At 43.2% G+C, this 72,089-nt stretch overlaps 3 protein-coding genes, 1 long non-coding RNA gene and 1 pseudogene across 4 annotated transcripts in view; 2 read left to right on the forward strand and 3 right to left on the reverse strand.

Annotated features, from left to right (window-relative positions):
- The window catches only part of LOC136351340 (uncharacterized), a 1,786-nt gene extending 1,194 nt beyond the window's left edge, over nt 1-592 (reverse strand). The window contains exon 1 of the long non-coding RNA XR_010734355.1: nt 465-592. This is a non-coding gene — a long non-coding RNA (uncharacterized lncRNA). The remainder of the gene's footprint in view (nt 1-464) is intronic.
- A 12,277-nt stretch (nt 593-12,869) lies between these two features.
- LOC4345104 (GCN5-related N-acetyltransferase 7, chloroplastic) lies at nt 12,870-16,094 on the forward strand. Its single transcript, XM_015793254.2, has 5 exons — nt 12,870-13,304; nt 13,956-14,111; nt 14,919-15,014; nt 15,373-15,493; nt 15,801-16,094. The coding sequence occupies exons 1-5, from the start codon at nt 12,972-12,974 to the stop codon at nt 15,968-15,970; spliced, it is 876 nt and encodes a 291-aa protein (XP_015648740.1). The 5' UTR covers nt 12,870-12,971; the 3' UTR covers nt 15,971-16,094.
- A 19,293-nt stretch (nt 16,095-35,387) lies between these two features.
- LOC4345105 (transcription factor IBH1-like 1) lies at nt 35,388-37,415 on the forward strand. Its single transcript, XM_015793923.3, has 2 exons — nt 35,388-36,101; nt 36,997-37,415. The coding sequence occupies exon 1, from the start codon at nt 35,496-35,498 to the stop codon at nt 36,072-36,074; it is 579 nt and encodes a 192-aa protein (XP_015649409.1). The 5' UTR covers nt 35,388-35,495; the 3' UTR covers nt 36,075-36,101; nt 36,997-37,415.
- Nucleotides 37,416-39,609: 2,194 nt separating this feature from the next.
- Nucleotides 39,610-42,378, reverse strand: LOC4345106 (tetraspanin-7). The gene is made up of 2 exons (XM_015792879.3): nt 41,825-42,378; nt 39,610-40,261 (listed from the first exon to the last, which is right to left on the reverse strand). Exons 1-2 carry the CDS (start codon nt 42,338-42,340, stop codon nt 39,956-39,958), a joined length of 822 nt encoding a protein of 273 aa, XP_015648365.1. The 5' UTR covers nt 42,341-42,378; the 3' UTR covers nt 39,610-39,955.
- Nucleotides 42,379-51,225: 8,847 nt separating this feature from the next.
- Nucleotides 51,226-54,011, reverse strand: LOC4345107 (disease resistance protein RPM1-like; annotated as a pseudogene).
- Between the last annotated feature and the right edge of the window lie 18,078 nt (nt 54,012-72,089).

Consider the following 72,089-nt stretch of genomic DNA (forward strand, 5'->3'; position numbering starts at 1 on the left):
TTAGCCAGAGGCATCCCATAATACCCGTGTGGTCGCACTGTAACGTGTTCGGATGGATTTCCCAAAGTAATCGGTCCTTAACGATAATACGTAGCCAAACCACAAAGGCATGACTCCGCATCATCACCACTTTCACAACACATTTTATTTCACAACTCCTCGGTACAACGTACCGGATTTTTAAACATGTATTTGGAATAACCCAAGTTTCCCACACGGCAACAACGTAAGCATGGCTAAGCGAAACTACCTCGGTAATCGTGTAACGATACCGGCGCAAACATTTGTGGAGCTATCAAAGGTATGGAAACATCAACCTATGTAATATAAGTGCGACTACTAGGTTGGTCCGTCGGACGTATAAACAATCCGAGGCCTAACATGTTAATCGTGTGAACTAAGCAATGCACTTTTCAAACAACATATCTTTGCAAATATAGGGCAATGTGATCAAAGAGGCTTGCCTTGCACAGGGTTGGGGTCTTCTCCTTCGAAAGCGGCGTCCGGGGCTTCTTCGAACTCGGGCTCTTAACGCGAAAACAAAGCTCAAAAAAACAAAAGGCAATAAAACAAGCTCAAACCAGAGAAACAATAGTGCCACTGTGTAGATCTCAATTTTAGAAAAATTTAGGAACTTGAACGGGGTCAATCGGAGTTACGGTTGATTTTCTATGAATTTTCAAAGGTAAAGGGATTTTTCTGGAATTTCATTTATTGGGCGGCAAGGGAATATTCCGTTGGAATATTCCGCTAGAGTAACAGCAAAGAGGGGGGCCCACCTGTCAGCGGCCAATGGAGGAAAGAAGGCGCGGGCCCGGCTTGTCAGTGGCTTGAGAGAGGAAAGGGAGGTGGGGCCGGCTTGGCAGCAGCTCAGGAGGTCTTCTTCCTCCTCCTGTCGCTTGCTTGCACGGCTCGGCCCTGGGATGGCGACGCACCGCGGCGATGGGGCGCGGCGAGGCGACCAGCGGCCGAGGGAGGTGGCGGCGGACTCCGGTGGGGCTCCGGCGGCGACGGCGGCGCCGGGAGGCGAGGCTCGGCTTCGTCTTCCTGCTCTCGCTTTGCTCGGCTTGAGGCGGCAAGGTGCCGCGGCAGCGGGGCGCGGCTCCGCGGCCGGCGGCCAGGAGAGGCGGTGGCGACCTCGGGCGGTGCTCCAGCGAGGCACCGCCGGTGACGGCGGCGCTAGAAGGCGCGGCACAACGGCTATAGGTGGCGGTACAGAGAGCAAAACGAGGGAGAGAAAGAGGAGAGAGAGATGGGAATGGTGTGGGGAATTTGGGAGAGCTCGGGCTCCTTTTATAGGCGAGCAACGCAGTGGCGAGCTGGCGGTCTAGACGCGGGGAATCGGAAGGTAGGCGGCTAGCTGCTCGGCCGGATTCCTGGGAGGAGGGGTCGGCGATGCGACGACATGGCGTCATGCACCGGTGGCGACTCGACAGCGAAACGACACGAAGGGACGTGCAGAGAGCGGGAACGGCGGCGGAACATGGGTGACGCGCGGCCGACAGCGGCTACGATCGGGATTTGGGGCGGTAGGGCTAGAGAGGGTTGACGCGAGCGACGGTGGCGACTTGACGCGAGAGAGAGGGAGAGACGCGGCTCGGCGGCTTCCCGGGAGGAGACGGCGACAAGACGACGAGGCGACGGCGAAGGGACGCGCGTCCGCGAGAGCTCGGGATGGGACGGCGCTGCGTCAGCGGTGGTGGCGACGCGACATGGCGATGGAACGGGGATGACGAGGGGTGGCGTCGACGCGACGGGCGACGGGACGGCGAGGTGATGCCCGCGACATCGGATGGACGGCGACGGGACAGGGGATGACGCATGCGGCGGCGTGGCTCCGTGTCTCCTGGAGAGAAACCGGAGCGCGGTCGGGCTTGGCACGACGCGGCTTTGGCGCGGCGCGGGCGTCGGTTTGGTGCGGGGGAGGTGCGGCGCGGATGTTGGCACGACGCGCAGCGCACGGGAGAGTGGCTCGGTGCAAAGCGGCTCGGTCACGATGGTGGAACGGTGTGGCGAGTCGGTGAGACATTTCGTCGAACACCTTCCGTGCGTGAGCTGGCTGGCCTGAGGAAGGAGATAAACAGTAGTGGGCCGAGTTGGGCCGGCCTGCTCGGGGAGCTGAAGAGAGGAGGGATGGAGGGGAGTTGGGCCTGGGAGAGAGAAGAGAGAAGGAGGCCCAATTCAAACAGTGAGCTTTCACAATTTTCCGGAGATTTGTAGAGTTTGAATTTTGGGGAGAATTTTGGGAGGGATTTGAATTTGAGTTTAACCTAGGGTTTCATGGGATCTTAAAGGCAATTCTAAGAGAGGATTTGAGATCTATTTGGCACAAAAACAATTAAGAACCAAATTAACTCCAAATTTTTAAATGACAAGATTTTAAATAAATGAAAATAAAAATACGGGTGCTACACCTTCCCAATTCGGCGACCACTTGCCGAATTTACTATCACGAGTACCAATCGGCAAAATCAACTTCCATACAAGTTCGCCCTCTGAAAAATCCTTAGGCACCACTTTCTTATTATAATGCCGAGCAACACGTTCCTTATCCTTAGTAACCTTCGCAAGGGCTCGCAATCGTGACTGAACCAAATCCTCCCTCTCATCGGCCATAAGATTGTAATACACATCGGCTGTCAAATCATTTTGCAACTCCGTTCGTCGAGAGCCGATTCTAACTTCCCATGGCAAAACAGCTTCATGTCCATAGACAAGTTTGTAAGGAGGAACTTGGATCGACCCATGACAAGCCATACTATAAGACCATAATGCTTTGGCCAATCGAGTATGCCACTGCCGAAGATAATCAGAAATCTTTCGCTTGATCAACTTAATCAAACTCTTATTAGACGCCTCGGCTTGCCCATTAGCTTGTGCATAATAAGGTGAAGAATTCAACAACTTGACACCCACGCTATCAGCAAACTGAACAAACTCATCGGACACGAATATTGAACCCTGATCCGTAGTAATAGTTTGAGGAAGACCAAATCGATAGATGATATGCTCTTGAACAAACTGAATGGCATCCCCCGAATCAACTTTCTTCAAAGGAATTGCCTCTACCCATTTGGTGAAATAATCGGTCGCCACCAATATAAATTTATGCCCCTTGCTTGATGGTGGGTTTATCATGCCGATCATATCAATTCCCCAACCTCTGAATGGCCATGGTTTAATTATAGGATTCATAGCCGACGCTGATGCTCGTTGAATTGCTCCAAACTTCTGAAAATCTTGACAACCCTTATAATATCTGAAACAATCCTCCAACATCGTCGGCCAAAAGTATCCTGTACGCCGAAGCAACCACTTCATCTTGTGAGCCGATTGATGAGTACCACAAATCCCCTCTTGAACTTCACCGATTGCAACCTTAGCTTGATCGGCACTCAAACACTTAAGTAATACCCCATCAATCGTCCGATAATAGAGCTCATCATCTAGCAACGTATACTTCAATGCCTTATATCGTAATTTTCTGGAAGCCGATTGAGATGGATTGCTCAAGTACTGATGCACATCGTACCTCCAATCATCGGCTGTCATTGCTGCAATCTCAACCTTAACATCTTTGATCATCGACTTATACCCCGATGCCCCTTGAGCCAAATGGTTAGCTTCAAGATTTTGTTCTCGAGATACATGCTTCAAAGTAACCAGTCGAAACTCTTTCATTAGTTCCAAGCACTTCTCATTATAAACCATCAATGTATCATTCTTGCATTCATATTCGCCTGCTAACTGGCTGATTACTAGCAAAGAATCCCCCATGATTTCAACAGTATCGGCTTCAACTTCCTTGAGTAATTGCAACCCTTTAAGCACTGCCTCATATTCAGCTTGATTATTAGTCGCATACGGTTTAATAGTATAGGCAAACTCAAAACATGCCCCCTAGGGGAAATTATAACCAAGCCGATGCCACAACCATGAGTGCAGACCGATCCATCAAAGAATAAAGTCCATGGCACTATTTCAACCGAGCCGATTGAGTCATCACGATGTTCCACAATGAAATCGGCTATAGCTTGTCCCTTAATCGCCTTTGGTGATTCATACCGAAGATCAAACTCAGTTAAAGAAAATATCCATTTTCCAACTCATCCCATTAATATCGGAGCCGACAGCATATATCTGACTACATCGGCTTTGCATATAACAGTGCACTCATTAGATAATAGATAATGCCTCAACCTCGTACATGAAAAATAAAGGCACAAGCACATGAAAAATACCGAGTCTCAGCATCCAAGAGCCGTCGACTAAGATAAAACACAACTCGCTCCTTCCCTTCCAATTCTTGAATCAGAACTGAGCCGATTGACTTCTCACCAGCCGATAAATACAATCTGAATGGTATTCCGTTCTATGGAGGAATCAAAACAGGAGGAGAACTGAGATATTCCTTGATATTATCCAAAGTTTTTTGTTGCTCTGCCCCCCAAGTAAATTGTTGATCAGCCCTTAACCTCAATAAAGGTGTAAAAGGTTCCAATCTTCCGGATAAATTAGAGATAAGCCTTCTAACAAAATTTATCTTGCCGATCATCTCTTGTAACTCGGTTTTATCTTCCGGAGGTTTAATTTTCCGGTTTGCATTAATGCTCCTCTGAGTTACCTCAATCCCTCTTTCATGAACAAGAAATCCCAAAAACTGGCCAGCCGATACGCCGAAAGCACATTTTGTCAGATTCATCTTCAAGCCATACTTCCTGGTTCTCTCGAAGACTTTTCTTAAATCGGCTATATGATCAGCAACTTCTTTGGATTTAACAACCACATCGTCAATATAAACTTCGACCAACGAGCCGATCAAATCATGATATATATAGTTCATGGCCCTTTGATATGTTGCTCCAGCACTCTTTAGGCCGAAAGTCATAACAACCCATTCAAATAAGCCGATTGCACCAGGACATCTAAAGGCCGTTTTATGTATATCTTCCTCAGCCATAAAGATCTGATTGTAACCTGCGTTCCCATCCATAAAACTCAAAATCTTGTTCCCTGACGCGGCATCGACCAGCTGATCGGCTACTGGCATTGGATATTCGTCCTTCGGTGTCGCTTTATTCAAATCTCGAAAATCAATACACACCCTGACCTTGCCATTCTTTTTAATAACTGGAACTATGCTAGAAACCCACTCTGCATATCGGCAAGGACGAATAAAACCAGCATCATACAATCGTTTAATCTCAGCCTTAACAGGTTCGAGCATATCGGCTTTACATCTCCTCGGAGGTTGTTGACGCGGTCTAACCCCTGGTTTGATAGGTAGCCGATGTTCGACGATCGATCGGCTGAGTCCGGGCATTTCATAATAGTCCCAAGCGAAGCAATCTCTAAACTCTTTTAGGAGCTCTATCAACTTGGTTATAAACTCTAAAGACAAACCTTTGCTAATGAATGTCGGCCTTGGCCGATCACCTGGACCTATATCAATTTCTTCCAAATCATCAGCCAACATAAAACCTTGACCATGCTTATCATAGAGATCATCTACTGTATCCTTAGCGCAGATATCCGAACCCTCCACAACGCCCTCAAAGTAATAGCTTGGGTTCTCCATCTTCAATTGGCTGTATATCAGAATCGGACGCTTTTAGAAAATCTCCATCCCAGACTTTTCCAGATAAACAATCAAGGCCATCCATCTCCCAAAGAGCTAAATCGGCATTGGCAACATTAACTGACCTGTCAGCTGGCACAACCTCTATCTTGTCACCTTGCCACTGAATCAAGCACTGATGCATAGTTGAAGGGGTGCAACAATTGGCATGAATCCAATCTCTTCCAAGAAGCAAACTGTACGAACCCTTCCCATCGATGACAAAAAACGTAGTAGGAATAGTCTTGCTGCCAACTGTTAGCTCCACATTTAAAACACCTTTGGTCTCTGATGGATTACCGCCAAAATCTTTGAGCACCATATTTGTCTTGATGAGATCCTCAGCATTCCTACCCAGCTTCCTGAATGTAGCGTAAGGCATCAAATTCACCGCAGCCCCACCATCGACCATCATTTTAGACATCGGCTTCCCATTGACGTAGCCATTTACATACAATGGTTTAAGATGCCGATTTTCCGTTCCCTCAGGCTTCTCAAATACCGCCTGCTCCGATGATAGGACCAACTTGGCCGATTCTTCCTCTACTTCATCAACATCGGCCTGGTTGATTCCGAATTCGGCTGGCAGCGTAAAGACCATGTTGGTTGGTGCTGTAACAACGCTCTTTCCTTTTGCCAACCTCTTCGCTTCATCGGCTGTAGCATTATCGGCTGCGGGAGCTTGATTCTTAACGCGCCACACCTGCCTCGGTTTTGGTTTCTTCAGCCGATGATTGATTTCCTCTTCGACCTCCTGAAAACGTTCCCTGCTCCTCAATCTCTGGACCCTCCTCTTCTGGTTCTTTGTGAAAATACCAGAGGGACACCATTGATTCTTCCTAGTCAGCTCGTCTTCTTGACCATGGTCTTGACCCATCGGACCCAATCTTTGATGAACAGGGAGTCTTGTCTGTCTTGGCCGATCACCCCTATTATGTGGTCGGCTTGAGTTCTCAATGACGTCACTACACCCAGGACAGTTTTCAATAGATGGCAACCTCATTCCTTCATTCCAGCAGAATCTAAAGAACTCGCAATCCCAATGAGGATCAAAACCATTGTCATTCTCTTCATAACGTCTCCCCTGCTGCTTATCATATCTCCTTTGATACTTATTAATAATCTTAGCCGAATGCACTTGGAAACCCTTCGTACGAGCTCCATCGGCTGCTTGACTTGCTGTATGCACCATATTGACGGGAAAAGGATTCCCATCAACCTTCATTGGCTTCTTGGAATCGTCAAACTTAATCTTTCCCCCTTCGATGGCCACCTGGATCTGCTGTCTAAAGACCTTGCAATCGTTAGTAGAATGAGATCCAGAATTATGCCACTTACAATATCTCTTCTTGCCTAGCTCCTCAGCCGATGGGATTGTATGACCGGCAGGGAGTTGAATCTGCTTTTCTCGGAGCAGCAAATCGAAGATCTTATCGGCTTTAGTGATATCAAAATCATATTTCTGTTCCTTTCCAGGACTTTTCACCCATTGACACGGTATAACCTTTTTGCTCCTCACCCATTCGGCTGCAGCTATTTCAGAATCGTCATCTTCGTCGTCTGATCTGTACATATACGGACAAACATGATTAACCTTCTTAGAGCTTCTCCTGACATCAGCCAACCTATGCTCATGCAAGGTTACCTTTTGTATCAGATGTGATAAGCTATCGAAGTCTTCAGACGAGAACTTCTCCCTGATCGGAGGAATCATACCCTGGAAGGCCAAATCGGCTAACTGGGCATCGGTCAAACTTAAGCTGAAGCACTTGTTCCTCATCTCTCTGAACCTCTGAATGTACTCATGTGCGGGTTCATCATACCGCTGTTTGATCGCTGTCAAGTCAGACAACTTCATCTCGTGGACCCCACTGTAGAAATAGCTGTGAAATTGCTTCTCTAAATCGGCCCAACTATTGACCGACCCATACGACAAAGATGAAAACCAAGTAAAAGCTGACCCGGACAAAGATAATCGGAACATCCTAACTCTCAAAGCGTCCACAGCCGATGCTTCACCACACTGAGCAAGGTATCGGCTGATGTGCTCATAAGTCGATACGCCCTCTTGTCCTGAAAACTTGGAGAAATCCGGAATTTTAAACCGATTGGGTAGAGGAACCCTTTCAAACCACTCGGGATAAGGCTGCCGATACAAACTCCCGGTCTCTTTTGGTCTAAGACTAAATTGCTCCCTCATTACATCGGCAATCACATCAGCCCACGGTCGTTGCTGAGCTGCTCCTTGCGGTTGCTGCTGCATGGACTCAAACTGACCAAACTGGGGAGCGAACTGTTGCTGGGCCGATCCCCCTGGCTGATATTGGGCTTGCGGGGATGGAGGCTGATACTGATAGCCTAAGTTGCCCCCTTGGTAGTTATGCAAATTCGGCTGAATATTACGTACCAAATGTTCAGGAACCATCTGAGATATCACAGTGCCATCTGGTTGCGCATGATGAACCAAATGTTCTGGGACAACTTGATTCACAAACTGCTGCGCAGGTTGCCCCCCAGGTGCTGCAAACCCAACCGATGCATTAGCCGACCCCGAGTGCTGAATCGGCTGAGCGACCTGCTGCCGTACCGGAGTCTGTTGGATCGGCTGAAGCCGTTGCCTCGGCGGTGTTTGCTGGATCGGTTGGAGATGCTGCTGTGTTGATGGTGCTTGCTGAGCTGGCTGCTCAACCTGTTGCTGGATCGGCTGCACTACCGGCTGAATTGGTAGTGACTGCTGCGCTGGCTGCACGACCTGCTGTTGGACCGGCTGCACCACCGGCTGAATTGGTGGTGTCTGCTGTGCTGGCTGTACGACCTGCTGTTGGACCGGCTGCACCACCGGCTGAATTGGTGGTGCCTGCTGGATCGGCTGCTGCTGCACTGGATCAACAATTGGTGGTGGTGGGAGAAACATTGCAGCAACCTGATCTTGAGTCGGCTAATTCGAGGTCTGTCCAGCAGGCTGTGGGTACTCCCTCATTAGCAATCGAGGATCCATCGGCTGAGCTGACGTCGCCGTGGCCGATGCAGCAAGTAAAGGCGTTGATGCTGGCGCTGTTGGTTGAGTCGCAGGTGCGATAGATGGAGCTGCCTGCACGACTGGCTGAGCATCGGTGACCAAAGTTCGATAATTTGGAAAACGCCTCCTTGCAAGTAGACCGGGCCTGTGGCCTGATGCTCAGCTATTGAGCCATCGGCTATCGTCTTAATCATGTTTGACAATGTATTGACTAAGATCCCGGACTGATTGATCAAAGCATGATGCACCGCATAATCAACCCGATCTTGAAAGTTGTTGAAAAAATCTTGTGCTAGCTCGATATTCTGACTAAGATTTCCTCCTTGCGGCCCTTGAGCAATATCACCTGGAGCTCCGTGCACTTCTTGAGGGTTATCGTCTTGATTTCCTACAGAACCACTGGTAGCACCTTTGTTGCTTGGCTGAGCCGAGCCATCTGGAGCTTGTTTTACCTCTCCATTATTAGAAGAACCGGTTCCAGGGGTATCAGCAACTAGTTTCATCTTGTACTTCTGAACCAGAGTTCCCTTGCGGGTTTGCATGAACGAGCTTAGATACTGATCCCGTGCCTGCTGCATCATTGCTTCAAACTCCTGCTTCTGGTCAGGTGTGAACTTCTCAAGATCGATCGGCAGGACATTGTCATCAATGATGTCAGTCAACCCCGGCTTTGGTGCTTTGCCTTTAACGGAGCCTAGGCTTGATGGTAGTGGTGCTTGTTTCTCGGCCATGAGGAGGAGCTGACGTCTGACTTCTAATCAGGTCCCACTGGGCGTGCCAAAAGCGTGTTGACAGAAAACACGAGGCCTGGGAGACGTTAAAACAGTAAAAACATATTAAACAACAGTTTAACACATTTGAATATAGCACTATCTCAGTATAAAGGACGGATTCATCATATCAGCGAAGCAAATAGAGCAAGTATAATTGAATCAGATACGATCGGCTGAAACTCCGATGCTATTCTACTCAACAACTAGATGGCAGGCTAGAGATTAATATTCTAAGCACGACTTAATAGATCAAATTCAATTGATGCAGCATTAAGTATGAAAAGAAGAACAATATCTAGACAATCAAGCCGCTAGAAGATTCATAGAATGGTAGATATCTTATATAATCTAAATCAATGTCGAGATCTAACCTAATCGGCTGTCTTTTGCGTACAAATATCGGCCGAAGATATATTAGACAATGATATTGCTATAGATTATGTAAGATATATGATAACTTGATGAATTATATAAACGAGATTAGAGTGTCATGAAGATGGAAGCACTAATCCCTAAGAACATAATTCGTCATAACGAGTTTTACCTCTTGTTGAAGATCGAAACCGATGCAGCTCAACCCGAAAGCAAGAACTCGTCGAAATAAAACTAAAGCAAAAGGTGGCGATGCGCCGGAATTGTATTGAATGTGTATATCTGAATTACATAGGGCTCGGGGTCTATTTATACCCGAGGATTACAAGATATGCCCATACCGGACACGACTATTATCTCTAACAAACTCTAAAATATTACAAGTCTTTGCGGCAGACTCTTGCCCACACTTATCTATAAGGAATTTACATAAATAATCCTAATTAATAGATACAATTGCCTTCCCAAGACTCTATCCATGCGTGGCAATCATCTTGAAGCACATCAACCTGAGCCGGACGTCGCGCACAAGTTCTTTTGTCAGAATCGGCTATATCGGCTTATTTAGCTTAACCCGACATTAGCCGATCCTAGCCATAGCCGATCCTAACCGTAGCCGATCCAGACTCCAGCCGATTCTTGCTCTGTTCCAGAACTCGATCTCCGCCTCCAACTCTTCTTGACCAAATCCCCTTTCCTGATACGAATACTTACCAAATTCGGTTGTTAACAGTCGCGGTGCTATGTACAGCGCCACATGTGGCACTGGGCGATGGCCTTGCCTTAGTTGCCGCCAACCCACAGCCATCGTCGTGGCAGCCATAACTGAGCTGCGCCCTTATCCTTCCTTCTCCTCCCTGATCTCCTAGCAATCACTAAGCAACTCCCATTGCTCCTACGACCTCCTTCTACTGGATCTGGTGGTGGCCCCTGAGCAAGAACCACATCAATTGGGCGAAGAGGGAGAGAAGAAGAAGAGGGCTTACACCGGATACATCAGCGCGTATCGCCAGCCGATGGCCTCGAGGCGGATTTGGCGCCGCACTGGCCGGGGAGGAAAGCGTGTCTCGCCACAGGTGACGGACGTGGGGCCATCCTAGCTGATGTCACGGCCTCCCTGTTGGTGGCGGCGGCGCGGCGATGATGGCTGGGGGAGGGCGAGGATCGCGCTCCTCTGACGTAAAGTCAGAGGGACGTGGGTCACAGACGTGTGGGCCCAACCTTTGTGGGTCCCACATGTCAGTGACAAAGTCCCTCTGACTTTACGTCAGAGGAGACTCATCCGGAGGGCGAGGATGCGGCGGCGCGCGCAAAGGGAGAAGGGCGAGGCGGCGACGTGGCTGCCCGCAAGGCTGTGGGTGAGACGGGCGAGGGGGCTAGGGTTTGGTGCTGATGGACGAAATCTACGCCGTTCGTTCCCGATTCGACGATCCCACGGCTAAGAAAGGGCCGCCACAGTGGGAACATAGACGGTTAGATCGGCCCTACCATGAGATCGAACGGACGATGTTGGTGGGAACCAGTATGTAATTAACAAAAACCCAGGGTTCTTTTTGAAAAAAAATTGCTGACATGGCACTGTAGATTTTCAAGGATCCCGCGGCATTTTGAGAGGTTAATATTTGATCATTTCTTTGGATAAGTAGCATAATACTTGAGGCTGGCTATGATAAATGGTTAAGCGGTGTGGTTATGATTTATGAATCCAGCCTTAACAGGGTTCAAATTCTAATTTTTGGTGTTTCTTGTTGTCTATCAATTTTAAAAACACACGCACGTGTTCAATGGACAAGAATGTGGCCATGCTCAATGGTTATCCGATGCCTTCGAAAATATTTTGTTCCCTCCATTGTAAAATAATACTACCTCCATTCTAAAATATAAGTAATTTTAGATATGAATCTTGGGTGTAGGTAGTAGTATCCTTGTGTCGTTAGGCTGCGTTCGTTCAAGTGAGTTAGAGTGAGAAAACACCTCGTTTTTCGTGCGCACGCTTCCCAAACTATTAAACGGTGTGTATTTTGCAAAAAATTTCTATAGAAAAGTTTTTTTAAAAAATCATATTAATCTATTTTTGAAATTTAAAATAGTTAATACTCAATTAATCATACGCTAATGTCTCACCTCTTTTTGGGTATCTTCCTAATCTTTCCAATCTCCTCCTCCTCAAACTCACCCTTAGTGTATACAAGGTTGAGAAGAAAATACTTAGGTGTTGAGTGTAGTTAGAGACAAATAAGAATAAATTTGAACAATGAGTGGCTGATGGCATAAGTACTTCACGAGTATTCCTATATAAATTTTAAATACTATAATTGTTTATATTTTAAAACGGATTGAGTAACTTAGGCTGCCCAACTTCTATTTTTTTCATTTTTTGCGTGCATGTTTTTTGTACTTGTATTTCTTACATAACTTTTTTATACGAAAGTTGGTTTAAAAAATCATACTAATTCATTTTTAATTTTTAAGCTAATAGTTAATTAATGATACGTTAATACGTTGCTTCATTTTACGTGGGTTTAGTTTCCAACATTATTTGTCGAACAGAGCCTTACAAGATCATATTCGAGCTAGTCAAAGATCATTACTTTTTTCATTCCAAAATAAACGAATCTAAGAAGAAATGTGCCATATCCCATATTCATTATGCTATAAAACATCACATCGTACTCTAGGCAGGGGTGGAAATTTCGGGAATTTCGTCCCCACCTCTAGCAAGCAAATATTTCAAGCGAAACTTTTGATTTTTTTAAATATTTGTGAATTTGGTTATAATTTATTCAAATTCAGTAAAAATGTGTTAAAATTTCAAAAATAAAATAATTCGAAATATCAGTCAGTTTTTTTATTTTTTTGGTTTTCTTTTTCTTTCAAAAAGAGAAACCCTTATTCTAAGTTGGTTCTATATTGGACGGAGTGAGTATACAAAACTTTTCGTTTTTTATATTTACATAATTTTTTTTAATAAGACAAGTGGTCAATCAGTATATATTAACCCAGGGCAGCTCACCTCTCCAGCTCAATTCTCACCAACTACTCTAGACTCTAGAGTTCGTTAAGTATTTTAGCCGGCAGCAACAGCGGCAGTTGTGGCGGAGACGCATCCGCACCCGTTGAAACCAAACCAACCAACCACCACCACCCGCCGCCGCAGCCGCCGCCGCCGACCGCCTCGACCCCCATCCCCATGGCGTCGGCGTCGCGGCTGCTGCCGCCCACGCCACCTCCCCACTCCGCCGCATCCCCTCCTGCCCGCCACCGCCACCCCGCCCTCGCCGCCCCGCGCTCCCGCCGCCCGATCAACCCGCCGCGCCTCCGGTGCCGCGCCGCCGCGGGGGCCGCAGCCACCACCACCACCACCACCGGCGGAGGCGGGGGTGGCGGCGCGCTGGTGCTGGAGGGGAGCGGCGCGGGCGCGGTGGCTGTGCGGGAGTTCGTGACGCTCGACGAGCTCCGCGCTGCCGTGCGACTCCGCATCCGCACTTTCTACGAGTACGCCACCGACTCCTACGGGGCCGAGGTGATTGATTTGATTTGATCCCCTTTCCTGCGCGATCATCTGCTAGGTGGGGAATGTGATGGCCGACACGACCACGAATTTGTGCTAAAACTTTTCAACCTTCAATCCCCTGCGTAACATTGGGTGTGGATTAGTTTGTGATTGTCTGATTGACGAAATGCATGTTTGCAATCGTTCAGACTTTCTTTGAGTTTTAGTTTGCTAATTAACTAAATTCCGTAGCAAGGAATTTCTTGCCTGTTGCGAATAAGTTCTAAATTTGAGGTTCCCAGTGATGAATTTATTAGGTAATGGAGCCACTTTTCTTATCTGGTAGGCCATTCAAAACTTATCTTTTGCAAAGATGCAAATGTAGCGATGATTGTTACAAATATATTTCTAAATACAAATATAAATTTAGTTTTCTGTGTGCTGAAATTATCCTTCTGGTCAAGTCTTAAACAGTTAGCATAAAGGACTTCTTTTAGTTGCAAAATGATGCCACATTGTACGAATCATAATGTTTTCTTTAACCTTTTTAATAAATCTTCATTCTATATCGACTATACTCCCAGTGCATGCCTATCTTTTTCTGTTTTACCTGGGTCTGCCTGCGAACCATCAAAACGGTTAAATAATAATTTTAGTTTTACTTATTTAAAGTTCTATTAGGATCTCAGAAAATCTCTGGCGGACCGGGAGTATGACGCATTACAGGATCGAATTTCTGGGAAGATGATCAATTTTCAAAGAGTTTCATGTATAAATGGAACAGTCCCACTGTTGCCTTCTTTGGTGTCAGCAGAGGAGCTTTGTTCTACATGTAAGGTATAATGCTATATAGATATCATGCCATCAAATGAATGTTTCTTTTTGTGCAAATCCATTTCATGTGACTAAAATATTTAATTCTGAATGACAAAAAGTTAAATTCATTGCCCCAAGAATTTTTATGTATTCCATTTGCATATAATACTTACACATGAAGGGCTTGCCGCCTTGATCTAGGTGTTGAAATGGTTCGACCTGGCTCTGAGGCTAGGTTAAGAAGAGAAGAGACTAGGAACTTTTTTCATTCTTAATGAGAAGAGGTTTAGTGGAGCAGTGGACGACCTCATCATTATACATATAAATAGGATGAATTGACTGTTTAGAAACATATGCCCAAAATAGATAAGCAACCTAACATCAACTTTATCTTTAAGTAAGGAATATAAGTCATGGGCATATTGTTGGTCCTATTCGCATTAACAATTACTGCATGTGTACAAAGCTCGAGGTCCACAGGGCTTAAAGTTTACAACAGCAAGAAATTTGGAGAAGGGCATTTCTAGGCTCACTGTGTTTCATTTTTATCACAAGCAGAGTGCATAGAAAAAAAGTTCCAAATTACGGTATGAAGTTTGGCAGTAGTTATCTTTTTTGTTTTCCAGATGAGTCTGGTGGTAGTTGTATGTTCTATTAGATCAAAATTGCACTATTCATCATAAGTTTTACATATTCACCTCTCTTGGCCCGCATGTTATTCTTAGAGCTTTACACTATATCTGGTATTCATCTCTAACAGGATTAATCCATGAAATACTAGAGTTTGTCCACTGAATCTGATGTCTTATTTTTTTTGTGCACTTTCAGTTTGTTGAAGATGGAGAAGAGAGAGTTGTAGTTGGTAGTTTAGACCTTAATCAGTGTCTTTGGCTACCAGATGAACTGACCGGAAAGAGGCCTGGGGTAAGGTTATTGAGTTCTTTTGAATTGTATTCTATTAGAAATTTCATGTAATTAAGGATGAAGCTTGATTAAAGTCATAACTTAGATTAGTTGCTTTTATTTCATCGGTTGTCATTTTCTATAGTTTCAAACAGAGTTAACTGATTATACTTAACTTAATATCTGCAATGCTTGCTTTCTGACGACACATACATTTAACTTACTACATATTTTCTCATTTTGTTGTCAAATAAACATGAGTTGCATTTGGAAGTGTAGGTGAAGATATGATCCAAAATACTGATTTGTTTTAATTAAAAAAATCATTTTCTTACTTCATCAAAGAATTATAGTTATGTTTCATCATATATATGAATAGGTAAATGAGTCCAGCCATACAAGGGCTTATCTGAGCAATGTTTGTGTTGCTAAGGAGCTTCAAAGAAATGGATTGGGTTATGCCCTGGTTGACAAGTCTAAGAAACTGGCTCGTGAATGGGGTGAGTCGATTTCTGTTTGCTTTCTTAACTCATTTGCTTTCATGATGATCATATACTTATGATCATCAACATACATGAAATTGTGACTCGGTAAATGCATGGAAATCAGACCTGTGACTTGTGAGAATGTCCAGCACAACAATACCTTCTACAAACTGATAGTTATTATTTTTTTTATGAAGTCCTGCTAACTTCTGATGAGCTTAAACAGTCCATGACCTGATTAGCAGACCTATTATTTCCCTTCTTTTCCCTGATTAACGCCCTTTTTGTTCACCAATGCTCATGTTGCGCAAAATTGTGACAGGTATAACTGATCTGTATGTCCATGTTGCCATCAACAATGAGGCAGCACAGAAGCTGTACAACAAATGTGGATTTGTCTATGAGAGTGAGGAGCCTGCATGGAAGGCTAGATTTCTTGGCCGGCCTCGAAGGCTGCTTCTTTGGCTCGATCTGAAGAAAGACGCTTTGTGATTATACGTGTAAATGCCTTTGTTTATAGTTACGTTCTTCCTATAGGATATTAATTAATGTATTTCTCTCACTGCCTGATGCCAAAAGTTTTTAAATATAGTGATCTGTCTCGCTTTCCTCCGTATTGTTTGCTTGTTCTGCACATGCTATCCAGTTTGTTCAGATTTCAGAACACAATATGTTTTTTTCCTTTGAGCAATCAGAATACGGCTCTGAAGAAAGAACCAAGGTAAGATAATTTGCAAGCATTAATAGTTTTACTAAATCTAGTATGATGAAACCCATGATTTACTGCTATTTTCCAAGCCATGAATTATGTACTTGTCTTATACAACTTACAAGTTACAACATGTCTTGTCTTAAATGATGTATAGACATGTCTTATCCAACTTACTGAGGGTATCAATAGTTCCACTTCCACCAAATGGCATCTTGCAATTAAATGTTGCCTAATCTTATCATTCCAAGTAAAGAATGAACACAACAATTTAAAGTCCACAACATTACATCACTTCGAATACACTATTTTTTTTGTTTAAAATATCTAACAGTGATGATCTTTTGGCCATATAAATACTTCTATTGAGGATTGACACTACTTAAAAAAGCAATTTTGCATATGGTCTAATATTATTTTCCCATGCAGTTGAGCCAACCGTTTGCTGGTTCCACCTCAAAAAAATAAAAATTCCAAAAATCGAAACCCGAAACCCTAGCCCCATTGTCCCCCACTCCTTCGCCAGCGGCGGGGGATCCCACGTCCACTGACCTTTCGAGCTCGCCGCCAATGCTCCCCATTCCCTCCGGCCGCTAGTATCAAAGAAGACGAGGTAGGGATGGAGGAGAGGTGGCAAGATCCGCGCGGTCGGAGGCTGGACCCGTCGCCACCCGAGCTTGTCGCTCGCCACTGGTGGATCCACCGTGGCCGAATCTACGGCTAACGGATCCACCGTCGCGACCTCCAGCCGTCAAGCCCATAGCCACTGCTCTGAGCCCGCCGATGCTACTCAGGAAAAGAATGTCGGGTAGATGAGGGAGATAGAGGAGAGGATAAGGAGAGAGAATGAGGTAGGAGTGGATAAAAAATGAGCGGGTAGATTTTTAAGGTGGAGGAAGGTCGACTGGACTTTTCACATGTGGGTCTTTTAAGGAGCGGTATGCGAAAATGCATACATGTTTTTGTAGGTGCGACCAATTATGGTCCGCCTGCAACCTTAAGGGGTTCTCATAAAAAAATTATTTATGTAGTACTAGTATGAGCAGAGAGGAGATGAGTTATTTCCATATGAAATGGGCTCAATGGCCTGAAAATTAATGGACTTGGGCCCTTGCAGCATTTTATTCTTTTCAGGTGCAAAATGCACATAAATAGATGTTTTGTAGGAAAATTTTCAGACCAGTTAGTACTACAAATATCATACTCCCTCTATCCCATTTTAAACGTAACCATGAGTTTTCATGTCAACTTTGATTGTCTGTCTGATTTGAAATTTTTTTGGAAAAATTAAAAAACATAAGTGATGCATAAAGTACTATTCACGTTTCATCATCTAATAACAATAAAAATACTAATCATCAAAAAATTAAAGTATGACGGACTATCAGAGTTGGACACGGAATCTCATGGCTACACTTAAAATGGGGACGGAGGGAGTACTTCATAGGAGAAGTTTTCAGATTCTTTTGAATCTTTCGTTCCAAATTTGAAAATTTCAAATCACCTCAAAATTTCCCAAAACCCCTACTCTACCCGTTTAATCCTAAAAATTGATCTGTATTGAGTATATTTTTTCTAAAATAACCCAATAAATTGATGTTTTTCTCAAAAAGAATTATCTATTTTGACTAATTTTCCAAAAAAGAGTAAATTGTACTTACCCTAATTTTGTAGTCTAAGTTATATAAAACCATATGAGTTTTATCACGTGGTACTTAACTTCAGGTATGGATACAAAGTTTCACAAAACCATCTTATTAGTTTTTTTTACTTTGATCTACCTATTTTAATTACCACATTCACCTCTTAAATTTATGAATGTTTTCATCTATCATATAAATGCTAAAGTTTTTTTAAATTTTTTTTGACATATCAGTATATAAAAATAGTTAACAGTGTGGTTTTTGTAAAACTTGAACCATCATATCTAGAGTTATTATTCATATGTCAAAATCATCATGGTTGTGTCCAACATGGACCATAATAGATACTCTCTCAGTTCTAAAATAAATCAATTTAGAATTGGATGGAACAATTCGTTCATTGGTTTATTTTGGGATACATACAAGAGCTAAGGTTTTATGAAATTTACGTTAAAAGAACACGACGCGCAGTTAAAACTTAAAAGCGAAAAGGTTTAAGGTTACCGCTGCCATTTCCCTCGTCTGTCATGGCGTCTCCTTCCGCGATCGCACCAGCCCCCACCCACCCCAGGCGAGGGAGCGGAGGTCTCCGACGGCAGGGAGCGGGCCCGGCCGGGCGGCCGCTCGTGTCGCACGGCGACGGGGTGTGTTGCGTGTTGCGCCGTCGCAGCAAGGCGATCTCTTCGAGCGCCCTCAAGTTGTTCGACAGAATGGGCAAAGGCAACCATGCCTGTGGAATTTGAAGTTGCGATAGAAATCTGATGTTTTTACTCGTTCCTCTAGTGAAAATCCACCGGATGTGCACGAATCAATAGAGTAAGGGTATCTTTCACAGCTGCTGGCTGTTGTGAACTAGTATCAGACTATCAGTGAGTTTTGTATTAACTAACACCATAGTGCAATATAGGATACCTCACACCACTGTGTTCCTCATGGTCGAAGATTACATGAGGTTTCCAATTCTTTAGCTGATTAACTCCTTACGGTGGCTCATAGATCAATACCGACCCTTCGTTTTCTATCGAATCGAGGGATAGTTCAAGTTTTATTTAGATTAGCAGCAGTTCGATTTGAGAATATTTATGTGGTGTGCCATTTGAATTCTCAACTAGTGAGTGTAAAACTTTTAGCACTGGATGTAGTTTGAGAATGAACTTCCTCAAATAGAGTTAATGCACAATCAGATGCTAGTGGATGATATTTCAGACGTTCTTTACGTCTTTGTTCTTAGCAAAGCAATAGTTTTAATTTGAATAGCCTAGCTGCACTTGATGTACGTCAGAAGAGGCCCAACATATCTGCTACCCATCTATCTTCTATCTATCTATTATCTATCTATCTATCTATCTATCTATCTATCTATCTATCTATCTATCTATCTATCTATCTTCTATCTATTATATACTAAAAGTCTATTAAACTCCCTATAAACGCTCTCAAGCTGCCACGTGGCTCCCTCAAAACGCTCTCATATTGCCACGTGGCACTCTAATATAATAGAGAAATCTGACCATCGATTTTCATTTAAATCGGTGGACCCATTATTTTACATCGTTAGATCTATTTTAAAAACCAAAAACCTCCCACCGGCCCCACCACCTATGTGCAGTACGCACGTACTGCTCCATCTGTTTAGTACTTTTTTTTTCGTTTGTTCCTTTCTTTTCTTTTTCCAATCCTAATTAAAATTGAACCTATCTTTATAGAAAAGAATACCCCCACAAATAGACATCAAACGCGTTAAAATCCATTAAATATCATATAAATGTTTCTAACCGTTGTGTGCCACTCTTAAATTAGAGAAACGTCCAACCATTGGTTTTCACCAGAATCGATGGACACATTATTTTACGTCGTTATTAGATCTGTATATTAACTAAAAGTCCATAAAACTTTCTATGAACACTCCTAAGTCGCCACGTGGCATCCTAGAAACGCTCTTAAGCCGCCACATGCCACTCCAATATATAACCGTTGATTTCATTATATTTGATGGACCCATTATTTACAACCATTAAATTTATCTTATAGAAAAAGTTAACCACCCAAACCTAACCCCACCCAGCGTACGTACTTATATCTCATATACAACTACCTACTATATATGAAAATAATAATAATATACCTCATGTATTATTATTATTATTACACCACCCTCTTCCTAGATTAACTCTTCCTTCTCATATTTTTTACGCTTTATTAGTTAGAAAGAAAAATCTTCTATTATATACTAAAAGTTCATTAAACTTCCTACGAACGCTCCTAAATTACCATGTGGCATCCTACAAAACGTTTCTAAACCGCTACGTGGCGTTCTAATAAATCGGTGGATCCGCTATTTGTTTAATAAATTGCTAGACTCACTATTTTCAACTATTATATTTATCTTTATAAAAAAAAATATCCCACAACCCACCCCTTCTCTCCTCAGTACGTATGTATGTACGTAATACAATGCCATGCTTTCTCCCCTCTTCCAATCCTTCTCTTCCTATTTCTAGATGAAAATTTTAACATGAAAAAATATTATTATAAAACATCTAACCTTTGCTTTTCACTTAAATCGATCGGTGAACCAACTATTTTAACCATTGTCCCTAAAAAAATATTTTAACGATTATTTAAACCGGTGAACCCATTAATCTATATATAAAAGAAACACTTCCCTAAATTTTACCATAGAACATTGTGCTTTGCATGAAAAGCAAATATAAACAAACATTAAAACCATTAGATTTAGGTATATAGATAGTTTAAACCGGTGAACCTATCAAATCTATATATAAGAAAAACGCTTTCCTAACTTTGAATATATACTATTTTTCTTTGCAATGCAACCAAATAAAAACAAAATATTAAAAATGGAAATATATATTATGGAGTAAATTTCACAAACCCACGTAGATATATCTATCTATTATATAAAAGTCCATTAAACATCCTAAAAAGCTCCTAAACTGCCACGTGAGATTCCAAGAAACAGTGCAAAGATGACACCTAACGCTCTAATTAATTCCTAGAAAATCTATGGAAAAAGGAGAACATCTAACCATTGGTTTTATTTAATCTGATGGACCTAATATTTTTTTTACCATCAGATACCATTAGATTTATCTTTAGTAAAAAACTTAAGATCAATCTGGCGGTACGAGTCCGCCCAACACATATACATGCTTCCATCCATACGCATGATAAGAGTCTGTGTGATTTTTTCCTTGCTCGCCTCCCTTTTTTCGATGGTAATTAAGTTAAGGCTTAAGGGTATATAATATCTTCTATATTAGTAAGTTAATTTTATCATACTTTCAAAGATTGCATACACTTGCAAATATAGGTATAGATAATATATCTCATACATATTGATCTTGGTATGTTTTATAAATAAATAAAGAATCTTCAATAGCTGTAAATTTTAAATTATATATTCAATTTATGATCTGTTTGAACCATTGTGTTTTTTTAATTAAATCAATAGTTTAATATCTATACCAACCATATTTAATTCCATTGTGTTTTTTTAATTAAATCAATAGTTTAATATCTATACCAACCATATTTAATTGCTAATAAAATTATTATATTTTGGACCCACATCCATACGCAAAAAATCCTAAAAGTTCTCATTACAAATCAAAATATCCAACTTAGTTTTTTAATAAAATCAAAATAACTTATAAACCGCTAACCTTAACCTTAATTATAGCATCAATGGACCTATTGACTCACAACCAACTTAATTATATCTCTCGACATATATGTGGATGCTATTTACTTAATTCCAATGCCCTGATAAAATATATGATCTTCTTTTAAGGATAAATGTACGATCTTATGCTGTGTTCGGTGCTGAGGGTTGGGAAACCTTAATCCTTTGGAAGTTGGACATTAACTTATATCCCAAAATACCTATATCACGTTGCTTAAATCCAACTAATACACCAAGAAAAGAAGAAGAACAGAGGGTGTCTACAGATCAGTCCTTATGGATATTTTACTAATAAAAATTGATTTCAAATACTTATTTGTACTTATTAAATTATCTAATCACTAGAACAAAGGAACATACCGTCCATGGAGTGAACAAATTGGAGGGCTAAACGGTGCATCCCGATGTGCATGCATGGGTATAGAACTTTTTTTCTTTAATGAAAAGAGGGGCATGAGGTAGTTACATGTATATACATGAAGGGCACTTTTTTTTCTTCTAAGTATGATGATGTGAGCATGCTGCCGGAGACACGAATTAACATGTCTACCATCCATGGTGAGGGAAGACGAATAATTTGCTTAGTTGGACTCTACACAATATGTTAGATCTTCTACATATCCAATGGTTACAAATAATGGTCTAAACTCGAGGGTCATATATTATGTTTAATAAATTAATTACCAATTTTTCTATATAAATCAGTAGAGCCATTAATTATATATGGTTTGTGTATGTAATGTCTTTTATAACTTAAGTTTTTTCTCTTTCACTATGGAATCACAATTTCCTATGAGGAATTATCTATAGCTATGACCAATCAATGTTTGCCGTCAAATAATAAATTAATTATCATTTTTTTCTAAAAAATGGGTAGAGCCATTAATTATATATGGTTGTATATGTAATGTCTTTTATAACTTAAGTTTTCTCTCTTTCCCTGTGGAACCTCAAGAGTCATATGTCTTAGGTACCATTTTTTATACCGTAAGATACCAATCCTAATCTCCAATAGATAATTTTATAAATAACAATTAAATTCGTCATGCAATTCTAACGAAGAAAATTCATGGGAAAAAAACATAATTTTAAAACATTGCAGATATTAATTCGCTGGTATACCGCCTTTATAAGTTTCTCAAATTTATCCTACGTACGGTGCATGCCCGCGCGTATGCGCGGGCTACCTTCCTAGTTTAACTAACAATTATATGTTTTTCTTCCCATACTGTGATTGTCTTTTCTTTCTGAATGTGTCCTCATGGATTCAGGTTCTTCTTGTGCGTTGTAAACAACTCCACTGTAGCATTCATCAAGCATCGATACCTTATTCATGTGATCTGTCTCTAAGATGCCAGAATGCCTGACATGTATGTGCACAATTTAGGCTGATGGATTTTTCTTCCTGGTAAGTTTTCTGAGGTGCAGGCTTGCTTTCTCTTATGTGTTGATCCATTTTGGGTCGATTTGAGTTACTCTGAGTACCTTATTCATAATTATATTACATATTACAGTATACTTTATTCTATACTTTATTCTGTACCTTCTGAGGGCAGGTGGTTGAAAACCTATAGTAAATAACCGAGCTATGCACTAACTGTGCCTATTGTGCAGATCTTCTGGACAAGCCTTTGTAAAAGGAGGAGGGCAATTGACAAAAACCCAGTGCCCTGCACTTGCTAATCATTGAACAGTGCTATATAGACATCTACTTGAAAAACGCTCTCAAGTAGATGGTCCATGGTCCAAACAATCTCCATAATGAACTGCGTCATGTATAACAGTGCCATTTCAGGTTTGCCTTATTATTTGGAGAGCAGATATAATTTGGTCCATCTTATTGACCAAGACTCTGAAGTGATATGGGGACTCTCATCATTAGGTGAGCTCAGGGCATATGCGCAAATCACATTTTGTTGTTATACATTAATGAAGTTCAAGGTTTATGCCCAACCTCACACACTTTTCATATCAATATCAAATGATCGAATGAGCATGTGGGATCAATAAAGCCTCACTGGTCACCAATAAATTTGCATTTGTCCAAGTTTCAGTCTGACAGGGATTGTAATTTCACATGAAAATTGCTCTAGTTGAATGTTGCTGTTGGCATTATTGCCTAATATTTTATTTGTTAGAGAGCTCAGTTGATGTGCTTAAAGCGTTGTAAAGAATTTTTACTGTTCTTCTAGTTTGATTTATTTCATAGTATTTCCTCTTAGGTGATAGTTTATACTTCAGCTAGTGTATGTACATGTGAGAGAAATTTGATTGTCCACTACATGCTACCAGCTATGGGTGCATGCGACATGCTCACTGGTACTACTTCATGTTTAGAACTTCAGATTAAAATTTTATCTGGAATATGCTAGCTCTTTATAGAATATTTCTGCTAGTTGCACTTGTGCCTTTTTACTTCTGTCAAGACTGATTGCTTATTCAATTTACTGCATGCTGAGCCCATTGAAGTTATTTTCTAGGCAAAGACTTCCAGAGTTCCAGTAATTGTCTAGCCCCAGCTTACAACAATATCATTATTGACAATCTCAGTGCAGACTGCAGAGAGCAATGAGTAAGCGGCCATAGGTGTCAAGATGCAAGAGGTTACAGATGACAATGTATTAATTTCCTTCTTTTTTTCGCCGGGTCGGCAAAGAACGCCGTCCGTAGTATATTAAGAATTTGAAGAATGTACAGAGATTAATTTCCTTCTCTAAGGCCAGAAAGCATCAAGAGATCCTGTTTTATGAGGAGAGTGAGAAGGAAAAGCTCCAGATGCAGCCAATGCAGGCGTTTTAGTTTCATTGCAGATACAGGTCCGTTCCAAATGTATGACAGGTCCACACATCTCATATCTAACAGTAGATTCTTTTTCTGTTCAAAATAGGTTCTATTTCCCATTCACCCCTCCTCTTCTGTTATTGACCTCTCAATGTCCTTGTGGCTAAAATTATGCAGGTAAATCCTACTGAACATGAACCAGACCCATTAAAGACTCAAATTGTGCACATGTATCCCATAAAAGTTTCATAGCAAAGAAAAAAAATGCAGAGACACTGGATGCTTTTTTTTTTCTCTTCCTGAAAGAAAAATGCTCCCAATTCTTTAATCCAATCTGGAGCCCAGTTACTGGAGAAGAGTGGTTCAGCTTCAGTTCACCTGGACCTTTTTAAACTGAGGTAGGTCTTCCTTCCATTCCTCATTTTACTCCTCGGTTTTCTTAATGATGAAACCAAGAGAAACTGGTGTAGCCTTCAGGCCTTCACCTACCTGTTTGTCATGCTTTCTGGGACATCTGGGTGGAAAAAGCCGTGTTCTGTGGATATTCTGTAGGGTTGTACTACCACTAGAGTTAGAAACTGCAGAGCTAGAAGGAAGGATTGATCCATGGATGCCCTGATCGATGGGGTTCCTCGACTGTAAAATTTGTTGGGTGGGCCATTCTCTGCAGATCATTGGGACAGTGGGGGCCCATCTGTACCCTGTACCCACTGTCAGCTAGTAATATCCACAAAAACCCTTTTAACCCAACCCCTCCCCCAGTTGAATCAGAATTTATGGCTATCATGGATGGAAGGGTCCATTCGGTAGAAGATTTTAGGGGCTATAATCTTATAACTTACCGGCGGTTTTTATTTATCCAGATCTTCAGTCTCTTCTTTTGAAGGATTCCTTTTCCTCGTTCGAGAGTCTATCTTCGATAGTGTGTTTGTTTTGTAAATAAAATGCCATAGGTTCAAAAGAGAATTTTAGGAACAAGCCTTGGCATGCACATGAGCAGAAAGTTTTGGATAAACTTTTGCAACACTAGCTAACCAAAGAGAGTTATAAAAGCTCCAGTCGTATAGTAGCATGTATTTGTCCACTGTGTAGAGGATAGATCTTGTTTAGAGGATGTTGCTAGCTTGGTTATATAATCTGTTTTCATCAATAGTTCTCTGAAGTATTGGTAATGTTCAGTTTGTGTGTGAAGTGACGGATGTAACGGAAAACCACCAAGCTGAAAAATCACCATCAGGAGCATAGTTTTTCACGAAGGAAGATGCTGCTCATCCAACAAGAAAGTAAAGAGAGTGCAGTACAAGGTACCGTACCTGAATTTTTTTTGAGTGCACAGTGATGGCACATGCACGCATGTTCGCATGTGCCCTAGATATTGTACGCTTCTAATGATCTTGATGTTTATTATTTGTTTATGTAAGTACAGTACCTTTTTATTTATTGCCCTCTGTATTTGTTTATCTTTGCCTCGTTTTAAGTATATAAATTGAACTCAGAAACTTGAAATAATCCTCTTGGTACTTTATCCATTCATCATCTCTGTAGAATCTATTGTGCATGCTCATCTTTGGATAAAGGTTCCATGTAGGGTACTGTTTCACATGAAGTTTACAGAAAACTAAGCATTTTCTGTGTTTTTAATCTAAACTATCTATTTATACCTGATATTGTTAAAACCAGTTAGAGTACATGGCTATAACCACTTGCATTTACAAAAAAAGAACAGATATACCTCCACAGACCAACCGGCATAAATGTTTTCCTTTTCTCTCTCTCTCTTTGTGTAATAAATAAGTAACTAAATACACACTAAATACGCAGGTATTTTCATAGAACATCCCTATTCAACCATTACTCCTATGCAGTATATGTCGGCCAGGATTGCTTCCAGTACTGACATGCACCAAAATAAGGCCTGGGCACCAAAATAATCCCCAAAAAAAAAAGGAAAAGAAAAATGCAGAACAGATCCTGTTGACCATGGTTGATCATCTTGGTGACCACCAAACAGCACCAGCCATCAGCCATCAGAAAGGCTGTTTCTGAATATATATATACATATATGATAATCTCACATGCATCTATATAATCTTGCACTGTTCAACTGCACAAAGTCACTAACACCAGGTTTTGCTGCACTGTACTGTGTACATGCTGAAAAATTTGCAGATGCTTGATCAGAAACAAGCCACGAAATTTCTGACGCACACCGAACATGAGGAAAGGAAGGCTGCTACCACACAGCCAGAGACGACAAGGCTGGACCGCCGTCGTCGTCGACGTCCATCTACAGACTACAGGTGAACCTGTCACTCGCCAGCTGCTGGCTCTCACCATCGATGGATGGATGATGGGTACAGGAGAGGAGGAGGAGGACGAAGAAGAAGAAGAAGAAGAAGGAGACGACGATGACGACGACTCGCATGCGCGGCACGGACTCCGAGGGAATGATGGCACGTCGTGTTCATGCAAATGGTCCATGGCAGGCCCCCCCCCCCCCCCCCTCCATGATCGTTTTCTCAGCAGGGGCGTCAGATGGACACATGACGAGATACCACAGCCATTGTTTTCAGAGAGGCAATGGTGTACCACAGCTTCAGAGCAGAAGAATCTGGTGAAATATATCTCAGGAGCTCAGAATTAGATACAGGTTCTCCAGATTTTAAGCAGGATTAATTATCACACCGCGTGCGAGACGTGAGGGCAGTACTGCAGAGGATCTGTTTTCGTTTTAAGGATTTTTTTTTTGGAAGGGTGAAGGGAACTTTCAAGTTGAGATCTGCATGGTCAATAGATGAAATCCATGTGCTGATTGAGAGCTGCAATGTTTTGGTACTTGAAATGGTCGGTGTGCCTGAAATTCAACGCAGGGAACATGTACAAAGGTGGTGAAAACAACAAGACGAGAGAGAGAGATCATGCTGGAATCTGGATCTAGAGCTTATATCTCGCCTTGGCAGATGAAGATGTGACCGGTGCAATCAACTGTTTTTGTGAATCTCTCTTCTTTTTTTTCCCCTCTCTTTCCTACATGTTTCAGGCAAAATTCCTGCTTCCAAACCGGTGCCATTCAGACACAACACCAACAGTAATTCTGTACCAAATCCTGGATCCAAGACCGGTAAATCGGACGATTACCGTTGCGAGATGGGAACCCTATTGTCGCTGTACTTGCAACAGTGTGTTTTCCCCTGGTGAATTATACAGTACCTTCCAATGATGCTCAGAGATCAGTACGAAGCAAATGCTGGCATCTCTGATCATAAACACCACCTCGCCAAGAACGACAAACAGAACACAGGGAAAATGAAGATGCATTTGTTCCTCGGATGCCTCTGCAGTGGCCAATGGCCATCGATCTTTTCTCATCTATCTCTGCTAAAATTATTTTTTTTTCTCTCTGCTGAGAAATTCACAGAAAAGCTAGCCCTAGTCGCATCACATTCACAGTGGATGCAAGGAATGGAATAGGACATTCTTGTGTACTCTGCGAAGCCGTTATCTCTCTACAGGGAGTGTGACAAACACAGGAAAGAACAAGAAGAAGGTGACTCACCAATTCTACTGCAGATGACTGTAAGTGTGAGTGACATAAAGGGTGCGGACAAATGGAGCACTAAGGCTGATCTGGCAGGATATGTTTGCTGATGCTGCACAGCATCAGAGCCGTCTGGATTTTGAGGAATCAATCAACATTCATAGGTGTTGGGAGAAAAATGTGGTCAAATTTGTTTTTCAAAAGAAGCTTTCGTATTGCAACTTTGTGCAAGAAGCTAAAGTTCTGAACTTTGTGTAAGAAATTTACTCTCTAACCTTTTGTTTAATTTGGTTTCCAGGTCTTCATAATTTCGTTGATTGATAGACCATAGAACTACACTATGTTTCTTGCAGAAAAAAAATCCACTTTACTCCCCTGAACTAATTTGATGGAGCACCTAACCCCTTGAACTATTTTTGGGCTCATTTTACCCCCCTAAACTTTAGAAATGGTTCACTTTACCCTTAATGACATTTCTCTTTTTGTTATTCTTTATACAATTTGTATATTAAGGTAAAATTTGTTAGAGCCGCCATAGATGGCACCATTATCAAAGTTCAAAAGAATTTTGAAATTTTTTCATGGTTGTTTGCTTCATAATATCGTTGTTCGACGGAAAAAGTACATTTTACCCCCCCCCCCCGAACTATTGCGACAGTATGAATTACCCCCCCCCCCCCGGAACCACAAAACCAGACATATTACACTTCAAACTATTGATACCGGATGAATTACCCCCCCGACTCAATCCTGAGCGGTTTTTCTCCTACGTGGTATACACGTGGCGTCGACATGGAAACCCAATTAGCAAAAAAAAAAGAGGAAAATATAGTGCCCACCTGTCATTACCTCTCTTCAGTCTTCCCCTCCCCTCTTCTCTCTCCCAGCCTCTCAGGTGCGCGTCGACGGTAGTGGGCGGCGGCAGCGGCCCGTGGACGGGCGGCGAGCGCGGCGGCGGGCGCGGCGGGTGTCGAGCGTGGCGGGGCGTGGTAGGGCCGGGGCAGGCTCCAGGTCATTCGCTGCCGCCTCGCCTCCTCCGCCGCCGCGCTCGCCTCGCCGCCGCCCCTCCGCCCTGCCTCGCGCTCGCCTCGTCGCCGCCGCCGCCTTTCTGCCTGCCTCGCCGCCGCCTCGCCTCCTCCGCGGCTGACCTCGCCTCCTCCGCCGTCATCGCCGTCGTAATCCCCGAGCTTCGGCGGGCGCGGTGGGAAGGGCGAGACGGGCGGCCGGCGCCGAGGTCACTGAAGATGACGACGGCGAGGTTGGGCGCGGTGGCGGCAATGGCGGCGGCCACGGCCATGTTGACCCGCGCGTCGACCTCCCGACGGCCCGAGAGAGAGGGGTGAGAGAGAGAGATCGACGGCCCCAGGTTGAAGACGACGACGACGACGACGAACTCGGGCGCGGTGGCGGTGATGGCGGCGGCCGCCGGGGGCTCGAAGCGGAAGGGCGGCCGCCTCCACCCTCCACTTCGCCGCCCTCTGCCGCGACAGGGGGGGCATGGAGCGCCGTCACGCCCGCCGGCCACTGGCCGCCTCTTCACCACACCCGCCATGCCCCCGCCACACCCGCCACCTGCCCCGGCCCAACCACGCCCCGCTGCGCCCCCGCCGCACTCGCCACTCGCCGCCGCGCTCGCCGCCCGTCCGCGCGCCGCTGCCGCCGCCCACTGCCATCGACGCGCACCTGAGAGGCTGAGAGAGAAGGGGGAGGGGAAGACTGAAGAGAGGTAATGACAGGTGGGCCCTATATTTTCCTTTTTCTTTTTTGCTGATTGGGTTTCCACGTCGACGCTACGTGTATGCCACGTAGGAGAAAAACCGCTCGGGATTGAGTCAGGGGGGGGGGGGAGGTAATTCATCCGGTATCAATAGTTTGAGGTGTAATATGTCTGGTTTTGTAGTTCGGGAGGGGGGTATTCATACTGTCACAATAGTTCGGGGGAGGGGGGGGGGGTAAAACGTACTTTTCCCTTGTTCGACAGACCGTAGAACTATGTTTCTTTTAAGTACTTTCTTTTTGTCGTACTGACATATTTTGTCATACATACCTTGCCAGCTGATCAAAAGATGCACGCGTGGGATAATAGGGAATAAGTTGGATTTAGTGTCATGCTATTATTCATAACATACATAGGTGATGACTCATCACCTTTTGGCATAGCCATCAAAATTTTTAATCACCAAATCCTTGTTTGCCACTAAGCACCATCTGTAGCAGGATAAGAACAACAGCAAGAAGACAGAGGTGACAAGCCCATCTCCATGTTTCAAGGGGAGCAAGCATTAGGGGATGGGAACACTAAACAAAGCAATTTAATTGCCCCTTGCTAGTTGCTACCTTGGATAAAACCAAGCTTACCTTTTTCCCTTTTTTTCCTAATCAGAAGCATGTGCAGGTTTACTGATGAAATGAAAGCATGGATGCAGTTTCCACTACCCAAGAATCCAAGTGGACATATCTGATTAGTGTGACAAATCTTTTTTCTATTTCACCCAAAGTAAGGGCAAGGATAGAACATAGTAGGGCAGCCTCTAGAGCCCTTTACATCTCTATCATGTGGCATATGGGGGGTCACATGTTCTTCTCAAAAATCGCCGTAAACAGATCGGGTCAAATCTCTCCTTTTTTTTTCTTTGATATCGGGTCAAATCTCTTCAAAAAGCACCTCTTAACTCATCCTGATATAAATATAGGAACCAAAAACCATCAATTCCTCACATGATTCTCTAGCCCTATGCCAATATGAACATCTGATTAGGTACCTCATTCTCCAAATAAAAACTGTGCCTTTTGTCCTAATCAATGTTGTGATCAGCCTTTACAGAGAAAGGAAAGCAATCTTAGCCTTTTGGAACAAATGGCATGTGGAGATTAACTAGGAGCAAAGCATGCATCACACACTACATGCAATCCTAGTAAGCAGCAGTAGTAGCCCAAGAACCAAAAATCTCAAAAGTATCTGATTAGTTTGACCAAATCACCCCAAGTTGCATCCTAAATTTTGGGCAGGAAAGGTGAGGCCAGAAGGTGTGGGTCCCACCTGGTAGAGGGGGTGCTGCTCTAGCCCTCTTCAGATCTCTCTAATAATAATTCTTGAAAGGAGAGATGCATTGCTTTGGCTGGACAGGAGGAGCCCATCCATGTGTATCCATGTGTCTGCATGGCCAAAGGCACCTGAATAGCAACATGTGGTTCCAGGGGGACAGCCTCACCAAGCAAAGGACACCAGTCCTTGCCCAGCAACCTATTGACTACCAGTGACATAGTGTGTAGCTATCGCTGCATTGCCTTGTGTGCCATTCAGAAATTATGGGGCCATCCCCTCATATGTTGGCAGTTGGATTTGATGCTAATATGAAGAAATCGACAATTCATCGATGGTTCTCTCTCTACCATGTTACTAGCTAGAGCTTTGGAGCCAATTACAACACTTAAGTATTTAATGATGATGATTTGGCATGAGTATGCATGTTAACTTGCTTTGGTAAAATAATGGACCTAGAAATCAAATCATATCTTGTTGAAAGGCAAAGGAACACACTACTAACCCTTGCAATTTTTCATGCTCCTAGGCTCATCAGAAAGTAGGCAAACCACAAGGTATTTAATTACTGAATCTTTCATATTGTTTCTTCTTTTCTGTATTGATATGCCGTCCAAATTTCAGCTAAATTACAAATATGTATTGCTCAGTGTGATATATATGATGTCCAGCTTACTATTTCTTAACATTCGTATGATTACCACTAAAGCATATAAAGTTGGCAGATGACCTTTTGTGCAGTTTCTGAACATATCTTGGTGGTTTCTAATACATTCTTGTTGATGTATGATTCAAGCTGCATGGTCTTGCAGGCTCTACAGGAATTCCACAATGTTCTAGAAATGCAAAATGAATACATCACTATTTATTGAAGAAGTTGTTTTAGTCCCTCAGTTTAATATTATAAGACCATATTTTTTAAGTCAAATTTTCATAAGTTCGACCAAACTTATAGAAAAATATAGTTACTCTTACAATACTAAATTAGTTTTATTAAATCTAACTATGTTCGTTTGGTGTCAAAAAAATTGCTACGATTTTTCTTAAAGAAGTTTTAACTTAAAAAAAGTTAAAACATCTTATAATATGAAACGGATTATTTTGGAAGAAGGAGGACACATCATTTGACTGTAGTCAGAAATGTGGGATACTGTTTAACAACATGTAGCAACATATTCCTATCAATTGACAGACAGATCACACTATCCCTTGCCATAATTCTATTCTAGTATTTTACTTGCCATAATTCTATTCTAGTATTTCATTTTATTTTGTAAAATTTGTTTCTAAAAGAATAAAACAACTGTGTTTAAATTGAGCATTATATTGTGCCTTGTTTGACACTATGCCTTAACAGGGGCTAAAAATTTCGTCTGCCATAGGTATGTGCGGGCCAATAATTAAGCACATTATTTATTTTAATAACAAAATAAATGAGCCAAATATAAATGTAGTGTTGGCCGCAACACGTTGACTGTGTCAAGAAAGGATTTAGTCCGATCAACTGCAACTAGAACACAGTTGAACAGTGCACATAGTTGTCACTTGAGCTGCTACTACTGTGCATTAGAAGCTAGCTAGAGTGCACATCTTGTGTAGGTACGTTCTGGTCTGAACCTAGTTTAGCTGCACTCTCTGGCAATAGCTAGAGTTTTTCCCTGTACAGTTTTCATCAAATCAGTTACAAATTTATCCAAAATACTTGACGATCGAAAATTCTCGAGCTCGTAGCACCTAGGGCAGATTAAATATATGAAATAGATTAGCTCATATTGTGTTCCGTAAATTTAAAATGTATGTTGTGTTGGTTGTGCGTATCCTTATAGTACTATTTTACGCTCTTCGGTTATCATAATAAAAAGTAAAAATAAGCTGATAAATAAGGTTAGATAGATAAATTGATTGCATGATATGTAACTTTGAAAATGAAATTAGTAATCCCCATGTGGATGCCATGTGACTGGCTATTTTTTCAGTTTTGGCGCAAAGAGAGGAGAATGGTGTGTGGAAGAGAAAGCTAGTGGGCATGGATGCATGCATACAAGCATTGCCCCCACAGCTACAGAATATCATGCTTCCATGTTACTGCCTCACTGCCACTGCACTCAAATGCTCTCTATCTCTCTCTCTCTCTCTGGCCACCAAGTACCATGCAAAGTCAAGGAAACCCCTCTTGCTAATGGGGATACACATGACACATGCATGCAAAGCTGCCTGCCTGTGCAAGAATCATGCAGGGCATGCAGCATGCTCCTCCATCCAGTCCTCCTCCTGGCTTATTTCTCAACACTATATGCTGTGTGTGTGTGGCCTTATTGTACCATCTAATTGCCACATGTAGTCATGCTTGAAACATTGATTAGGCATGTGCATTGCTTAGACACATGGACAAAGTTTTGACTAATCAATGGTGTTACCTGATTATCTGAAGCTTTGTTTAGCCTGATGTGATGGTTTCTACTATAGACATTGAAGTGCAGAATAGATTCAGTTATATCTTATGGAAAAAGTCTCTCTCATGATACATGTTTGCTGAATGCATGGAACTGAATTGTTTATGTAAGAAAAAGAAGAGTTGTTGGATCAACCATAATGTCGTACTATTTTCATGCTTCAAATTCAAAAGTAGGGATTTCAAAGAACAAAGGCCATGGATATATGAGGGAATAAAAAACTAATGACCAGACAACTGATATTTTTAAAGAACAGACTTTCTGAACTCAGAATGTCAGACTCCACACCACACTACAATTGGAACACATGATTCTCAAGTGACCTTTTCTTATGAATGTTTAGAGTAAGTTCAGCCATTTATCACAATAGTAGGAGGTAACAGATAACAATAATATCTGTAGGTAAAATACACAATCTTGTTTTGGGTGGAAGAATAATCAACTTTCCATCAGTTGCAGGATAAACTCATTGACAATATCAAACATAAAAAGAATCCATTGGCCTTACCTTTTTTCAAGACTTGATGTTGTAATCAAGCCAGAAAATAAGCAATCAAGGACCTGATTAAGGAGTCCTCTTTGGAAAATGGAAATGTCAGCTTTTTCTCCTGTAACAATATTTGGCATTAATGAGGACTATTTAGGTGTTATTAGGGTCCAAGTGGGGGCTAGTCCACCATGTGCTAGCATGTGCATGGTCTGCCTTCCATCCCATTCTCTCTTCCCAACCTCTTATAACATGTCCCCAAAAAAGTGCATTCTTTTTTCCCAACCTTTCTTTTTTTTTTCCCAATCATCTTGCATACTTCAGAACTTTCCATTTCTTACCCCCTAAGCTTATTTAAAAATAAATAGATAATCTATATAAAACCCATCAGTTGGAAGTTATATAACTACTTTCACAGTGAAAAAGGCATTTGAAACTGGGTCCCTCTTTGTGTAATAGATATTTCTCCTCTTCCCTTTCTGCAGTACACCCATTTTTACCCACATTTGAATTAAAAATAACAATCATCATTGACGCTCAAAATCGAGTCAACATATATTACTTGTCCAAAACAAGGGAACACTACTGCATAACATTAAATATTTTCAAAAGTCTCTCATACTTTTCTCAGAAAGAAAACAAACATATATATACAACACAAATTAACCTCATGGTGGACCAAAGCACCATTAATTAACTCATACTACTTCACATCAATTAAATAAGCTGTGTATACTTGTAACCACATAGAGCAAGTTTAATAGTATAGCCCACTACTAGCTCCAAATCATCTATAGCCAATGTACTTATTCCATCCGTTTCGAAATATTTGACACCGTTGACTTTTTAGCACATGTTTGACCGTTCGTCTTATTCAAAAACTTTTGTGAGACATGTAAAATTATATGCCTACATAAAAATATATTTAACAATGAATCAAATGATAGAAAAAGAATTAATAATTACTTAAATTTTTTGAATAAGACGAACGGTCAAACATGTGATAAAAAGTCAACAGCGTCAAACATTTTGAAATGGAGGGAGTACTATACTATTAATACATGGTCCTACCTGTCATACACACATTACGTCTTGGAGTCCGTGCTGCAGCTGGCTACAGATCTGTACCCGCTGCTTTTCTCTCTTCCTTTATCTCTTTAAAATATGTTTATAGCTGGCTTAAAACCCATGAACAACTCCCCAAACTTTATTATCCTTATCCAAAACAAAGTGATATACTATATTCCATATGAATATTTAGGAAACACCAAAACATACTCTCTCCTTTTTTACTAGAGACTAAACAAGCATAAAAAATTCCAATTTTTTTTTGTCATCAACAGGGCCCCACTCCCCCAGAAAAAAAAAACCCAAATGGATGGTTGAAACAGAGACAATAGTCCCTGCACACACAGCAATGAATAGCAGCTGTGTAAGATGGCCACATGCAAAACCCAATGCCACATGCATCTTTCTTCCCTTGCTTCTTCTTCTCCTTCTCCTTCTTCTTCTTTATATATCTACTTAAACCCATCATCCATCTCCTCCTACAACTACACAAACCCATCACCTTTCTCCTCCTCTTCTTCTCCTTCTCCTTCCAAAAAACCCAAGAAAGTGAGGTGTAAGTGAGATTAATTGGTTGTGAGAAGCAGCAATGCATGCTCCAAGAAAGTTCAAGAAGGCGTTCATGGAGCGGCTGCTGCTGAGCCTGCAGGTGGCCGGGCTGACGTCCAAGTCCATGGGCCTCCGGGAGCGCCGCGATGCCGTCAGGCTGTCCTCCGACGTCGCCATGGCGTCGGCGCGCGGCCGCGCGGCGCCCTGGGCGCGCGCCCTCGTGGCGCGCCACGCCGCCGAGCGCCGCAACGAGCCGCTCCTACGCCGCATCATGGGCGGCGACGTCTACGAGCGCGCGGTCTCCTCCGCCGGCGCCGCCGTGGCGAGGAGCAGGAGGATCGTGAGGAGGTCGCAGAGGGTGGCGTGCAGCTCGAGGAGGAAGCGGCGGAGCCTGGCAATGGCCGCGGCGAGCGGCGGCGGCGGCGCATTGGCGGCGAGGAGGATGGTGAAGGGCCGGCTCCGGCTGCTCCGGCGGCTCGTCCCCGGCGGCGAGGCGCTGCGCGGCTTCTCGCTGCTAAGCGAGACGCTCGACTACGTCGTGTGCCTCAAGACGCAGGTCGAGCTCATGCACAGCCTCTGCAAAGGATCCCAGCAGAAGCTGCATCTGCAGCTGGGATGAAAAATCAAATGCTGATATATGATCCTGGTATGTATGTAAAAATGTTTTCCTTTAAGAGAATAGATTAAAACTCGGTCTCTATATTCAACACGGATGTACACGCCAAAGTTTGTAGATGTTTGTGCTGTAACTTTTTTTTTTCTTGTTTCACTTTGGTATTGGTAGTTGATAACTTCATTCTTCTGTGGAACATGCATGATCTAGTTAGGATTATTATGGTTTGAGAGTTTTTTTGTCTTGTGAAATTCAGTGTTAAAAACTGAGAGTGGTACTACTCAGTAATGATGGTACTACTTTCTCAGTGACTGAGACATTAGTACATCACTCTCTTTTGCACCAATGTTAATGATCTGGCTTATGCATATGGTACGTCTCATGAGTCATTGTTCAATTACTTCACTCCAGACTGTTAGAGATCTCCTTTTTGTTTCCCTTCCGGTACATGATTAATTTTTTTTCGTAATTCAAGATTTCATTAATTTCATTTTTGTGTTCTTTTTAATTTTTCTTGGATTTTTGTTTAACAATTAAAATTGCGTCCTGATTTGAGTTCATTGAAAATTTCGTCACATTTGAAATATGGATAGTTTTTTATGAGGATTGAATATGGTTTCTCTTTTACCATTCCTTCATTTTTGGTGCTAGCTATTTCTTTTCAGTTCAGTTCAAGCTGAGGTCCTTGCTTCTTAGTATGCAATACTGTTCCCTGAAAAAATAGAACTTTTTATCCCACAAGGCCACAACACCTTCATTTTCTCATTGCTTCCTCGGCAATTTGTCTTTCTGAACTTTCCTTAATTTTTTTCCAGAGATTGTTCTCCCTTTCTTACTTTGCATTTGGCAAAAAAAATTGTCTCTCAACAGATAATTCAGCTACATATCCTTCTGGCAGTTAACATTCTCTGTTCTTGACACTTGACAGGCACAGCAGCTGCCAGACTGCATACCTGCATGAGATGTGTGAGAGGAGTTAATGGAAACCTCTAATTAACACACTTATGCACAGAAATCAAGAGGCCACTGGATGAATGGGAGATAGGCAGAGAACAGAGCTCAAAAGGCTCAAGGAGCCAGCTTACTATAGTTAGTTAGTACCACTAGTAGTACCACTGTAACTACTGTGCAAGTACATGTCAGTGCAAAGATGGATCTTGGTTTTAGGTGTATCTCCTCCTAGTGGCTAGGATGAAGAAAGCCATAATCCATTTGATGAAAAAGAAGTTTTGATGTCGATTAACTACCTAGTGTTTGTTCTTAATTGGGGAGGGAGATCAGATCAAGCCATATGCATGTATGTTTAGTCTCCAAATCTCAATGAAATGGAAATCTTCTGATGGTTCAGTTTCAGTGGGTCTGGCATGTGCAGAAAATTACAGGCTTGTATTTTTCTGGCCAAACTGGCCGTGATGAATAAAAACATGTCCGTATGTAAGGGAACTTTGGGACAAAACAATGACTTTCTTCTTCATAAAAATTGACCATCAATGTATATCTGTTTTTAAAAATGAAAACAAAATTTTCCTATAAACGGCCTGTTTTCGTGTTACCATGCAATTTTTTCCCATTAAAAATGAGCTATTTAAGGTGCTACATCTGTACCTTTGTCCTTGTTCCCTTTGTTTTATGAGAACAACTTTACATGAAAACTGAGACATGTGAGATTCTTGCTAAGCACAGAAAGAGGAGGCATCCTCCACAAGCCCATTATCATACTACTTATTTTCAGGTTCAGGTCAAAATTATGAAGAATAAAACTGTCAACATAATCCTGTACCAAACTCTTATCAGTAAGAAAGACCAAAAAAAAAAAGAGTGAGGAAAATAATCAGTATCAGCACTATAAATTTGGTGTACCAAATAACCAAAAGATTGGCCCCTCTCTAGTCTTTACATCTGCATCAATTGTTGTAGCTTACTAGCTACTGTTGCTGCGAGAGACGACCTAGGATTCCCCTGCACTATTGCAAGCTGCAATTGTACCGAGTTTGCTGTGGCAATGATTCAATCTGACGAATATTCACTTGCAAATCCCCAACTTGAGTAGTTCGTTCCCTAGCACTCCCAACCTTCTTTGCAGTGGGGATGCATAGTCTTGTAGTAGCTACAATAATGCCAGTACATACATGGTGTGGTACAACTTGTAGATGCTTTTTACTAGTGTAAAAGTTGGAGCTTTTATGGTTTTACAAATCTACTCCCTTTGTCTTTTTATTTTTCATTCGTCTAGATTCGTAGTCAGATGCTTATTCTTTTTGGAACAGAGTGTTATTTTACTGAATCATCTGCAGGAAATATCTACAAGGTTGATATTCTGTTTCCTGTTAATCAGGGAATGGAGAAAATATTAAAACAATTGCATCCTAGAAATAAGGGCAGCAGTATCTCTCTCACCTATGGAGTCTTCAGAGAAGCATGAGCAGTGAGCAAGCAAATGTCTGCAGTTATAATTTGGCACAACTTCTTTTTCGGGAATACGCAAGGAGCACATTTTTTCCATTAAGAGAAATAAAAGTTATTTACAAGGATAAAAGGAAAACAAGCAGGGGACCGATACAGGACGCTATGGAAAACTATAGGAATATCTCGCGCTAAATTTGGCTACCGCGACCTCGTAAAGGCCAAACAGCGGGGATCCCGTGATTAGCCGACTTCCAAAGCATGGCCTCCTCCGCCATTGCTTTCGCCACTTCGGTCCAAGACCTTTGTTGTTGATTTAAGATTCGGTTGTTCCGTTTCTTTCAAATTGTCCAAGCCACCAGTGTCACGACAGTGTCGAAGCCTCGACGATGCCGCTCCCCAATCTTCATTCGGCTCTCACAGAGCCAATTGTGGAAGGATGGCTCGTTGACAGGTAAGCAGTTCGGACTCCTTATCACCTAAAGCGTCCACCACCATAATTGTCTCGATTCAGGGCATGCTGCCAAGATGTGATCAATGCTTTCCTCCTGCTGATCGCAAAGAACACAGCGATCCGGGTGTGGCAACCCTCGACTGCGCAGACGGTCAGCGGTCCAGCATCTGTTCATTGCGACCAACCACAAAAAGAAGCAGCATCGAGGCGGAGCGAGTGACTTCCAAATTGGGGTGGAAAGGAAGGTGAGACGACCAAAAAAACAAGGCCTTATAGGCAGATTTTGAGCTGTATTGGCCCGAACTCTCCCATTTCCAGATGATTGAATCAGGAGTAGTAGGATCAAGATCCACCATTTGGACAGGCGACCAAAGCTTTAAATATTCTAGAATAGGTTGGATCCCAAGTGTTCCTCGGATGTCTTTGATCCATTGGCGACCTGTCAGTGCCTCAGCCACCGTCCGACGCCGGCGCACGCGTGGTGGAAATTTGGCACAACTTCTTATCAATGTTAACCCAGCTGCTTAGACTCAAGCGGACAATCATATTTGCCTTGAGCTTCCTAGTGATTAGGGATCAAGTGAGAAATGGTTTGATCTCATTTATGCTATCTGATTAAAGCAATATGTCTGATTAATGTGTAATGTACAATCAGTACTATCAAATTACTGTGAAAATTTGAGATTCAGAACATAAATCATCTGAATTCAGAAATACTTTGCATTATACACGCTGACAAAGCAGAGGCTTCAACTCTGGACCGGCTCATTCTGTGACTGTTCCAAACCCAAAAGTAACTATTAAAAGGTCCAGCCATATTTTCCTGAGAGATTCTCAAATCTCAATCAAGAACTCAACCAACACATATTTACTAAACTAGCGATCATTCATAACATGGAAGCGCATATTTACTGAAGCATAAATCTTTTTCCTGAAATACTACAGTTGTTCATGTAGCCAACCAGCAAGCAACACAACACAAACACACACGCCACAAAACCTTCATCTGAGCAAAAACCAAAAACCCTCATCATTTCCCAACCAGCGAGTACTTGTGCCGCCGGTTGTTCCGGAGCGCGCAGCAGCCGAGGGAGTAGACGACGAGGAGGAGGGCGACGAAGGCGGCGTTGACGAAGGCGATCTTCTTCCAGCTGCTCCTCAGGTTGCCAAGAACACCGGCCTTGCAGGACTGGCAGCCGTAGCAGAGCTCAGACTGGTCATTCGACCAAGAGTTGCAGTCAGGGTCTGAGTAGTTGCTGGGTGTAGGAGGCTTGATCCAGTATGTCTCGTTCTGGTATGTGAAGTTGCATGCTGTTGGTGGCTTGCAGCATCCAGACTGCAGACACAAGATGAACAGATTTATACTTTTGAAGTGATCTTAAAACTCTTTTGATATCTTCAAGAAGATTGCTTCTTTAAAAATTTTACAACAGCTGATGTGATGTCTTTCAAGATCAAAGTAGGTAATTACTTCATTAGACTGAATAAAAGTGACAAAGTGTGTGTATTCTTAAATCAGTTGCAAATTGCATTCTGCGCCGTCGTTATCTGAAGAAACATGCAAGGATAGAAGGTCTTGCAACTTGCAAAGTGAACTTGTAAGACCAAATCAATGGGTGTGCATGAGCAGTCGATTCATTCTTACCTTCACTATCCCAGTTAACTTCAACTTGAATAGTTTTAGATGAGTTGCTGATGTTGATCAACTGCTATGACGTCGATCGGTAGCGTGCCCTGGACTATTAATTCTTGCCCTTTAATGAATACGCAAGAGATCGTTGCGTTTCTTTGTTTTAATTAATTAATTAATTCTAGTTGTGTGCACATGACTTTGATGAAGTCCTGATAGTTACTAAACGTCAGATTACATGACGCAATAGAAAAATGTGTATACTTAGAATTCATTGTTGTAATTATCGTGCATAGAAGTATTGATATGATCTTTACTTTTCATTTTGTCGTACATATGTGAAGATCTATTAAGAAGCAAATCTAAAGGTGCGTAACTGCATATAATTTGCTAAGTTCAAGTATTATCAGACTCTCTGAACTTGTGATGAAGGGACAGCAAAACCTATGTCCTATCGACTTTAAAGAAACGCAGGACTAAATTTACTCTTAGGAAATGGAGCAAATGCCATGAGCAAAATTCAAACCTAATTAGGTAGTGTGAGGTCAGAAACTGAAAAGGTACTGACGAGATAGAGTACAAAACTCTGAACTTCTTTGCATCAGGGATAAAAGAAGTACAACACTAGTTTAGATGTGTGAGATCATCAGGACCGTGCAAAAATACATTGCAGCGGTGGTATCAGCTCTGATATTTGTGATGATCCACCTAGTTGTTTTCTACCTGATATAATCGTGTAAAAGACACATATATTAAAATCAATGAATTGAGTATTATCCAATGAATGAATCTCTTGAAGGGGTCAACAAAGCAAAGTTGTCATAAATATCTGAGAGCAATGCAAGTGAAGAGGTCATATTATTGACTTTTTGCAAAGAAGTACTCCAGTTTACCAAATGGAAGCTACATAGAGGATGACAGGATTAGATATCATAAGGCAAAGAAGTGTGCATTAGCTTTGCCTCAAAAACTAATTTAGTTTAATTTGTTATCTAAATTCATTTTTTTTATAATTTGTCTTCTGTAACAACTAACAACATCTATGTCATTATCTAAAAAAAAACTATTATGCATGCAGCTCAGAATTAATTAATTACAGAAATATTTGTGCAAATATATACAGAATTAATTGTGTGCACAAATTAGCATCAAGTACTTTCAGCTACCAATAATAATCAAATTAGTTATCTAAGTAAAGTTTGATAATATATTGCCAATGAAATTTAGTAAATTTGGGGAAATATGTAACAGCTCGAATGGTATTGGTACCTGCAGCGGCGAGAGGTTGGAGTTGACGAATTCGTCGAGCGTCTGGTTGCTCTTCAAGCTCCGGCACACGCCGGTGTCGACGAGGCAGCTCCTGATCCTCGCCCAGTGGCCGCCGTCCTCCACGCTCCGGCGGAGCCACGTCGAGTAGTCGCCGAGGTGGTACTCCCTGAACCCTCTCCCGGACACGGCCCGCCCGGCGCCGGCGTTGGTGACGACGAGCGCGAACACGCCGAAGCAGGCGGCGGCGAGGATGAGGAGGCCCGTCAGGAGGAGGTAGGCCCACAGCAGCGGCGTCGCGCGGCAGCACGCGCCGGCGAGCCCCGCCAGGGACACGGCCACGATGGCGCCGCCGAGGGCGAGCGCCGGCGCGCGGAGGAACCGCTCGCACTCGGTGACGCCGCCGCCGCCGCGGTGCGGGGCGCCGTAGTAGATCCCCGCGGCGAGGACGGCGGCGCCCAGGAGGAGCGTGACGACGTTGATGGCCGCGAAGACGGCGTTGCTGCACCGCGGCGCCATTGGTGGGTGCGTGCAGAACAGAAGGTGGAGTGGGGTAGTTATAGCGGGAAATGGTTGAACTGGGCAGCAAAGCAACCCACCACGTTGCGGTTTCACACGTGTGGCGTGTGGGCGTGGACATGGTCACATGGGCATGGGCTGGGGAGATTATCCTTTTGGGCTGTCAATATTTCGTAGCTGAGCCCAAACCAATTCTCTCGGCCCAACTATAGATCATCCTTCACGTCCTTAAAAACAGAGTCCTCCTTCCAACCTCTCTCCCCCACAACGTCCACTACTTCACAGGTACTACCTCCATTTCATATTATAAGTCATTTGACTTATTTTTTCTAAGTTGTCCATCTATGAAAATATATTTTTTATCCGTATATGACGTTTTCGTAGGACATGGTCACATTGTTGCTCGCCTACGAACGGATGACTTAAGTGATACGCCTGAAAAATAAGCATCTGAGCTAGTACTCCCATATAAATCTAGCACTCTCCTCCACCACCACCCATTCCTTATCCTCTTCCCACCCTCTCTCCCTCTCCGTCTTTCACAGGCGCGAGGCAGAGTTGCGGCAACAGTTCGGTGACGGGGATGAGGAGCGACAACGGCGGCGGCGCTAGCCACAACCGGCGATGGCAGAGGAGGCTCCCTCCCCTCCCCTTCCTCTCCCTCTCAGATCCGGTGGAGGGGGAGGGGCGTCGGCGGCGGCGCGGCTAGAGGGGCTTGGGCACCGGTAGCGGCCGAGTCGGCGCCTCCCCTCCCACTCCCGTGCTCCCTCCCTCCAGATCCGGCGGGGGAGAGAGCTCGGGCGACGGTAGTGGTGGAGGCTGCGCATCCTCCCCTCCCCCTCCCCCTCTCCAGATTCGACGGAAGGAGCTTGGGCGCCAGCAGCGCCCCCTCTCCTCCCCCTCAGTCCCTCCAGATCTGGCTGAGGAGGGAGCTTGGGCGCCGGCAGCGACGGAGGCGGTGCCCCCTCCTCTCCCCCTCCATCCCTCCCTCCAGATCCAGTGGAGGAGGGAGCTCGGGCGCCAGCAGCGGCGGAGGCGGCTTCGATGAGCGGCGGCTCCGAGGAGGTGGAGCGGTGTTGGCTGCGGCTCCGACAAGAAGGAGCGGGTGGTGGCGATGGCTTCGAGGACGAGCCGCCAGACGGGGGATTCTTTTTTTTTTCATGGAGTATATTTTCACAGGCGGGTGGTTGCACCGCCTGCAAAGATGTAGAGGCTACCTAGAAAATGATTTCACAGGCAGAGCCGATGGCCGCCTGTAAAAATCATGCATTTTCGCAGGCCTTCATGTGCAGGCGGGCTGGATGGCCGACTGGAAAAAATCTATTTTGTCCGTTTGCAAAGATCTATTTTCTAGCAGTGTTTGTATGATCATTGTCTCTAAATTTCTTGCATGGTTGATGTATAAGCTCATTGTCCTCGTCACACCGTTATAGTTGGACTTAAAAATCGAAGCTAGTAGGTTGCCTCGAACAATACCAGCATATATAAATTATTAGAGCATTATAAAAACCACACCATTCCTAGTATGACATAGAGCCTAGTATAAAGTAGATCCTCCAACTAATATATATTTTTTTAAATGAATCCCATCAAGACAATTCCCAGACAAATCTGAAATATTCATCGGTGGATTTAGCTCAAGGAAATATAAACAGATCTCCAAAAGAAATGTAGCAAAGCGAGTCTAAAAAATATAAATGTTAGATACTTTCATCATGCGTTCAAAGATAACCCTTTTTACTTCCATTTCAATTTACTTCACACTAAATTATCTTGATTAAAACTACCCCTTTAAACAAGGACCATAGAAATATCATTATTTTGAGGGGCATCTTTGATTTCCATAAAGCCTTCTTCCTCTCTATATAACATTTTTTTCTAAATACATAGAATGGGTTATAAACTGACCTTTCCGATGAAGATTCCGAGGCGTTTCTTACTAGAATGCAATATGAGAGATTAATAGCCATTGCAACTATGATGTCTGGTATAGCAGCATCGATATTGCTCGGAGGATGTATTACACGCATGAGATTCAAAATTCCTATTAAGATTGCTCACAACAGCATGTGCAACTTCACGAAGCAAAGTGGCACCGCGGAATTGCTTCACATGGCATCCTTAATTATTTGGGATAGCTGTAAGGACAAAGCGTCAAGCTCTTGAGAAACTTGATAGGTTTCTTCAAGACATTATGGTTTTTCATTGCCATTTGGAGGAAATGTTATTGTCTGGCGGTGATTTCAGACAGGTTTTTCCCGTGGTGACACGTGGGACAAGGGCCCAGATAACTGTTGTTACATTGCGGATATCGTATTTATGGGAAAATATTAGAAAGATATGGTTGTCGCGTAACATGAGGGCTCAATCTGATCCATGGTTTTCGGATTATCTCCTTAGGATTGGAAATGGCCCTGAAAACACTATCAGAGATGATTACGTGCGCGCGCTTGATGAAATTGTGATTGCTTATGGGGATTGCGATGATTTAATAAATAAATTAATCATGTGTTTCCCTCGCTTTATGATGAAAATAATGCAAACTTTGCAGCTTATATGATTCTATCCACTAAAAATATAATCGACAGATTTCCGAGGCAAGCTAATGTTTATCACAACTTTAACTCTGTTGATGATGACCTCCACAACAGCTATACTCCAAATGGTCTCCCACCACACGAGCTCAAAGTAAAATCAATTGTCCTGTGATTCTTCTTTGCAATCTTGATCCTAATTATGGGTTGTGCAATGGAACTAGACTAATGGTAAGAGCATTTCAAGATAATTCAATTGATGCTGAGTTTGTTGGTGGACAACATGCTAGCAAAAGGGTGTTCATCCCACGAATCCCTTTATCTCTCTCAGACGATATATCTCTTCCTTTCAAATTTAAGAGGAAACAATTTCCAACACGTCTTAGTTTGGTAATGACCATTAATAAATCACAAGTACAAACCATCCCAAATGTTGGGATCTATCTTCCAGGGTCCATTTTTTCACATGGTTAGCTGTTGCATTGTCAAGAGGTGTGTCAAGGAAAACAACAACGATTTTTGCCAAGCCAAAGAAAGAAGTATACCCACAGGGAAGAGCAATAGGAATATCATGTATAAAGACGTTCTTGACTGGTGAGCAAATGTAGGTTCGTAAGATCAAAATTAATTTGAAAACATAATCTAGAAGATAGGAAAATACTCATCGGAATGTTACTCACCAATGTTCTCTTGTTTTGTACAACATCATTAAGATGAAATATTGTGTGATTAAACCCGCCATACCATCAGGGGGACTCGCAGTGCCTACCTGCCACCACCGCAACTCGACTCTCCACAGTGCGGTGCCAACAGCGATGGTGATGCCGTAATCGCTGTCCCTGTGCCGCCACTACCGCCAGTGCTTCTCCGACTCTCCGCCGCACCATACTGCTTCCATACCATGCTCGCATTCAATTGTTTGTGCTTGGTTGGAATTTATTCCTAATTTGATTTTGATTTTTAGTCCGCACTTTTTTCAATGTTTCCTTCCCTCTGTGAATTGATTATGAGAACAATAATTTACTTAATTCGCAGATATGATGCTTGGTAGTTTTAATAAATTTTAGGGTTTGATTTTTTTATTACTTCCGACCATTCGCCTGCTTGGAAGCACAGTAATTGGGCCAAAACGGGTGGAAATTACTGTCCCAAAACTTTTTTAGGGTGGAAATCAAAAGAGGTTATTGTGCCTACACTATGTCATATTATTCTATTTTGCGTGAAGTATATTTGATGTACGACATTAATTGAATTAAAACTCAACTGCATAGATTATAGAAAAATAACTTTTGCTAGCATAAAATTTTAAATGTCATTAAAGACAAATAAAATTACACCGTAGTGTTTAGCGCATATTACTTAGTTACCAATAATCGTCCATCTCCGTCTAACCAACACTACTGGAGAACTGATCTTCGCTGGGTTGGTCAAAAACCACATTAGTCCTGGTTCCTATTCTAACTGGGACTAAACATATTTTTTTTGTCCCAGTTTAAAACTACCACGGGACTTAGATGATCTTTAGTCCTAGTTGGTAACTAAAGATCCATATTTAGTCCCGGTTGGTTATAACAACCGGGACCAAGAATAAAAAAATCGTGGCTACCCCGAGCCGTGCGCCGCCTCCTATCTCAGCCTCGATCTTATTCTCTCCCTGCTGCGCGCCTCCTCCTCTCCAAGTCTCGATCTTATCTCATCCCCTCTCCTATGCTCCCCATTCCTCCGATCCCCTTCCTCTCCCATTTTCTCTCCTCCCCCTCCCATCTCCTCCCCTTCCCGCCTTCCCCTCACTTGCGGGTGGCGGCTCCCTCCCCCTCCCCTCCAACGCAGGCGGGCAGCGCACGAGGCCGCAGCCGCACCTGTGCAGCCGCTGCGGGCCGGCGGAAGCGGCCGCGGTGGCAGCCGGGCGGCGGCTGCGCGGTGGCCTGGTGGAAGTCGGGAGGCCGGTAGGCCGCGCATAGCCAGCGGATCTGTGGATTTTTTTTTTATTTTGTGAATGATGATTTGTAGATGTTGTTGTAAATTTTTTTAGATTTGTGGATTATGGATGAGCCTGTATTGTGGGTGATTTTGTTGTGCATGATCTATGGGGATTTAGGGTGATGGCAAAAAAAAATAAGAAAAAGAAAAAAAGCTAGCAATGGAAAAAATGGGAAAAAAAACTTTAGTCCCAGTTTGTAACTCCAACGTGACTAAATATTGTAGTCCCGGTTGATGTTATAAACGGTCCCGGTTATTTTAAATGGGATCATTGGATGTCCCGCCTTACGACCCAGGATTAAAAGGGTTGTAAACCGGGAGTAAAGAGCCTTTTTCCAGCAGTGCAACCATATAATTGTGCGATGACAAAAGCCCAACCCACAATAATCCAGCATTCCAGCCCATTAGCTGTGCTCTTTACTGCTATTGGCTAGACGTTTGCTCTTCCAAAATTTTCACGGCGCAGCACAATGAAAGTAGGCAAAATTTTGTTACGGGAACTCAAATTTTATGCTCTTTGTTAGAGGACACCGTAAGAAATGATATATGTTGTAGGACATCATAAAAATTAAGTAATTAGCTACTAGACACCGGACCTATTATTTTATTATATATTCTGCAAATGAAGAGAAGAAAACTGTGGAAAGTACGAATGTGCCCCTGGGATCTGTTCTTCCTCTTGGATGTCTTCCTGCTCAGCTCCATACCGAGCAGCAAAGGGATGGGTTCAGGGGGTCGGTGCTGCAGCCAAACTTTGACAGCAGCGGCAGCCCACATCATAGTGCTTTCGCAGGTGGCTACAGCCGGCACCGAGGATTATTAGATTGGCTGGAACACGAGCACCATTGTGTCAGTCCATGAGGAAAGAGGAAGAGGACCGGTGGTCTCCGGTGGGAATCTCAGCTAAGTGAGCGCGTCAAACTTGTTCCCGGCAATGGGAAACTTATTTTATGGGAACTCCTTGATGAAGGTGGAGTGTAAATGGCTGAACGCGGCGATGAAGCACAAGTGGACGCGGAGAACTAGGGAACATTGATCTCTTAACTCACTGGTAGCCAAGCTCCAATTCTTGGGGCTTTCAGTCAAGTAGGCTCAGGAACACATCGTGACGCGAGTAGATTCATCGGAGACTTGGTAGCTTCATTAGAACTCACCGTCTAGTTTATTAGGACTTAGGTCGAGCCTTTGAGGAGACAAGACGAGAAATCGAGGACAAGCCAACGAGGAGAGGAGGCAGCCGTCTTGCCCTGCCAATATGGCTCTGCCTCGGCTCTTGGTATGTGGTCGGTGCTAGCCACTGCAGCAGCGTGGCCGTGCGAATGTGGCCTGCGGGCTGCAGCGTTGGCGCTGGTTGTGGACTGCATAGTCGCATCGTGCCATCGTCGACTCGTCCCCATGCATGCAAGAAGAATTGCCGAATAGGGAATTGGGATCGATTATTCATCTCGAGTCTCAGCGACTTGGCGTTGTCCACGGTCCACGGCTCGAAGAGGTGAGTTGAGGCCCGGCTGCTCCTCCGGAGGTGAGGCACGATTCGGTGCCCAAGAAGTGTTTTGAGGGGCATACTCGTCTTTTCCACATTATTTCTCTCACCATTTGACTAAAAATAATAAAATAATGGCTTCAATGTCTTGTAGCAAATTACACATTTTTTAGAGTGTTTTATAGCCGAATCGCGTTTTTGCGATGTCTCATAGCTAGTTACATGGTTTTTGGGTGTCCTATAGTAAATTTTGCCACGAAAAGGAACAAGGAATGAAGCAACTGACTTCCTCTAAACATGGGTTCTTTGCTTCTGATGACGACTATAAGACAAGGATAGTAGGAATACATTTAAATATATTTATCTCTCTAAAAGACTTTAAACTATTATCAACTAACGTATCTTTGAAAAATGTTAAATTTCCAACAAATTCCAAGTAATCATACGCCCGTATGATATTCGTATTTCGTTAGGAAAAACTCTGAATTATCCCCTAAACTATTGAGATAGTACAAATTACTCCCCTCAGTTTGAGAACAAACATTCTTCACCCTTAACTTTTCATATCAAACGAATTACCCCCCGACTGACTCCGGAGTGGTTTTGGTCCTATGTGGCACACACGTGGCAATCTAGTCAGCATTAAAAAAATTAAAAATGGTGGGGCACACTGGCTAGTTCTGCCTATTTTCTCGGTCACCACATGTGGGCCCTACCTTTTTATATTTTTTTATGCTGACGAGACTGCCATGTCGGACCAAAAGCGCTCTGGAGTCTGTCAGGGGGACAAAAAGTTGAGGGTGAAGAATGTTCGGTTTTTTTTATTAAGGGTAATTCGTGCTTTCTCGAAAGTTCAGGGGATAATTCAGACTTTTTCCATTTCATTATCCACAACACTGGATTCTTACACTCCGTAGTGTCGACATATGAGGTGACTTCTCACTACTAAAATATCGCTTTTCCATGCGGCCAAAAGTCATTTTTTCATGCGGACGAGTGGCCTACCTGCGCCCAAAGTTCTGCGAAAATCAGAATTTTGCATGCGGCCAATGCAACCACATGCAAAAATCTCATTGTCGCATGCGGTCACCTATACCAATCGCATACAAAAGTCAGTTCAGTGAAAAAAATAAAAATTCAAAACCACCAAAACTCCAAAACCCAAGCTAGTGGCCGACCGAAACATAAGGTCGCCGGAGTTCGCTGCCGCCGCCATCGTTGCCGAAGCCACTCCCAAGGGCGGCACTGCCAGATCACCGCCTGTCATCGCCGTCGCCGCAACCGCTCCCAAGGGTGGCACCGCAGGATCTGCTGCCCTCGCTGCCCGCCATCATTGCCGCCCACCGTCATCGTTGCCGCAACAGCTTCCTGGGCGGCGGATACAGCCCTCCCAAGGATGTCGCCACTGGATCCGTTATTTGTCATAGTCATCGCTGCAGCCGCTCCCTAGGGCGGCAGATCCGGCCCTCCTAAGGACGGCGCCAGATCTGCTCCCCGCCGGCTGAATCCACCGCCCTCACCAGCCACCGTTGTTGTTGCCGTAGCCACTCCCTAGGGCGGCAGATCCACCCCTCCCGAGGGTGGTGGCGCCAGATCTGCCGCCCGCCATCGTTGTCGCTGCAACCGTTGCCTAGGGCGGCACCGCCTGATCCGCTGCCCACCGTCGTCGTCACCATAAACACTCCTGAGGGTTGCGCCGCTGGATTCGTGGCCCTTGTCGCCGGCCCGTCCTCGCCGCTAGCCCTCATCACACGCGTGTTGGCGTCATTGCCTTCCACTGCCGGCCGCTCCTGCCCGCTGCTCGAAAGGGGGAGATGAGGGAGAGAGCGAAACAGGAGAAGAGAAAGTGAGAAGATAAGGATGGCTTGTAATTTTTTTTCAAGATGGTGAGAGGGAAAGCAGACGGTTAAACTAGTAGGTGGGCCTTTGAGAGGTCCTTTTGTGAAAATCAATTTTTACATGCAGGCACTTAAGAGTCCTGCCTAAAAAAATAGGCTTATTTTTCGCATGCTGGCCTCCTAAGAGGTTCGCTTGCGAAAATTGATTTTTTTTTCATATGGATCTTTCAAGGAGCCATATGCAAAAATGCAGTCTGATTTTTGCAAGCGCGACCAGTTATGGTCTTGATGCAACCTACAAATACACCTTGTTGCCTTTTATGCACATCAAGTTTTTAAGGGACTTTAACATCCCAGAAACTTAATCATTGATTAAAGAAAATAGTATAATGTTTTGTTCACCATTGTAGATATTAGCTGTAATTTCGAACCTAAACTTAAACGAATAGTTCACCTTAAATAGAGATGTAACTATCAATGCAGATATGAAGCCACAATAAAAGTTTAAGATATTATGAAGCTTTAAAAATAAATGGCTAACAATTATATAACCATATAATTTTTTGCAAACCAATAGGACTATTTGAAAACAGAACAACAAATAGAATTTTCGTGGGATATATAGAACTAATAAAACCTGGGAAAACATCTCATAAACATAGGACTCCCTGTCCCAAACAATATAAAGAACTCCTTAATAGTATAGTAGACAAAAGCCTAGTACTCCGTAGTCAGTACTGAAACAGGAATGGAAACAAGCAGATAAAATGTTGACAGCACAAATAGGTTACGAGGACCACTTGACATTCATTTATTCATGAAACGGACACCAAAACGGCAAGCCTCAATTGAGCATTGTTTGGTGCAAAAGGATCGATGATGCTCCAATAATCCATATATCCCGTCCTTGTCGAAAACATTTTCCTGCCAATAGGACATGATGCAAAAGGTTTGCTGATTAAGATGGGGTAGGAGTTACTACTTGAATACCAGTATGTAGCTGCAAGTTGAACTTACACTGTCTAGTAAGAGTGTCGGACCAGCAGATAGCTAGATATCAACACTGGTCTCAGAGTCTCGAAGAGAATGCTGCCACCGAAAATCTTTAATCGAAGAGGACTGCAATAACTCAAGGAATTCCTTGGTGATTTCCAGAAAGCCTAGATATTTCAGGGGCATGAGGAACTGAATGCCCAACGGGACGTCCCTCATGTTTTTGAGGTTAACCAGTGTTAGCCGTTGCAGTTTCTTCATGGCGTCTTTTTGAACCACCAGCCATTTCAGATTACGCATGTCTCTTAAGAAGAGTATCCTAAGGTTGGGAAACCACTCAGAAAGAAACACCAGCCTCTCTCCAATGTATGTGTTGGTTAGCCTCAGGTCTGTCAGATTCAACAGCAGGGAGAGGGATGGCAGAGGGTCTTGTTCCAATTGGGACCAATACAGCCGTAGCTCATACAGGTTTCGCCTTGCTGCGTGATGGAAGAGGGGAGACTCCTCCTGCAGTATATCATCTGCTAGCCGCCCTCGCAAGAACAGCCTCTGAAGGTTGGGAGGCGGCGGGTTCATCTCTTCCAGCTGGAGAGCCTCGTTTTCGTTGCTCGCCACAATGTACAGGTTGGACAGGAATTGTAGCTTAACAAGAGATGTGCAAAGGCGTCCACTGTAGGCTCCTTTCACGTTCCATACTCTGAGGCTTCGTAGCTGCCTCAGCTCTCCGAGATGCCTGATGGACTCCTCCTGTGCCTCCAGCCCATGTAGCGTCCGAAGGCTCGTCAGGTTACCGAGACCCTTGTGGAAGCGCACACCAGTGCAGCAACGGAAATTTCTCCAGGTTGCATCGTGCAGTTTCTCGGCAAATAAGTGCCTAAGCTTCTTCAGCTTGACGATCCTTCTTGGCAGACACCGTATGTCTGATCCAGAAAGGTCCAGCGTCAGCAGATTGGACAACTTCTCGATGGACTATGGGAGGAACTTCACCTTTGAGCCTCGCAGACCCAAATGGTGCAGATTGAAAAGATTACCAATAGCATTGGGAACTGTCTTGATGGGTACTCCACTTAGCTCAAGCACGGACATGTACCTGGAGTTGTCCAACACAGAGGATAAAATAATGGATGATGGAGTGCTCTTATCCAGGACAATGATAGAGCGGAGCCGGTACACACCTAAAACCGACTGACCAACGTCCTCGTGGAATTTTTGTATTACCAGTCGACGTTCATCATTTTCCTCAAGGGATCTCCCATGATGACCATCCTCATATGTAATGCCAAAACATTCTCTCCGACACAAGTCAACCGCGAGCTCACGCACGATATCGTGCATTTTGAATCTTCTTATCCTACCAAATGAGTTCTTTTGGACCAGTTGCAGCATGTTCCTGTGAACCAACTCTTTTAGGTAGCCTTCTGCCACTTCCTCTAGTGTGCTTTCACCCTTTTCCACAATGAACCTTTCTGCCACCATAGCCGTACAAGTTCCTTTCTTTTAAGAGGATAGTCCTCTGGAAACAAACTGCAGTATAGGAAACAACTTTTCAGGTAAGAAGGAAGGTATATGAAGCTCAAGAGTAATACATTCCTGACATGATCTAGCCTTGGATTGTTGATTATCTCCCAGCTGAGCTGATCATTAATCCGTTTCCATTCTTCCGTGGTTTTCTCACGCACAAACAAGAGACTACCAACAGAGACAATAGCAAGAGGCAAGCCTTTGCACTTGCTGACGATTTCCACGGAAATATCATTTAGCTTTGCAAGACATTTGTCATCTGTATCACTCCGGAAGGCCTTTTTACAGAACAACTCCATTGCCTTGTCACTTGGTAAAGTTTTCAGTTCAACGACATAATTCTTAGAAGCAAGGCCGGCTACTTCACTGTCTCGTGTTGTAATTACAAGCCTGCTTCCAGTGCCGTTATGAACAAGTGCATTAGACAAGTCAGTGAATGCTTCTGTACTCCAAACATCATCTAGTACGATCAAGTATTTCTTCTCCACTAGAAAAAGATGCAGTTTCTCTTCAAGGGATGTGATGTCCATCGTGGCAATGTCAGTTGGTACGTCCTCTATATCTTTGAAAAGCTTCCCAATTAAATTTCTCAAAACACCTTGTCTTGAATATGTTTGAGAGATGGATACCCAGGCATGGCATTCAAACTTTTCCTTCGCCCTCCTGTAGATATTTGCAGCAAGGGCTGTTTTGCCAAGCCCTCCCATCCCAAGCAGGGCTATCACAAGGTGTGCAGGTTCATCATCTTCAAGCCACTTTTCCAAATCCCTCCTGTAATCATCAATCCCCACAAGATCTTCATCACTGATGGAACATGAAGTGGCTGCCAAATGCTGAGATCTCTCGACAATGTAGCTTGAGTTGTCGTTACTGTCACTTGGAAGCAAAACCCATCGGTCCTTGGCCTGAAACAGGTGCACCAGATTGACCTCGGCTTCTTTAACCAATGAAGCTATCCTGTTCAGGGATACCACGACATTGGGTCCCTTGATTCCTTTCTTCAGATAGGTGCTCCATCCAGTGTCAAGCTTCTGACCGATAAGATGCAAATATTCGTCCACAATGTCTTCGATCCCATGTACAAGTACTCGTCCCTCCTCCACCCAGATTTCATATGTCTGGTTATTACGGTTGCGTACATCCATTCGACAGAGAAACTCATGCATCAACCGGAGCTCCCTCCTGATGCGGCCCATGCTGCCTTGAAGCTCTGTTAGCTGCGTGACAAACTTCCTGAAATACGAAACAGCCTGGCTGGTTGCTTCATTTCCCAATGCAACACCGATCTTCCTCACAGCAAAAAGAATCACGGCCTCAGCCATTTATGCCCAGAACATTCTTTAGCAGCAAATTACTTAGCCTTGGCGGCACAACCTTCTCAATCTATTTTACGGTGAAACCTGAAATATTAATTCCATGTGATAAGTAAGTGGGATGCCCCCGGTTAATTATTGTTATGTTCAAGTTATAAATGTAGTAGTTTTATACCTAGTGCAAAACTTGTAGTTTTCTGAATATGTAGTTTTGTAATACTTCATCTTAAATTTGTAGTTATGTGATAAATGTGTTTCTAAATCTATAGTTTTGTGATACATCGACTTAAATCTGTAATATTATAATAATTTGGCCAAAGTATATGTAATTTTGTGAAATTGACTCTTTTTTTGTCTGAGAGACTGATATGTGGGTCTACTATGATTTGTATTTGTAGAATCATGTGATGAACAATTATAAAGGTAAGTGTTTATTGAAAGTACTATGAATAGTGTTTTCTGTCGGTGAACAGTGCGGCCGTCACTGGTTGGCCGATCACTTAATTTAATTAATTTTCCTACAATTTAATTGGCGTGTCCGTGCCAATTAGATCGTAAGGTGTAATGCCTGTTTGTTAGAGTTGCACTTACGAACCACATACAATTTTGATAAGTAGACCTTAATTTTAGAAGTAATTTGGGTTTTTTTTCTACGCTTAACCTTTTGATTTTATAAACGATCAAATCAGGGCCAATGTCATGGCTTATACCAGCTAGACTGGCGCATCAAAAAAATTTAGATATGAGTGGTGTAACTTATTATATACTTTTTAATAATGCAAATATAACAATACAATGTATAATATATAAGGAATATACAATTGCTTAATTGTACACCATGTTATATCAATAATGAAGTTTTTTTTTCTCATTTTTCTTTCTCAAGAGTTTTTTTTTCATCTTTTCAAATGCATAAGCGTTTTGACTAGGTATTTTTGGGGTGGGATCACCTTTAGATATACTCCTATATATGGCTATACTCCTCTTACCTAATTAGCCTACAAGGTTTGACCTTCAACTAGGAGCGGGTGATGCTACAATGTTGTTGGGCTAGGATTGGCGGCTTAGCCGACTAGGATAATTTTGGTTAATAGCCGACTAGAAATTTTAAAACACGGGGATAAGGTACAAATCTGCGGTCAGGTTGACCCTGTTTGTGCTTTCTCTATCCAATTATTGTTTCTTGGGTTGACCAAAAATATTTAATTTTCTTTTTTTTTATGTAATAGTTGGTGCTCTCGTGACTATTTCCATCGTATAGCTAGCTAGAAGTATTATTTGCCATTTAAAAACACACGTATAGATAGGACATACAATTGTTGCATGTTGACACAATAAAGAAACATGTTTTACCAATAGATTTTCAACCAAATCTCTCTTTCACACCCACTGCCCTATCACATTCATTGTTACTCCCTCCATTCAAGAGAGTAGACACATCATTTTCATCATCAAGACTAAGGACATTCCCAACTCAATGACTAGGATGGTGTCCATAGCATTAAATAAGTTGTCATATAGGACAAAAAAAATGATGTGACAAGTGAATAAATGAGGAAAGAGAAGGAAACCATGTCTTGCATGAGACATGGTTTCTACACAGCATCCAAGACATCATGTAAGGTAAGTAGCATTAAATTGAAGTATGGAATAGTGGTGTTTGTATTGGAAGAGTAGTGTCTAGTACTAGTTTCTTGATGACGTGAAGTTTATGGAAACCATGTCTAGTGTTATGGATTGGGACTGCCCTAAGAAGACATTAACTCATGCTGCATGTAACAAATTAATATCAAAAGTATATGCATACAACCAACGAATATTAAGATGACTACTTAGATTCCGGTCAACCAATTTTAATTTATCTTTTAATTTAAGTCTTAGATATATGGAAACTACAAATATAACCAACTTATATGGAAATACCAAAAATATGAGTCTACCACTTTCGGATAGAGGGAGTATGGATCAGTGGTGGGCCTCATTTTCTTAGAGCTCGCGTGCAGTTAGCTACTATTTAGTAACCCACTAATTATTTCTCTCTTGATTTATTTCTTCCACATGGACATCTAATCCTATATGGTACTCTCTCTATCCTAAATTATAGGGCATCATTATTTTTAAGAAAATCAAACTCAATAACTTTTGACTAATAGTTACACTAAATAATATCTACACCAAGTATTATGTACGGTGTATCACTAGATTCGTATTTTAAAAATACTTTCATGTGATACTAATTTTATTGTTGTTTAACATAGTATAAAATAAATGAATAATCAAAATATGTTACTGAAGACCGTGTAAAAAAAATATAAACCTCGTAAAATGTTATCTTAACTTCGTAGTTGTTAATAATATATTTTAAAATATAATGATTAAAATATAATATCGGAAACTGTGTAACATACTCCTACTTTGTATTTATTAGAACGTAGCAAGTACCGCTTTTTCTTATTATGTAAATTTATTTTTTTGAGGTCTCTTATTATGTAAATTTAATGTAAACATTTTGAAACACGTGTATAACTAGCTCTTAGCTTTTGCATGAAGCCAACATTCTTTACTTTTCTTTATCTCTATTTCTCGTAAGTTTATAATTAACTTATAACCCAATATTTCCTTCCTGTAGCGAGAAGTCCGGCTCCGGAAATTCCAAATTTTGGTATCCTGTATACATAACACCAATATTTGGTATCTTCTCTGCGCAACTATTGGATCCAGTTTTTTCTTAAAGAAAGTAAAAAAACAATTATCTGTTTTGGGTTGTTGTTAGCTCTGATGTTACTATTTTATTGAGTGAATCATTAGTGCTCCCTCCGGTTATATTTTAAGTCGTTACTCCTTTAATCATTTTTTTTTTGCTTGACCAAGTTTATGAAATTTTTTTGAGCAACATCTACCAAATCAAATTAGTTTCATTAAACGTAACGTTGAATATATTTTAATAATACGTTTATTTTGTGTTACAAATATTGTTTTATTTTTATATGAACTTGATTGAACTTTAAAAGTTTGAAAAATAGTAGAATCGACTTAAAATATAAAACGTTACTTACTCACTTCGTTTCATATTATAAAATGTTTAATTTAGAAAAGGGTAGACATATCATGATATGAAACAGGGAGTACCTAACTGATTACAGATTACCGGGTACGTAGAGCTGTCACCTGTCAGGATAATTGACAGAGAGGAAGAAAGAGATAGAGGGGGTCGTATTCAAAGACTTGTTCATCTCGTTTAGCACAGAGCATTGGGACAGAAGGGGGACTCACCAACTGCCAGACATGTTGGGGCTTGCCGGCTCGGGATGAGAGAAGCAGAACTCAGGGACAGAGACAACCTCGTCGGTTATGTTAGAACTTAGAACGGACGGTGGTGGTCTGGGGCTTGCGACCTGCAGGCAACAGCGAGCAGAGGTGGCGCCGGCAGCGCTCGGCTTGTTTGGTTCCAAATTTTTTCTTCAAACTTTTAACTTTTTTATCACATCAAAACTTTCCTACACACATAAACTTTCAACTTTTCCATCACATCGTTTCAATTTCAACCAAATTTTCAATTTTAGCGTGAACTAAAGACACCCTCAAATTGAATGTTGGAGAAGGACCAAAGTGGCATGGAAAAGGTCAATCAGGAAAGGAATAGAACAGGAACTCACCGTAGAGGGGTGGTGGTCGATCGGTTGACGACACGACGGAACGGGCTATGGGCTTGACAGGGTGACGACAATAACTGCTCTCGGGTATGCAGGTGGCAGAGGCGACGAGACCACGGATGGCAGCCAGGAGAAGAGGTGGGGGAGAGCGGGAGAGGAAGCTAGGAAGTAAACGTATCAGGCCAGATCGAGCAGATCGGAAACGAAACGCGAGCCCTCTCTGGTTACGATTTCTCGTCGTCTCGGCGGCGTGTCCAGCTGGGCGAGTAGGCCGTTTTTTTTATAGGTGGGCAACCGGGATTTCGTCATTCTTTCGACGTGCGAGGGAGCGTGACGTAACCGATCCCTGTGAAGCGACGACGCCGCACAGCACACGTATGGGACCGGAGTAGGTCGTCGCATCATCGGCTTGGCTTTGTTTGTAGGTCGTCGTGGCCACGCGCACGCGTGGAGGAGAGGCAGTGGAGGCAGCGTGCGACGAGGTTGCACGATGCCACCGACGGCATTGACAGAGAGGTAGTGGAGGCCGCGCGCTCTAGTCTTCAAGGACGGCACGCACATTTCTTCCTGCCTGCGGGAGCGGTGGCGAAGGACACAGGCCAGCGGGCGGGGACACTTGCGAGTAGCTAGGTTTGGGCACGGACGGGCAACGTATTTGCATAGGCGGACTGGGCGTCTCAGCGTCTGGGCCACACAAGACGGAAGTCGTCGTCGTCGACAGTTTTCCATGTGTTCGTCTTGTTTATGGTTAGTACATAGAAAAAAAAGTCCGTGTATTACAAGTTTACAACGGGTAATATGTTTTTATCACTATATATTTTGGATCGAACACCCATTTCTTTCTCTCTTTTTTTTTCCAGTTCCAGCACAATTCGCTACCTCTCTCCGCTCGTCTTGCCTCTTCTCGTCCCAGCCCACAAATGGATCACCTCGCACAATGGTCTTCAACCTCCGCAAAATTGGTCCTATGTCCTTACGATGCTGGAGCCGATCCTCCTGATCAAATACAGCCGAATTTTTCTCGATCTCGCAAAATTGATTAAGATATTTTATTAACTTGATCTCCTCTATCCGTTTTCCCCAAAATCGGAGCACATCCACGAGACTCGTGATAAAATGGCCGGGATGCTTGCCATTATCGGGGAATGTTAAATGGGGACTAAATATGTCCAATTAGACCAAAGTGGAAAAGGGAAATCATTATAAAAATGATGAGGGAGGATTGATGAATCAATTATTTTAATTAATTGAAGGAGAAAACTCATGGGAAGGCAGATCGACGTAGTCGTGGCGCTAGGGTCTGGCCTGGCGGAAAAATGGCCAGGAAAAAAAGGGGCAGATAACAAAATCGAACCGCGGCGTGAAAAAACGGCGATGGAAAGAAAAACGGGAAGCTTACAAAAAGGCTTGCACAACAAAACAAACTAACGACGAAAAAAAAACAAATGGATAAAAAAAACAAGAAGCCTTATAGATTTTTTCTATTAAGTATATATAGATATGTATCCCGTTCATCCCACTGCCATCTTCATAAGAAAAAATGGTACTGATCACTGGTGGAGAAACCCTTTGTAGTCCCGGTTCGTAACCCCCCTTTAGTCCCGGTTTCCAAACCGGGAGTACCAATCCGGGACTAAAGATCGCTATCTTTAGTCCCGGGTGAAATAACCGGGAGTAAAGATCGATCTTTAGTCCCGGTTGGTAACACCAACCGGGACTAAAGATGGCTCAGTCACGTGGCCGGCTGAGCCATCTTTAGTCCCGGTTGGTGTTACCAACCGGGACTAAATATCGAGCTGACCTTTTTTTTTTTCATGGCCCTGTTGCTGCATGGTTTATATATATATATATATATATATATATATATATATATATATATATATATATATATATATATATATATAAACCATGCATATATATGTTTCAATACATATATATGCATACATATATATATGTATATATATATATATATATATTATATTATATTATATTATATGTATATACATGCATAATATATATGTATTTATACATATATATGTTATGCAAATGCATATGTATATAGATATATATATGACCAAAATATATTTACATTATAGAAAATGTGTACACATGCATATAGAAACATATGTAGTCATGTATTAATTACAATCCATTATATGTCCTAGCTAGCTACGATTTCGACGTAGTAGTACTCGCTGCTAGCTCAGAAGCTAAGGACCGGTGAATTGTGTTTCCGTCGTAGTAGAATTCACCCTTGGGATCAAGGATTTCTTCGTTGATGAATCCCATGAGTTGTTCTTGAACCGCCGTGATAAATTCCTTGTGTGTGGTCAGGTTATCCCTCATGAGAATAAACTATATGAATGTATGAAATTGATTAGTAATTAAACAAGAAATCGCTACGTAATGAAATTTTGAATTTATTTGTACGTACATCGAGCTCTCTTGTGGTGATGATTTGGTTTGCAAGGCAGTGGCAATACTCGCACACGTAATATCCGCACAAGTTAGTTCCCTGCTTTTGCTTTGCGCACTACAAATAAATGACAAACAACGAGAGATCTAATTAATATACACTTGTATGTATTTGAATCGGAGAAATATAAATGTAGAGCATGTGTACTCACAGGAAATTTGAACTTCCGCCTAAGTCTTTCTCTCCATTTGCCGCGGACCAATTGACGGAACCGATACCAAGCCCTACATGGAGTTTAAAGCTATGATTCGTAGTAGCAATTAACATAACAAGATTTTCTTAATTAACAAAGGAATTTATGACGGTACCTGTCTATAAGTTCGAAAACCTTGTCAAACGTAGACTCTTTTTTATCCATTGAGTCATATACGTTGACGGTGCAGGCCTCCAGGTCGAAGAGTAAAAGCACCCAGTGGAATCTGCAATGTGCGTGGGATGCATTACATATGAAACACTTAGCAAGTTCGTACGGGAATGAAATTTGGTATGTAGGAAGACAGTAAAATTAAACTAACTCTGTGTTGTATGGCAACAGTATGAACGTCTTGTAATGCTGCGCCTTCAGGAGATGGACGAGATTGTCCTCTGTTTCTTGTGGATATTGGTCGAGCATTGCGACATTTACTTTCCGAGGGTCGATGAATCCAGTATCGAAAACCCTCCGCCGTCGGGCCCTTTGAATCTCCATTCTACAACGATAAAAGGGAGTATATTATTTTCTATAGTCTACTTATATACAAGGACCTAATTACTTAAAGGAGACGTATAGTAAGAAATCTAACTGAACGATATACTTACAAAATCCAGCAATTCATAATAGAGACGTCGAGGGCGTCCAGCTGGTATAGTTCGTAGATTCCCCTGAAATTGATCCAGAGAATGTCATCTCCTTGCAAGAAGTTCGTGTCCCTGATCCTCGCTCCGATCATCTCTCTACCGGTGGCGCTCATCTCCATGTACAGCTGATGGAACTTGTACATTTGTGTGGGTAGGGACTGCAGCAGCTCAGGCTTGACAAGCGGTTTACCGAGTTCGTACATGTATTTCACTTCCGCCTTTTCGATTGGTGCGACTCCTAGCAATTGATCCGTAGTTAGACCGGTGTCAGTAATAAATTGTTCTATCGTCATTTCTTTACCGGTCACCAACGGCTCGATCTCCTGGTTTGGTTGCTTTCCAAGCTGAGGGACTGGTTTGGACTTTCCAGAAGATGCTTTCTTCAGCGTTCGCTCATAGTCAGATAGCTTGATGGCCTCCTTGACAGATGCAGACATACCCCTGAAGAAGTTCCTGACACTGGGGTCTATAGGAATCTTCTTTTCTGGACTTCGAGGCTTGAATTGTCTCTTGACTTCTGATGCAACGTAAGCGTCAAGCTCCTCTTGCGTGCAATCGTACCCCGGGTCCTTGTTCTTGGCGGCGTCAACTTTCGCCTTCTTCGTTGCCCTTGTGTGGGCAGGCGGTGCAGCTGGGGGGGCCCTTGACTTTGAAGGTGCCGGAAGAGGAGCTTGCGGGGGAGTAGGTGTAGGAGCACGAGGAGGAGTCGGTGCAGGATCCTGAGGAGGAGTCGATGCTGGAGCCTGAGATGGAGACGGTGCTGGCGGAGCATGAGGAGGAGACGGTGCAGGATCCTGAGGAGGAGATGGCGGAGCCGGAGGAGATGGTGCACGAGACGCCGCTTGTCGCCCAGGGAGGATGATGTACCGCCTGCGCCATAGAATAATGGCATGGCTTGTGTCTCGTATATGCGTCTCACCGTCTCCTCCAGGGTAATCCAGCTCGAGGTCCTCGTACGCGCCTTCGACCAACTCAACTTCGACCTTCGAGTATCCTGCTGGAATCGGCCTGCAGTGGTAAGTACCTGAAGGGTCCGTTGGGATGGCCATGCCCGACGCCACCTTCATGTTGTGAGAGATTATTTATTAGTAATCAACATATATAAGCAGCAACTAGCGGAATGGCTAAATCTTACCTTTATTGATAAGTTCTTGAAAGGAATATGCAGCTCACATGGTGTCCGCTGAGTGATGTCATCAACGGGACAGGTCGATTCGTCCTGTGTTTGCATGGCGTCCATGCTCTGTGATCCTACCTGCCCCGTTGAGGCGCAGCTGCTACGGTTTCCTGACGGGCTCACCATTGCAGGAGGAATGGTCGGCTGGGGATCATGGGACCGATGTGCGGCCATGCGTTCATCAACCTTCCTTGCCACCTCCTCTTGCATGTTGAGTTCGTAGCTCGATACCCGGAACTCTAGGTCTGCAATCTTCGCCTCGGTATCTCTCTTGCTCCTCATCCGACTCCTGTACGTGTGGATGTCCTCCTTGAAACCAATCTTCCAAGGAATCACCCCTTTCCCTCGTGTTCGTCCTGGATGCTCTGGAGTCTGCAGGGCGAGTGTCAGCTCGTCCCTATCTCTGTCTGGTCGGAACGTGCCCTGAGAGGAGGCTTCCACTGCATCTGTTAGTCGTCGCGCAGCCTCTCGTATCTGATCGCCGAAGACCAGTGAGCCATCAGCTGGGTTGAGCGTTCCACCGTGAGCATAGTACCAGAACTTCGATCGTTCCGGCCAATTGGCTGTTGCTGGTTCGATACCCCTCTCAATCAAGCTAGCCTCCATCTGCTCCCACTTCGGCATCGCGACGCTATAGCCTCCTGACCCCAAGTGGTGATGGTACTTCTTCTTGGCGGCATTTTCTTTGTTTCTTTCCATCATCGCCTGCCCTTGTTCACCTGTCTTATAAGCAACGAACTCGTCCCAGTGATCCCTTAGCTTTGGGAATGTGTCGAAGTTCGGTGTCTGCCCCTTCAGTATATACTTCTGGTACAGATCTCCCTTGAAGCTCTGAAACTGTTCTGCCATTTTCTTCAGAGTCCACCTTTTCACTTTGTCCTCTGTACCCGCAGGAAGGGTGAATGTCTCGAGCATTGTGGTCCACAACATCTCTTTCTCCGAATCTGGGACAAAGCTCTCATGATCTCCGCGTGCCCTTGTTCTTCGCCAGTACACCGTACTGACAGGCACGTTATCCCGCACAACCCAACCGCTGTGACGTACATAGTTCTTGGCGGCTTCGGCCGGGGCACTAGGACGTCCATCTTCTTGCACTTCCGTTATGATGTGCCGACCCTCAAGCTTCTTCGCTGCACCTCGTTGCCCGCGTGCCCTCTTCTGTCCAACGGAGGGTTGACTACCACTAGCCTCCTCCTCCTGGTTCCCCTCCACATCCCTTTCCACGTGCCCCTGCTGGTTCCCCTCCGCATCCCTCTCCATGTTTCCTTCCTCGTTCAAGTACTGGTTTGGATCCTCGTTCCCCTCTTCTTCATTCCAGTACTGGCTGCTTCCCTCCGCGATTGTATCGTACAATATCTGTTCCTCATCGCGGTCAGCCATCTGTTGATACAAGAAACATCTGCTAAGTCACGAGACATTTATGTTTTAACAATCTAAGTCATGTATACTAAGTGTAAATGTCGTACATTAGAACCCTACACAACCTTACGTGCTAAGTCTAATTACAAATTGTGATATAAGCTAAGTCTAGGTGACGTATATTATACAACCCTAGCTAGTAAATAATTATATACTAAGTCTAATTACAAATAAAATAATCTTATATTAAAACTCAAATAATATTACATGCTAAGACTAAAATAGTCATGTATATGCTAAGTGTTTCGTGCGTATATGCTAAGTCTAATTAAGACTACAATAGTCAATTGCTACTTGTCGCACCAATTCCGTAGTCAATAATTACATACTAAGTCTAATTACAAATAAAGTAATCTTATATTAAAACTCAAATAATATTACATGCTAAGACTAAAATAGTCATCTATGCTAAGTGTTTCATGCGTATATGCTAAGTCTAATTAAGACTACAATAGTCAATTGCTACTTGTCGCACCAATTCCGTTGTCAATAATTATACATACTAAGTCTAATTACAAATAAAGTAATCTTATATTAAAACTCAAATAATATTAGAACACTACACAATCTTATATGATAAGTCCAATTACAGGTCTAATAATCTTAATTAATTGTATTACAAATATAACAATCATTTATATTATTACGTCACTTGCCTGCTCCAATTCCTTCTAGGGCTAGCTCTTCCACTCTGGCTTGACGGACGACTCCGACAACACGTCTTTTCTGCAAGATACAAAAAGATGTATTAGGATAAATGCGAAGTAACATATATATATAGATATATATATATATATATATATATATATATATATATATATATATATATATATATATATATATATATATATATATATATATATATATATATATATATATATATATATATATATATATATATATATATATATATATATATATATATATATATATATATATATATATATATATATATCTATATACATGTATATATATATATATATTGCATTTCACGTTAACGTTCGTCCTCGTTCGTTCGCTCGTTCACGTTCCCTAGCTCGTTCACGTTCGTTCGCTCATTCTCATTCACGTTCGTTCGCTTGTTCTCATTCACGTTCGTTCCCTCGTTCTCGCTTGTCTTCGATCGATCGTTCTCGTTCTCGCTCTCGTTCGTTCGATCGTTCTCGTTCTCGTTCACGTTCTCGCGGCAACGTACGTTGACGTGTTCGTTCTCGCTCTCGTTCGTTCGATCGTTCTCGTTCTCGTTCGTTAACGGCGGTGTGGCGGCATCGGGGCGGCGGTTGGCGCGGCGGCGTGGCGGCGGCGGTGGCGGCGTGGCGACGGCGGCGGCGGCGTGGCGTTGCGGGCCGTGGCGGCGGCGGCGTGGCGTGGCGGCGGCGGCGTGGCCTGGCGTGGCGGCGGCGGCGGCATTGCGCGCGCGGCGGTGGCGGCGTGGCGACGGCGGCGGCGGCGTGGCGTTGCGGGGCCGTGGCGGCGGCGGGGTGGCGTGGCGGCGGCGGCGTGGCGTGGCGTGGCGGCGGCGGCGTGGCGTGGCGGCGGCGGCATTGCGCGCGCGGCGGCGAAGGCAGCGGCGGCGTGGCGACGGCGGCGGCGGCGTGGCGTTGGCATGCGGCGGCGGCGAAGGCGGCGGCGTGGCGCGTCGTCGTCGTGGCGCGTCGTCGTCGTGGCGCGGCGTCTCGTGGCGGGCGGCGCGACGGAGAGAGATCGATATCGGAGAGATCGAGATGCATGAAGGGAGATCTGGCGGCGGCGGCTCTCACCCCAGAGATGCGGCGGCAGCGGAGGAGGCGGAGGCGGCGGCGAGGACGACGAGCTCGAGACGACGGCGAGATACGGCGGCGTCGGCGCGGGGATTTGCCCTAGGCAGTGGCGGCGAAGGAGAGAGGCCGAGAGAGATCGATCGGCCGAAAACGTCTAAGTGTTGGTGAAGAAGACGAGGGCGCACCGGGAATATATATACCCCCGGATCTTTACTCCCGGTTGTTCTCAATAACCGGGACTAAAGACTTTAGTCCCGGTTGTTGAGAACAACCGGGACTAAAGATATCTTTAGTCCCGGTTGTTCTCAACAACCGGGAGTAAAGATCTTTTCCCGCTATTTCAAAATTCTTTTTGAACCCGGTTATGGTTAAGAACCGGGACTAAAGTGGCTCTATTGGGAAAAAGTGGCTCTATTCCAGCCACTGCCCCTTCACGCCAGCCATCCCTATCCATTTCCTCGCCTCATCTCTTCCTCGCGTCGTCTCTCTCTCGCTCCTCACAACCCCGCGCCCTCGCCGCCGTCCTGCGTTAGCCCCCACCGCAGCTACGCGCTAGCTAGTCCTCTGCCCGCCGCTTGGTTCGCCGGTGTCGTGCAAGCCGACGCCGCTCGCGCAAGCCTCACGAATCGCGCATCAGCAATGGCGGGTGGAAATCCTCACGATTTCTTCTCCCAGTCGTTCAATGAAGCTCCAACGGGCCACATGGACGGCTCCGACTACGGCTTCTCGCAGGGGTCTTCAGGATATGGTGGATCTGGCACCGGCATCCATTTTGGGGGAGGGGGATCGGGGGGCCTCGATCTGAACTCCCAGGCCGACGCCTTCCCCGATTTCGCCTCCTACCAACAGATCCTTGAACCGGGTAGCCTTGTGTTACCTCCGATTCGGGCAGGGAGCAGATCCACAGTCCCCCCGTCACGTCCTCCTCCAGCGGCGGGAGGGGGACGTGGCAGAAGTCGTGGAGGGAGAGGAGGAGGACGAGGCCGTGGCAGGTCGTTGACCAATGGCGCTGGATCTGGCAGGGGAATGCGAGGATTTGTTCCTCCTGGCTTATCGTCTGGCCAAGGAGGCGTCCGAGGTCATGGGGCATCCATGTCGCACAGCGGGCCACCCGCCTTCAACTTTGGAGTCTTCGGAGGAGGACGGCGAGCCGGTGCCTCGTCGTCCCAAGGGACAAATGTGTCCGAGGACGACGGCAACGAAGAAGACGAAGAGGACTTTGGTCCTGATGGTCAGCACATGGTAAACCCCCCATGGTTACTTTCTGTTATGTTTGATTTGTGCTATTGCGAAATATGCCAATTGTTGCTCATGATATTGATACTGCTATGCATGCCGTGATCTAAGCATTTGTATTACAGTATATGTTGTTCATTGGTTAATTTAGGGTTAAATCATGTTTTTCTTTCCTAGAATACGTATGACAAGGCAAATTGGACAGAAGAAAAAACTTACACATTGTGTGAAATAGCATGTGAGGAAATAAGGGATGGGCATTGTCCTAATGGAGCATGGACAACTAGAGGGTACCAGAATTTGAAGGCCAAATATTTCCAAAGGGCTAACCTAAGGCATTCAACCAAACAGATAAAGAATAGATTCACCCATCTAAAGAATTATTACATTGCTTGGGTGTGGCTGAACCAACAAACTGGAGCTGGTAGAAGTGCTAGTGGAGAAATAATTGCATCAAATGCTTGGTGGGAAAAAAAATTAAGGTATGCAGTTGTCAAAAATTTAGCTACTTTACATGATTTTAGAGTTTTCTGTGATATTGATTTAGTGTCAATACAGGAGAAGGGGGACGCCAAGAAATTTCGCCATGGCAACCCTGAGTACTTAGATTTTCTTATAGAGATATTTCAAGGAGTTGCAGTTGATGGTTCCACAGCATACATCCCTGGTTTTGAAGATGAAGATGAAGAGGAAGGAGAAGAAGAAGCAGGGGATGCAGGGGAGGCAGCTAGAGGGGAAAGAGCTGTAGGGGATGGTTATGAGAACAGCCCCATGAGCACTAACAGCAGGAAGAGAGGGAGTAGCAGCTGTGATGTGTCCACAGCTTCTAGTCCTGGGAAAAAAAGCAAGAGCCCAGTGGTGAAGCTCATGAAGGGGCTGCTCAATTCTTTCAACTCTGATTGTGATAAGTCAAATACCCTAATTACTGAACTTGTTAACAGCAAGAAGTTAAAGGAGCAGAAGAAAGAAGAAATTGCTGAGTCATTGACAAACTGTCAGAGGTTGGCAGTAGAGTGTGGTGCAGCAGAAGACAGTGTGGAATACTTTTGTGCCACACAGTTGTTTGCTTCCAATCATAACAGAGTTATGTTTAAGAACATTAGCACTAAAGAAGCAAGATTTATGTGGCTGAGGAGATGGTGCCAGCAGAAGAATTTGTATTAGATGATCCCTTTCTTTAGCTGCATATCATGGGTCTGGTCTGCATTAGTTGTGTCCTAGCTGCATTAGTTATGATCTACTTTTGTGTTGAACTATCAACTTGTTTGATGTGATGTGACGTAATGAACATGTGATGTGTGGACCTATTTAAACCTTCCCTTCTTTTCTTCTTGAAGTTTGTTCATATTATATTTATGATGTGCTTTCTTTCTATGCATATGTCACTCCTGCAGGATGGTGAAGGCAGTGGTGATGAAGATATCTCTGATGAAGATAGCAGTGATGATGAGATTGATCTTATCATTTATATTTTGAAGAAAAGAGAAATGGACAGGAGAAGAGCATGTATGCTTGCCGCCATGATTGGTACGTATTACTTGGAACTTTACTCTAATAAGGCTCCAAGAAGGGTAGCACCTGAGTCTGGACATGATTGGGTTATGAGAACATTAGCTAATAGAACCGCTTGTTACAACATGTTTAGGATGCACAGGCCAGTTTTTGAGAGGTTACATTCTGTGCTTGTGGAATCATATGAGTTGAAGTCCACAAACAACATGGATTCCATGGAGTGTTTGGGTCTTTTCTTATGGATAGTAGGTGCTCCCCAATCAGTTAGGCAAACCCAAGACAGATTTGTTAGGTCTCTTAAAACAGTACATAGTAAGTTCAAAGCAGTTTTGACCGCTCTACTGAAACTTGCACAAGATATCATTAGGCCAAAAGATCCCTTATTCACAACAGTCCATAAGAAATTGCTTTCTCCTCAGTACACACCATATTTGGATAATTGCATTGGAGCAATAGATGGTACTCACATCCAAGTTGTGGTGCCAAATTCAGCTGCTGTTCAACATAGGAATAGACATGAGGAGAAGAGTCAGAATGTTATGTGTGTCTGTGACTTCGATATGAGATTTACTTTCGTGCTTGCTGGGTGGCCTGGTTCGGTTCATGACATGAGGGTATTCAATGATGCACAAACTAGATTTAGTTCCAAGTTTCCAAAGCCACCTCCAGGAAAGTTTTATCTCGTAGACTCGGGATACCCAAATAGGCCGGGTTATCTAGCACCATACAAGGGTATAACATATCATTTCCAAGAGTACAACGAAAGCACATTGCCAAGGGGAAGAAGGGAGCACTTTAATTACTGCCATTCTTCGTGTCGGAATGTCATTGAGAGGTCATTTGGGGTCTTGAAGAACAAGTGGAGGATTTTGTTTAGTTTACCAAGCTACTCGCAGGAAAAGCAAAGCAGAATTATCCATGCATGCATAGCACTTCATAATTTCATTAGAGACAGTCAAATGGCTGATACAGAGTTCGACAATTGTGACCATGATGAAAAATATGATCCATTGGGTGGAACCTCTTCTCCATCTAGCGAACCAACAAACGAATTGGACTCGCGTGTCATGAACCAATTTCGGGACTGGATTGCCGATGGATTGTGGTATTTGAAAGGAATGTAATGAATGGTTCAATTTTTCTTGTGAATTGTATTTGGTTTAACTTGTCAATTGAACCATGAGTGCTTGTAATTTGTAACATTGAAACTTCTGTGATGTATTTCAACAACTTGAGATGTATATGAGCTTCTTTGAATTTCTGTGATTGGGCTGTGATATTGATGATGAAATTGAGCGTCTCGTGGCGGGCGGTGTCTCGTGGCGGGCGGCGCGACGGAGAGAGATCGAGATCGGAGAGATCGAGATGAAGGGAGATCTGGCGGCGGCGGCTCTCACCCCAGAGATGCGGCGGCAGCGGAGGAGGCGGAGGCGGTGGCGAGGACGATGAGCTCTAGACGACGGCGAGATACGGCGGCGTCGGCGCGGGGATTTGCCCTAGGCAGTGGCGGCGAAGGAGAGAGGCCGAGAGAGATCGATCGGCCGAAAACGTCTAAGTGTTGGTGAAGAAGACGAGGGCGCACCGGAAATATATATACCCCCGGATCTTTACTCCCGGTTGTTATCAACAACCGGGACTAAAGATATCATTAGTCCCGGTTGTTGAGAACAACCGGGAGTAAAGAAAAGATCTTTACTCCCGGTTGTTGAGAACAACCGGGACTAAATATATCTTTAGTCCCGGTTGTTCTCAACAACCGGGAGTAAATATCTTTTCCCGCTATTTCGAAATTCTTTTTAAACCCGGTTAGGGTTAAGAACCGGGACTAAAGATTATAGCACTGCATATGATTTTCGCTTACATATGTGTTTATAAAATAGAAGTTAATGCATTAACATTATTTAAAGTACAAACATTAATGACAATTACTTCGATAAATTATTTTTGTCTGTAATAAATTAAGTGGATAAATCGTAATAAGCAAATATATGACTTATAATTAATAAAAATTCCAATATATATATATACTTAGCATATATATGAATGATATTATTATATTGGTAAAAACTCTAATTAAGATATGTATGTACATACTGCATGATTTAAAATTAATAAAAATTGTAATCATCATATATACTTAGCGTAGGAATTATATTAAATAAAATGCTAAAAACTCTAATTAACATATGTAAATGCCACATATGCATGATTTAAACCTTTTAAAAATTCGAATAGTCATATATATAAGTAGCATATGAAAGATAGTAAATTAAATTGTGAAAAACTCTAATATATGAATGATAGTTTTAAAAATATATTAAATTTAATACTTTTAAAAATTCTCCAGTCAATTATAATTAGCATATGAATGATAGTAAATTAAATGTTAAAAAACTCTAATTAACATATGAAATTGCCACTTGCGTGATTTAAAACTTTTAAAAATCCTCTAGTCAATTATAATTAGCATATGAATGCTAGTAAATTAAATGTTAAAAACTCTAATTAACATACATATGAAATTGCCACTTGTGTGATTTAAAACTTTTAAAAATTGTAAGTATCACATATAACTAGCATATAGATGATTTAAACTTGTTGAAACCTCTAATAATCGTGCGTAATTAACATATGCCATACATCAATTGATTTATATGGATAATCAATACATCCAAAATAGTTTACATCGTGTACACAATAATTACGGCATTACATCGGCAGTGACGGTTGACCGCACGTACTTTCTCCTCACTATTGTTCCCTCCTTGTGATCGCTGCGTGAGTAAGGGGTGTCTTCATTTGATAGGAGGATGCTAGGGTCAATCGTCACCGTGAAAGGGGGTTGCCCATCCAACTGATCGTAATCCTCGTCAGTCTTGTCCTCAACTCCGACGATTTTTCTTTTGCCTGGGAGAACCACTTGACGCTTAGGCTCATCAGGCCCTCTGCCCTTCTTTCCTTTGCTAGACATGTCCTTCACGAAAAAGACTTGCGTTACATCATTGGCAAGGACAAAAGGTTCGTCCGAGTATCCAACCTTGTTAAGGTCAACAGTTGTCATCCCACTGTCATCAATCATTACGCCTCCACCAGTCAACCTAACCCATTGGCACCGGAACAGAGGAACCTTGAGAGGACCATAGTCAAGTTCCCATATGTCCTCGATGGCACCGTAATACGTGGCAGTTGTTCCATCGTGTCCCATGGCATCGACACGAACAGCGCTGTTTTGGTTCGTGCTCTTCATGTCTTGGGCTCTCGTGTAGAATGTGTACCCATTGATCTCATATCCCTGGAATGTCGTGATCGACCCAGACGGTCCCCTCGCCAGGAAGGCAAGTTGTTGGTTGATCGACTCGTTACCCATGAGATGTTGTCGTAGCCACGCGGGGAAAGTATCAATGTGATGCCGTGTAATCCATGCATCGGACTTACCGATGTTCCTGGCGCGAACTAGAGCCAAGTGCTCCTCGATGTAAGGAGCTACCAATGAAGATTGTTGCAGAACCGTGAAATGGGCTTTACGGAATAAATTGTTGTCTACCGTCATTATTGCTTTCCTTCCGAGAGTTCCCTTTCCCCGTAGTCTCCCTTCATGGCGTGATTCAGGTACCCCGATTGGGCGAAGGTCTTCGATAAATTCTACGCAAAATTCGATGACCTCCTCTGTTCAATAACCCTTGGCGATGCTTGCCTCTGGACGAGCACGGTTACGAACATACTTCTTCAGAACGCCCATGTACCTCTCGAAAGGAAACATGTTGTGTAGGTACATAGGCCCGAGAATACGGATCTCTTTCACAAGGTGACAAAGCAGATGCGTCATTATATTGAAAAATGAAGGTGGAAATATCAACTCAAAACTGACGAGACATTGCACCACTTCATTCTGAAGGGCTTCTAATCTATCCGGATCGATGACCTTCTGCGAAATTGCGTTCATGAATGCACATAGCTTTGTTATTGTTGCCCGGACATTGTCTGGAAGGATACCCCTTATTACAACTGGTAGCAGTT

Source organism: Oryza sativa, chromosome 8 (assembly GCF_034140825.1).
Source record: "Oryza sativa Japonica Group chromosome 8, ASM3414082v1".
Lineage (NCBI taxonomy): Eukaryota > Viridiplantae > Streptophyta > Magnoliopsida > Poales > Poaceae > Oryza > Oryza sativa.

Excerpts from the sequence above, each read along its gene's own strand:
- LOC4345104 (XM_015793254.2), top strand. The coding sequence starts at position 12,972 with ATGGCGTCGGCGTCGCGGCTGCTGCCGCCCACGCCACCTCCCCACTCC. Across the intron at positions 15,015-15,372 it reads TGACCGGAAAGAGGCCTGGG|GTAAATGAGTCCAGCCATAC; the intron begins GTAAGGTTATTG and ends ATATATGAATAG. Across the intron at positions 15,494-15,800 it reads GAAACTGGCTCGTGAATGGG|GTATAACTGATCTGTATGTC; the intron begins GTGAGTCGATTT and ends AAATTGTGACAG.
- LOC4345105 (XM_015793923.3), top strand. The coding sequence starts at position 35,496 with ATGCATGCTCCAAGAAAGTTCAAGAAGGCGTTCATGGAGCGGCTGCTG.
- LOC4345106 (XM_015792879.3), bottom strand. The coding sequence starts at position 42,340 with ATGGCGCCGCGGTGCAGCAACGCCGTCTTCGCGGCCATCAACGTCGTC. Across the intron at positions 40,262-41,824 it reads CCAACCTCTCGCCGCTGCAG|TCTGGATGCTGCAAGCCACC; the intron begins GTACCAATACCA and ends TTGTGTCTGCAG.